The sequence below is a fragment of the Pinus tabuliformis genome, chromosome 1_1 (genome assembly GCF_031772625.1).
Source record: "Pinus tabuliformis cultivar Carrire ecotype Pingquan chromosome 1_1, CPIR1, whole genome shotgun sequence".
Taxonomy (NCBI): domain Eukaryota; kingdom Viridiplantae; phylum Streptophyta; class Pinopsida; order Pinales; family Pinaceae; genus Pinus; species Pinus tabuliformis.
In genome coordinates this window covers 588,429,796-588,501,884 of record NC_142297.1, presented here as the reverse complement: position 1 = coordinate 588,501,884, position 72,089 = coordinate 588,429,796, and the positions used below count along the sequence as shown (strand labels likewise).

At 38.0% G+C, this 72,089-nt stretch overlaps 1 pseudogene across 1 annotated transcript; it reads left to right on the top strand.

Moving 5' to 3' along the window:
• Window positions 1–16,392: 16,392 nt before the first annotated feature.
• LOC149214631 (uncharacterized) lies at window positions 16,393–54,566 on the top strand (annotated as a pseudogene). Its single transcript, XR_016250926.1, has 3 exons — window positions 16,393–18,278; window positions 18,421–18,511; window positions 53,971–54,566. The product of XR_016250926.1 is annotated as an uncharacterized LOC149214631 (transcript).
• The last annotated feature ends 17,523 nt before the right edge of the window (window positions 54,567–72,089 follow it).

Below are 72,089 nucleotides of genomic sequence, written 5' to 3'. Positions count from 1 at the left end.
ATATTGAAGTTGGATATATGGTTTTTGATTGGTCATCTTTTCATTAATAAGGATTTTTTATTATAATTATCTTGCTGCCGCTGGTAGTATAACATATTGGATATATTGTTGACTCCAATTAATCTTAGTTTGACTAAAAAATTAAACACTTTTTTCTAAAGTTAACATTATAAATTGATTAATTTTTTTGTATTTTGATTGGTTAAAAAAGTTTATGTCTTATTGTGTAATGACGTTGGTGTACCGGCCACTGTCAGTTCATAAATGTTGTTAAAGGTACTTATCATTTAAATCTAACCAAAATGGTCGTATACTATGCATACCTTACATGTGTTTACAGTGCTCTTTTTTCAGGTTTCTATATTTAGCTACCTTAACTGGTTTCTATATCAATCAGGTACGCAGAGATGGTATTCCTCTCCCATAAATTGTTTGCAATGCAAGGAGATGAGATAAGATGCGGGAAGAGAGAGAAGTTGAATATACCCTGTCTTTTCTTATTATTATTTTGTGTGGACATAGACAGGTTTAATTGATTGCTGAGATCATTTGCATATGCCATTGTATACTTACTTTTAAAAGTGTTTCGAGTGCTTATAATCTCTGAGATTTTGATTTTTAAATCAAATTGCTGATCAAAGGCAAGATGGCGTGCCCCAGGAGGAGGGAGAGGACACTACGATGGTAATACATTAAAAACGGACCTAAGTTTTGAGGTTGATTTACATTCATCTCAACTCTTTCATTGTTTACGAGGTCATGTTTGACACTTGTTAAGGTCATTGACTAATGATGTATAGTTATTGAGTTTACATTGATACATTAATACATTCATCTCCTTTGGAGAAAGGACTAGTATCCTCATTGCTAGTAGATTCATGTACATAATTTACATAATGCATAAGTTTTTGGATATTGTTTTTATTACTAGTTTTTGTTTTTGTTTTTTTTTCTATGAGAATACTCTGAAGATTAAGTTTGATCCTTAGTTTTTCATGATGGTATTTTGTAATTTATGATGGTATTTTTCACTATTTACTTATCTTAAGTGTTTCACACTTTGGAAGGTTATAAAGTACATAATTTAATCACTATAAATGGAGGATATTTTGTTCTCATAGTTTAAGCCAATATTTAATATTTGCATGTTGAGAAATAAATAATAAAATAAAAAGACACAAGATTTTAAGTGCATTTTTTTGTCATTCATTAAATGGAAAACGTAAGTGGAAAGGGGTTATATTTTAGAAGGACCTAAAAATATTATATATTATGTTCTCTTATTTTCAACCAAAATTTTACATTCTATAAAGCAAGTAAACTAGAAAAGCTCATTCAAAGCCGGCGAGGGACATGGTAATGCCATATTTGGTGAAAGGAAAAAATGGTCGTGAATGTGAACAACACTATTGGATTGCTAGCTCTTGCTCTCTATCATGAGATAAGTGTGAGATTAAACTATTTTCCTTGCTTTTTGGAAACCCGTCTTTTCAAAAATATTATGAAAAGCTAATTAATAAAATTATAAAACAAGTTATTCATTTCTTTGTGATTTTTCTTAAAGTCTATAGACCAGTAAATAGTAATAATCATAATAGTTGTCGTTATCAATATTCATATAATTAGTATAATCTTGAAATAGGTAAAGGGAAGATTGAAGTGAATTGAGGATGCACATGTAAGTTGAGTTGAGAAATAGTTTTTATTATTTTCACTTGTATATGATTGCAAATTAATGACTAAATATCTCATTTGTGGTTATTGGAGCAATTGACTAGTTATCATTGAAGATCTCATCCTTAGTTGCCTTTAATGAGCTAGGACTTGAATTTGTTAGAGTAAAATGCAACCCCTTTCTTTGCTATCAACATCTACTTAAATAAACATTAACATGACACTTGAGAGATTGTTGCCTTTGCTCCTAGAAAAGAAGTGATGAAGATGAATTTTTATAGTCAATAATGGAATATATTACACCATGGAGAGTGAGGGTGACAAGGGGCCATGTAGTCTTACTTATTCTTAATTTCGTTCATTGATCAAAATATATGCCTTTTCCACTTGTGATATGTTCAAAAGGTAGTGAAGTAAAACATGACTTACTAACAAATATCATCTACCATGATTCTTCAACACATATACAACAAGTAGCATGTTTTTAGAGGGGAAATGTGGCATATGTTCTTCCCTAAGTCAAATGACTCAATGCTTGAAACCCAGTCAAAACAACCCACTAACTCAACATTGCATTACATGGTATCTTATTTCAATTCTCTTTTTGTTTTGGACTACACTTTATTATACATATAAGAGGAACTTATAATTGAGAGAAAATTCAAAATTGAAATATCTCAATATTATCCAAATATTTCTTCATTCAAATAAAAAATAATGCTATTTAAAAATAATTTATTTTACTCTAATCAAAAGTTTAGATCCTTTACATTTTAAATTTACATATGAATAAAAATAATTAAGTAACAATCATAATTAACCAATAATAAATCATTTAATCAATTAATATATTAAATTAAAGTAAAATAATAGATCATTTTTATTTTATAAATATATAAGTGAAATTAGTCAATCTCAATTAAAATTAAAAAAAAAAAAATGCAAAACAATTCCATATTTTAATTATTCTAGTTTAATTGTCCAAGCGGTCTTGGATAGATGAAAATTAAGTGTCTTGTTAAAGCATTCCTACATGTTAAATCACTAGTTCAATTCCGCACCTTATTTGAGTTGGATATTATATGATAGTTATGTAACTTCACTGTTGTTAAACATTCATATATATATATATAATGCGTCCTGCATTATTAATATGATGAGGTGAATAAAAAATTTACACTTCAAATATTCACCGGCATTAAAGACCTTAAGCCGTGAGTTCTCATGATAAGCCTCAGGGGCCTTCAGAACTTCAAATGTGAAAAATAGTAATGAAGAATGCTAAATGGTGATATTTAGTATTCATTTAAATTGATTTTTTTAAGAATTAAATTATTAAATATTTTACATTAATATATCTAATGAATTAATATTAATATATAATATATAAATTATTAAATAAAATTGTGATGTTTCGATACGGATTTTTTACATAAATATGAAGCTTGAGGGTAGATGTAGACCTTTAGTTAAGTATAAAGTAGCAAATGAGTATCAAATATTTTACTTATATATTGAAATGGGTTGTAATATTTTTTAATTAAAAATTGTATAGTAAGAATATAAAAATAAAAATTTATAAAAGTAAAATTTATATATAATAATATAAAAAATTATACTCATTAATTTATATAAATTTTAATATTTAAAATTTCTATAAAAATGGATATATAAATATAATTTCTATAAAATTTGATATATAATTTTTTGTAAAATCTAAAATCATAAATTTGAAAAATAAATTATAATTCTCATTTTTTTTAATTGAAAACAAAGTAAATGTAAAATTCAAAATACAATATCTATAATTTTTTAAATTTGACTTTTTAATGTGATATCTATAACAAAGATTGTATATTCACATATTTATTAACTATATTTTAAAATAAAATTTTGAAATAATATAATCAAGATTATTATCATTTAAATTTATTTTAATGTAATATGTATATTATGATTGAGTTTGAGGCATTAATGTATCTTTTGTTTGATTTTATTTACAATATCATTCAACACCAGTAGCCTAGGGTGATTGCTCTAAAAGTTCCTCTCCATCCATGCATAATCTTTCATTCACATGTATGGATGGGGTTTGTCTAAAAACTCATAGATTTTCCATACAAATCTATACAAATAATAGATTTAAATAAACAAATATGGTATTAAAGTTTATTCAAAAAATCATCCACAAATAGAGTTATTATTATGTCCTCTCCATCCATGCATAATTTTCCATTCACATGCATAGATGGTTCCATTCACATGCATAGATGGGGTTTGTCTAAAAAAATTATAAATTTGCATACAAATCTAAAAATCATCCACAAATAGAGTTGTTATTATCTCCTCTCCATCCATGCATAATTTTCCATTCACATGCATAAATGGGGTTTGTCTATTTTTATTTTTATTTTTTAAATTGCATACAAGTCTATACAAATAATAAATTAAGATAAACAAATATGGTATTAAAGTTTATTAAAAAAATCATCTACAAATAGAGTTATTAGTATCTCTACGTGTCCAAAAATAATGCAATCATCAATTATCTTGTTATTTTAATTGTAATTTTTATTAATATAAAGTTGTATGTTTTTGTTGTTTTTTACTCTAATTTAACCTTGTTCAAATGTGGGACCCTGTTCATAGCTTTCAAAATTCAATAATTAAACTAAACAGCACGAACGCTAGTTATATGGCATTGTTAATATTCATTATAATATAATGTTAAATGTGTTTATTATTATATTAAAAATATATAAATTAATAATATATTAGGATTTTGTTGTATGTAAAAAGAATATATATTGAAATGAAAATAGACTTTCTTAGTGTAAGTTTTTTTTTTCCGAAGGTGGTAAAACCTATCAACTCAGGTGTCAAACTAACAGTGAGGACAGCCATCTCTGGCTGCTATCCGCGAATGCTGGGTTTGACTCATCATTGTTAAAAAGGAAAACCACGCCACCTGACATAACCCTACTGGTGGTCCGTAATCGGGAGCAGGCTCTCACTCCTGCCAGATGCCTCTGGGTGTAAGTTACTTGGTAATACATTTTATATATTTAATTAATGAATTTGAAAAAAAAATTATAATAATAATAAAGAGTTGCACATTTAATTATATATATATGAAATATGGGTTTTTATATATGTTAAAGTACATATATTTAGTGAAGCATAAGAGCTAGTGAAACCAACGATACTACTATATTTTATCTAGATATTAATTTGATAGTCACAAAAGCTCTCATTGGATTTTTGGGAAATACATTTATATCTAATGACGTATAATTTTATAATGACATATTTTTTTTGGGTATATGAACGATCACAGAGAAAATTAAGTTAAACTTTGGGTATCGTCTCTCCTAACCCGTGAAAATAGGAATGGTTGTATATATTAGGTGTATTTTAATTTGAACCAATAAGTAAAATCTATATGTACTCATAAATTGAACCCATGTATGTTATACTAACAATTTATAAAACAATCCATGTTATATAATTATGGTTAACTTCAATCCAAAAAAGTAAAATTCGCACAGTATATTTATATATTTATATATATATATATATATATATATATATATATATATATATAAGAGTTATATAATTTATGGAGTTGTTTTTAATGTGATTTTTTGGACTTTCCGGTGTTGGAATCTGGTGGAAAATTTTGAGTGAAATCTTGATTTGTGTTATTTAAACTAGTTTTTTTACTGTATATATGGATTAAGCACCCTGGAAAACCCCTAGGGCACTTCGATTGCACAGGATTACCCATCAAGCTTGTGATTCCAATAAATTCCTGCCGGATTTTAGAGAAATTTGACCGGAAAAACCCACCGTAAAAGCTTCCAAAAAGTCGCACTGAAGACAACTCCATAATTTATAAGCAATTATCCTATATTTAGGACAAGGAGGTAGCGATACCACCCTCCTTGACCTAAGTATCAGTAACATTTGCATGCAGGTAATAATAACAAAAAAATTATACTCACATAAAAGCTTGAATTTATGAAATTGTATTTATTAATCTAAATTGTACCTCAGATACTTATAACCTTATTGTGTGATAAAAAAAAATTGTAATGGTAAAGACATATCAACGACGATGTCGTCTAGCGGCATCGCCATCACCATCACCATCACCACCACCAACACCATCATCAACACCAATCGCTTAGGCACCTGAACTAACAATTATAATGCGCTCATTAAAAGCAATCCTAGAAACAATAAACGGGTCGCTGACAACCAGTGCCAAGGAAGAATGACCTCACCATGAGGGAGTAAATCCAAAGGGGTCCAAAGTTTTAGATGATAGATAACCATAGGAGGATATTTCTAAGGGGCTACAAAATATTACGCTTCCAAAATTTTTAGGACGGCAAGCCGGAGAGGTTGTTGAAGCATGGCTCGAAGGAATAACAAAGTGTTTCATGCTAAGAGAATATTCTTCTACCTTTAAGACAAAGATCGCTATATTTCAGCTTAGGGAAAGTGCTTTGATTTGGTGGGGAAATCTAGAAAAACGATTACATCTCACATCAACAACATTCCCTGGGAGTTGTTCGAGGAAAGATTCCACGCAAAATACTTGCCACCTTACTTCTAAGTGTAGCAAGTCAGAGCTTTCCACATGTTAGTCCAAGGTAACAAAACAATGGAAGAATATGAGACGAGGTTTATGGAACTCGTAAAATATGTTACTTATCCAGATACTGATGAACGCCAAGTTGAGTGTTTTGTGTATGGATTAAATCCTCGAATCAGAGTCATGGTTAGAATGTGGAGACCATCATTAGTAGCAGAGGCAGTTGAATGTACCCTCTACGCAAAAGAGCATCTAGGGATAAAAATAGATGTCAATTCGACAAGACCCCCAATAGTCGGATTTCCAAGGACTTGAAACTTCTTTAGGGGGAGTAGTTTGACACCACATGTTTATGGTAATAGATTTACTCCAAGAGGAGTAGGAGCAAGGGATCCTATGACAGTTAATACTATATATGCAGAATCATCAATATCTAATGCAAGTCATTAGAACCCTTGAGGAACTAATAATAGAGGGAGAAGCGCCAAGGGAAGTAGCACAAGAGGATGGAGCTCATTTTCAAGAAACTTACAGTCTGACACAAGGGGATCGCCCCATGTTAATTGTTAGGATGTGGAGGACCGCATTTTCAACATGAGTGTCTAGAGGCCTCGTAAAATGTAATGCAATGAGAAGAAAAAGAGCCATTATCAAATACCAAAGGCAAACATAGAATCCATGCAGTAGTCAACAACAACTAGGCAGAACATCAGTCCACTGTAGTGGAGTCTTCAAGTACTATTAATGGCATAAAACTCAAAATCTTATTTGATGCCAGTGCTACTAATAGTTTCATTTTTTCATATGCATTAAATAAATGTGGGTTGGCAACCCACAAGCAAAATGATTTCAGACATGTAGAAATGGCTTTAGGGGAACTTCAGTCCGTTGATCTAAGGGTTTGTTCAACTAAGTTAATAGTATATGTCACAACCTTGGGAATTTATGATATCATCAAAGGGATTGATTGGTTAGAAGCTCATCGAACTTGGGTAGACTGTTACAAAAAAAGAATTCTCTGCATAAATGATGAAGGAGAGACGATCCAAATCCATGGTATTAAGAGGAGGGTATATTTACGCTTCATATCAACAATGCAAATGAAGCGTTGCCTAAGAAAAGGTTGTTGGGTATATGTAGTTAAGGAAGTAATCAAGGAAAAAGGTCCATCTCTAAAGCAATATTTGTTGTTATCTGAATTTCTTGATGTTTTTTGAAGGAACTACTAGGATTACCTCCTAAAAGGGAGCTTGATCTCACAATAGAATTGAAAGATGGTACATAACCAATCTCTAAAACACCCTATAGAATGACATATTTGGAACTTCAAGAGTTACAAATCCAGCTAAAGGAACTACTGGATATAGGACATATTCGACCTAGTACTTCACCTTGGGGAGCTCTTGTAATTTTTGTCAAGAAGAAGGATGTTGGACATTGGACAAGCCAACGCTCCCTGTGTGTTTCGCAACATGGAATAACCACCTCTTGTGGATCCTTATCTCAGTCGATGCGATTGTTGACTAACACCTGCAGGTTTTTGTCTAATGATAATCATGATTCCAAACAAGTGGTATCAAAGTGTAGGTCACAAGTTCGATACACACCCATCTCGCGTTGGGGGGTATATTGTTGGACATTGGATAAGCCAACACTCCCCCTTTGTTTTGCGACATGGACTAACCACCTCTTGTGGATCCTTATCTCTGGCGATGCGATCATTGACTAACACCTGTGGGTTTTGGTCTAACAATAATCGTGATTCCCAACAAAGGATGGTTCCTTATGGTTATGCATAGATTATTGAGACTTAAATAAAGCTATAATAAATAATAGGTATCCAATGCCTCGAATTAATGACCTCTTCGACAAAATGAAAGGAGCTTCAGTCTTTTCAAAAATTTATCTACGGTTAGGTTATCATCAATTAAGAATTAAGGAAAGCAATATCTCTAATATTACATTCTGAACATGTTTTGGGCATTATGAGTTTATGATGGTAACATTTGGGTTGACCAATGCACAAACAATATTCATGAATCTTATGAATAATGTTTTCTGCAAGTATCTCGACCATTTTGTACAAGTCTTCTTAGATGATATTCTCATCTACTTCGAAAATGAGAAGGAGCGTGAAGAACACTTGTAGATAGTATTATCTTGCCTCAAGGAGCACCAATTATATGGAAAGTTATCCAAGTGTTCCTTCTTTCAGAGGAAGATTCATTACCTAGGTCATATTATATCTGGTGAAGGGATCTCAGTAGATCCTGAGAAGGTAAAAGCAATCATGGAGTGGTCGATATCGAAGAATGCGCAAGAAATCTGAAGTTTTATGGGTTTATCCAGATACTATCAAAGGTTTGTAGAAGGGTTCTCAAAAATTGCGAAGCCTGTCACAACTCTCCAATGTAAAGGAGTTAGGTATGAGTGGAATGAGGAATGTCACAGGGCATTCTTTGAACTAAAAATATTGTTGACCAGTGCACCAATCTTGTGAGTACTTGATATGGACAAAGACTTTACAGTATGTATTGATGCATCCAAGCAATGATTAGGTACAATATTAATGCAATATAAGGGAGTAATAGTGTATGCCTCAAGGAAGTTAAAGTCTCATGAAGGACTATACGCCACATGTGATTTAGAATTGGTCATTATAGTACTAGCATTAAAGATATGGAGACAATATCTTGTAAGGAGAAGTTTTGTGCTTAAAAGCAACCACCAAAGTTTGCAATATTTGTTTACCCAAAGGGACTTGAATGCTAGGCAAAGACGATGGTGTGAATTTTTAGGCAAGTATGACTTTGGGATTTCTTACATTAAAGGAAAGGAAAATGTAGTGGAAGATGCCCTAAGTAGAAGACCAAGAATCTTTTCCCTTGTACCCATCAAGGTTGACTTAAGAGAGCAAGTGCTAACTTCTCTTGGAAGATAGATGTTATTTAAAAGTAAGATCTGAGCTTGAGTAAAGGTCCAAAAGAACCTAAGTTTGAGGGGTATGAACTAGAGGATGATGGACTCTTACAATCCCATGGAAGGATGTACATCCGTGATAGTGTGGATCTTTGAGACACCATCCTTAAGGAAGCCCACAGAACATTGTATTATGTGCATCCGGGTGTAAAGAAAATGTATGGTGACACAAAGAAACTCTTCTTGGGTAGGAATGAAGTGTGATATTGTCCAATTTGTTACAAAGTGTCTTGAATGCTAGAAAGTGAAGGTTGACCATCATCGTCCAATAGGTCTCCTGCATCCTCGTGACATTCCTATGAACAAATGGGAGGTGATTTTTATGGATTTTATTGTCAAGCTACCTCTTACACCATAAAGGCATAATGTCATTGTGGTTGTGGTAGATAAACTAATGAAAAGTGCTCATTTTATTCTCGTAAGAGATACTTATGAAGTTGTTGATGTAGCTCGAGTATTTATAAATGAAATCATTAGATTTCATGGAGTTCCTAAGAAAATCATATCATATAAAGATTCATGATTGACTTCAATATTATGGAATTGTATACAATCAACATTAAGAACTCAACTAAATTTAAGTACAACATATCATCCTGAGATTGATGGACAAATCGAAAGGGTTAACCAAGTAATAGAAGATATGTTGAGGATGTACGTTATGGATCAACAACATAATGGGAAAAGTACTTACGCTTGGTTGATTTACATACAATAACAACTACCACAATCAGAATGCCTCCATTTGAAGCATTATATGACAGAACTTGTAGAACACCGTTAAGTTGGGACATGTTAGAGGATCAAGTGATAGTGGGGCCAGAGCTAATTCAAGAGATGGAAGAATAAGTTGAAAAATAGACAACGGTTAAAGGAGGCACTAGATAGGCAAAAAGTTATGTTGATGCTCGCAGGACAAATAGGAATTATGAAGTAGGGGATCGAGGTTTCATCCACATTAGACCAAAAAAAAGCATTATTTGGTTTAGAAAAGGAACAAAGTTGTCACTTCGGTTTATTGGGCAAGTCAAAGTTCTAGAAAAAGTTGGACCTGTCGCCTATCGTCTTGCACTGCCACCCCACTTGCATAAAGTTCATAATGCTTTTCATGTATATGTACTAAGACATTATATAGCTGACAAATCACATAACCTTCAATAAAAGAAACTACAGGTATCAGACGAGGGAACCATTTCAGTTGAACCATTACGTATACTAGAATGTAGGGTTCAACATCTTAGGACAACCTGGTAGAGCAAGTTAAGGTCCAATGGGACAAGTATAGTCCTGGATCGACTACCTGGGAAGACAAAGAGGCCATATGCCAAACATAACCCATCTTGTTTTAATTTTGAAACACTTAAAAACCTGATTTTGTATATATTTACTTTAATTTGGCTAGATACTTAAGACTATAATTTTGAACTGTTCTATAACTATGAAAGGTTACACGTAAGAATGATTTAAAATTATTTGCTTAACACTGTTGGGAAATCGATACCAATATGAAGTATGTTATTTTATTAACATTGTTATTACATGGCTACTAATATAAATTATGAATTATGTTATGGATGTGGTATCTATAATTTTACATATCAACATGAATGATGAGATGGAAATAAAAGAATGACTACACTTGACTATTTAACGTGAAAAATAACTTACAAATATATTGGCTAGACATAACCAAGTATTTAATATGAACTCAAATATTAATATCACGGATGACAACATATTGGGAATGCATATAAATTGTTATCTGAATATAATTAGTTTTGAATATATTGATGCATATGTTATAATGCGTGGATAAGTGTTTAGATTGCAGATAGTATCATTACCAAACCGACCACGTTATGAAAAAACTCCAAGAACAATTGAGGCTCAATAAGATTCCATGATAGGCTATTGGTACTAGTTTTACTAGGAGGGGTGGAGGTGTTTCCCACTATTTATCATCAAAAAATTAGAGTCATGGGAGCACTGTGCGAGTCACGCTCCCCTAAATGTGTGATGATGTCTTCTAGATGCTTACTGGGAAATTAGGTTGATATAGTCGACTTTCTCACCCTTGAGATTTATGAATGATTAGATCAGTATAGCTCACACCATGACATATCCCAGTAGATGATGGATAGGATGGGAGTGGAAGAGATTAGGAAGGATAAGATGATTCTAGAATAACTTGAGAGCTTGGTTGGATAGGGCATGACTATTAAAATCGTAAACCTATAAATGTTTAAAACACAAATAAAATAAAAAATGTCCTCACATTAAATAAGTATTCAATCACGAGACATAATCCTTACATGATTACACTAATTGCTAAAATAATTATTGATATACTATATAAACTTTAACTTCAAGATGGAGTTTTCTGAGAGAGGGGTGTATGTAATGACCCATCTTGAGTTATAGGGAACATAGAAACATTAACATGCATACAACACATGCATATGATAGCTACATATGCATGTATTGCATCGTATGCATGTACTACACTAGTATTTATACTCACTAATATTGGAAAATGTCTAAGTTGAAGGTAATGAATTGATTATCAAAGTAAATTCCTAACTCACCAAAATATAATGAATATATCGAGTGAGGTACTTGATATGTCTACCACTATTATATATATAATTAATTTAAATAAAGTAAATAAAGTAATTTATTTAATATATGAATAAAGTAATTTACTTAAATTTTAAATAAGTGATTTATTTAAACTTATAGATAAAGTAATTTAATTAAATAAAATAAGACATTATAGTACATAAACTAAACAAACAATTATAAGCAACACTCCATTACATTTGATAAATATAACTACCTCTAAACAAAGGAAAAAAATGACTATGGAATGTAGGATACTGACAACAGAAGAATGAGAGACGATGGAATTTTGGGGCATATAAGGGAGTCAAGGAGACCATGAGAAGGGGGGGCAAAGGACAAAGAGTGTGAAAGGAGGGTTTTATTTCTTAACTATGGGAGAAGCAGAGATTGTGGAGAGAAACACAAAGTATTGTGCAATTGTTCTTGGGGTTTTGGGCATGCGGGCTAAAAGACCTCTATTTCAAAGTCTTCTGGATCTGGAAACTAGATTGGTTAATCCCAGATAGGCTAGGAGGAAACAATCGATTTGGTAGCAAGAGCGGGAGCAACAACATACCAGAAATGCCTTCAAAAAATATTTTGAGGTAAGTACTTGCAAATGAGTTGTTAATTTTAGTTTCTCTGGTTAAGTTGTAAAATTAGGCATTAGAATTTGATGTCAATTGTCAAATTTTAGTTTCTCTAGTTAAATTTAAAAAATTAGGGCTTTACACATATTCCACTTTTAAGAAATTAATGACACTAGGGAATTCATCCTTGTCGAGATAATGATGAACTATCTTGATATCACCAACAAATAAAGAATCTAAGTCACTTTGTTGACCTTCTTATCTTGCTCTCTCCAAAATGCTTCTAAAGGTTGGCAGTATTCTCCAAATCTCTGTTGGCCTACCCAAATCTCTACCAACAAAGTTGGAATCACACAAAACTATTTCTTCCATTCTTAAATGGACTTGAATATAATCTCTAACTTGTGTCAATTGCTAATAATGAGGGCTATCAGTGGGATGATATTTATAACAATCACAGTTTGATGAAGGGTGCGAATTTACATAGACTAGCGAACTAAACGTTGAACATAAAGCTAACAGAATGAGGCAAAGTATTCCCTGCTTCCATTTGTTGTAAAAGACAATGCTTTCTCTTGAGGAAACCAATGAAAAGTTTGCTTGTATTACAAATGGAAAACCATTTACCGTTTATGTAAGAAGAAAATAATACATACTAGGTGCTAGTTTGTCTTCTTTAGTAAGATGTTTATCTCGGGGAAAAGCTAGTGTAATCACCCATTTTTCCACATCTTTCCTCTGCTCAACCTTACACTCATTTTTCACATCAAAAAGTTGCCTACATATGTAATAACTAGATTGTCCAATGGAATGTTTGCCTTCAACAACAGATAAATGCAGAGTGAACGATTCACTATCTTCGCTCTTGGAATTTTGAAATTTTGTCTCCCTTGAAATAGAGATTTTGTTTATTTTGTTAAAATTGACATTCACATGGACCCCATAGACATAAAGCTTCTTGATCCTAGACATAAATAAAAGAATTTCAAGTTGAATACCTGAGATTTCTTTCTGCACAACTTCAACCTTCTCTGCACACAAAGGAAGAACCATAAAAGTATTGGGAAGCCTGCCGTCGTAAAATTCTTCAAGTTTAGAAATGTTGGGCCTACTTTCAACCCATTTTGGGACTATATATCCAATGTCAAAGTCTGCAGGAGAGACTTCATTGAATCTTATCTTGCATCCATTGCTAAAAATGTAAGGTTGACTTGTCACTAAAAAGACACTCTTAAACTTAACACCTGCAATGAAAAGAGAGGATGCTACCTATACTATTGGTACTATAATAGTCATAGAGAAATTGGGAAAATGAGTTGGTTACCCATAAAATTGTCATTGTAATCACCATAAATTAACAAAGAGATAATGATTCTTGTTAACCAATTCATACCTTTATAAGGATTATAAATTCATATTTAACTATTTTAATATGATTGAATCCATACCTTTTTCTCTGATATAACCTCCTTCCCTTTTATTTATTTTGGTCGATCATCCTATGTTGCTTATAGAATTGATATGAAGTTTCTGAAATCCAATCTTGTCATTCGAAACCAGCAGTGTAGTGGCAGCCACACTAGTGACATCCTTAGTCGTAAACACAAAATCCAACGTCAAATTCACATTTCGTGCATAGTTGTTATCCATTCTGCAACAAAGTCACCAAAATTATCATGATAACAAAAATACTAAACAAAGAAGATAAGCTTGATTGGCACTTTCAATCCAAATGATGAGTCACTTGAATTAGCACTATAACAAAATGAACATGTTTGTTGTATAATTCCGCAGACAAAAGTTTGACTATTTGGTGCAATTCTTTTGTAAGAGGGTTCTCTTTGAACTTGGTTTTCTGAATCTCTTCAAAGTGCTCTCTTGGTGTTGCCATCCATCCAAAGGCAGTGAAGTCCAATTCCAATGGTGAGAAAACAATACAAACGTTGAAGCGAGTCCCTCTGACAACAAATTTATTGAGGGGGTATCCCTATGGTTAAGAAGATTGAACTTCAAATTTACATAATCAAACCATCGATTTCAAATTCCAATATTAGAATTTGTGAAGCCAATCTGATAGCAACTCAAAACTAATGAATTTTGACCACTCGATGCGTTAAATAATTGAAAAGTGTTGTTGGTGAATGTACAAAGGAGATTGGCAGGACTTACAATTAGATTTGGGAATACTAAAAATCTTTGATTGTGCACAGATATGATCTTTCCTTTGTACAATGTATATTGAAGGGTGCATTGGAGTGATAGTTTGACAATCAGTATGCCCTTACAATGAAAAAAGAATTTAAACCCCCAAGGTAGAGCTCACCACCGCATTGTGCTATGTAGCTTTGATGTGGCGGTGGTGCTAAGACCACTGCATAGAAAAATGAAATCCTAAGGTGAACTATGTAACTCCATGGTTTTCTTTGCAATTTTTTTGTATGTATATGAATAATACAAATCCATGGATCATAGATGTCACTGCTATGCAATGACATAATAAGGGGAAAGAAAATTCTTGTTTTATATTTCACGTCTTACCTTTTGGTGGACATTGTATTTCAATTGTTGTTACCTGTATTCATAGTACGAACCACATATCATATCAAACATAATACACGTGTCAGATAATTTTGGTTCTTGGCGTACTTTCTCATTGCTCATTGATGCATATCCATGTCATATTTTCTAGAGAGTAATCTAACGAGGCAACAATTTTGCCTGTAAAGTGGAAATTCCAACAAGATTTTGACAAAATTCAGGCAGAAATTTTGAGAAATATGGGTTATAACTGTTAAGCATAAGGATTTTCGGTGCCCTAAGGGTTTTTGATGGTGCTGAATCTGTTTCTACCATAAAAAAATGACTTAAGCACTCCTATGGTTGGATTTTTTGAGAAAAAAATGGTTGAAGGCTCTTTGTGGTCCCTCATGATGGATGGAGTCACCATCTGAAACATTGGACATATCACACATTTTACACAGTATGATTCCGGAAATTACTAACAATATGACAAACTGTGGAAGTCTCCAATCACTCATCAATATTTTTCTATGCAAAAGTGTGGCCTCAGTAGCTAATGCCTATTTTCTAATGAAAGATGGAAGGAATAACTTGTATTTCATGACAAAATATGGAAAAAAATCAATTTCGACATAACAAAAATAGTCAATTTTTTGATAAAAACTATATTAACCTAAATTTAAATTATATTAGCGTGTACTATATAAAAATTTGATGATAAATATTATTATGGCAGATTTCACGTTAAAACACTTGGTGATACTATATTTTTTGATTTTTCATATATTTTTTAATAATTGTAATTTGTGACAATTCTATATAAAACCAAATACAAATGATCATTTGTTATATATGTCCAATAAAAAATAAGATTTAAAATTTAAAAATTTTTAAAATTATTTTCGAATTTTCAAAATATTTAATTTAATATTTAAATTGTAATTACTTTAATAAATTTTAAAATTTCTTTTAACTAATCGAATTCAACTTAGTTTAACTTTTTTTTTTTTTTTACATGTGGGAAAACCTAAGACAAATGGAGACAGACTCATCAACTTTAGACTTTCACTCACTTTATTATTCAAAGAAAAACACGCCACCTGGAATAATTTGCTAGTGGTTTGTAAAGAGACAGACTTTCACTCTTGCCAGATACCTCTCGGTCTTGAGCAGTACTCTCTTTTCTTACATCTCCTTACATTTCAAGAAAACAAACTCTTAACCAAACAAAAACAAAAATAATTTTAAAACATACTTGGGATCCATTTTTAATTTAACTTACCATATATAAACTCAATAAATATATAATTATAATTTTTCTTTTATAATGTATCTTTCCATTAAATTTCCAATGAATGGGATAATAATTCTTTCTTAAAAGCTATCATGCCAATGCTAAGCGAGAAAAGCTTTACCCGAATTGTCAATCCTTAGCTTCCAATGAATGAGAGAGCTTTCATTAAACAGAAAATCATATTTATTGAATCATGGCTAAAGGCATCAAGTGGGAAGAGGCTGCTAAACCCTCCCTTAAACCTCAACTCGATTCCTTTCGCGGGGACAGAACCATGAGCGACGGGCCGAACGAGCGATCAGTCAAGCACAGCGTCACATGATCACTTCTCTGAAAGGTTTGCTACAAATTTCTGAGATTTTTTTGACCAAACATAGCAGGAGAAAAACACGAGAGAAAAGCTATATATGGCACGAATTAGATCTATATACCCTGTAAAAATTTATCAGAATACCCTAACGAGAGTCATTTCCTCGCATTTTTCGGCACTTCCACAACCCTATTTCGATGAGCCAACAAGTAATTTGCCTTCAGAGAATTCGAGGGGATCAAAACACAAAGACCAACATGCGAAAAGATCGCAGAAGGACGTCATTAATGCGCTTTTGAATGAGACCAGGGTTACTGAAGCCAAGCGAATGTATGACAAAATGGTACGTAGTAATTTCATCCCAGATACTTCTACCCACAACACAGTGATTAATGGGTTTGCAAAGGCTGGACGAGTTGAAGATGCCTTGAGCCTCCTTCAGCACATGAAACAGAAGGGTGGATTTTCACCAAATACAGTGACTTTTAATGTTTTGCTCGGTGAACCCAGCAAATTAGGTCATGTGGGTCGTATTGAAAATATACTAGATCTGATGATTGATGATGGTTGTGCACCTGATCATGTCACTTCTGGTTTGTTAGTTCGTGCATTCTGTAATGCAGGCAGAGATGAAGAAGCCTGCAATATTTTTATTGAAATGGTGAGATATGTTGTTAATCCAGATATGAGTACTCTCAATTTTCTCATCAGGCATTTGTGTAAGGCTGGGAAGATTGACACAGCATATACGTTTCTGGAGGAAATGAAGGGTCTAAACTGCAAGACGGGTTTAAATTGCAAGGCTGATATTGTCACTTGTAGCATTCTGATGGATGCTCTCTGCAATGGCAAACATATGAGAAAAGCAAGAAATTTGTTGGATGAGATGTTAGAGTCTGGGTGCAAGCCTGATAGCTTCTTATACAACACCCTAATGAAGGGTTACTGTAAAATCGATAAGACCAATGAAGCCTTGGAGTTTACAAGAAGATGGACGCAGAGGGGTGTGCTCCTGATGTCGTAACATTTAATACTCTCATATTTGGGTTGTCCAAGGCTGGGAAAATAGATGAAGCCAAGAAGTTTCTGAAGCTCATGGTCAGGAAAGGGCATTCTCCCGATGTCATTACTTACACTTCACTTATGAATGGAATGTGTAGAAAAGGCGACGCCATGGGAGCTCTTGCGTTGTTAGAGGAAATGGAACAATCTGTGTGTCAGCCTGATGGTTGCACGTACAACACCCTTATGCATGGCCTTTGTATGTGTCAGCACTTACATCAGGCCTTGAAGCTGTATGAGGTGCTGAAGTCGAAGGAAGTTGATCTTGAGAGTGGCACTTATGCGGCGTTTCTCAAGGCACTTTGTAGAGCAGGGAAAGTGGCTGAAGCATATGAAGTCTTTGATTACGTGTTAAACAGGAAAACATTACCAGATGTTGTAGCATATTCTGTTTTGGAAAATTCTCTGAAGTTTTTCAAGAAACCTCGTTTTTCGAGGTAATTCCTTCAAGTTTGTTCTCTCTGGTCAAGGTTATCTTGAGAGTGGTACCTATGCGGCATTTCTTAAGGCGTTTTGTAGGGCAGGGAAAGTGGCTGAAGCATATCAAATTTTCGATTACATGTTAAACTGGAAATCATTGCCAGATGTTGTAGCATATTATATGTTGAAAAATTCAATGGGGTTTTTTAAGCAACCTCGTTTATCTAGGTCATTCCTTCAGTTTATTCTTTCTGGTCAAGGGTTTGCTTGAGAGTAGTACCTATGCTTGCCAGATTTTGTAGCTGATTCTGTGTTGGAAAATTCTCCAAAGTTTTTTAAGAAACCTCATCTATCTGGGTAATTCCTTCAGTTTATTCTCTCTGGTCAAGGGTTATCAAAGGAGTTCAAATTTTGTGCATCTGATTTGATAGCACTTTGCCCTCTGGTCCACCTCATCCAAGGTAATTCCTTGTTATCTATTTGATTGCTGTTGCTTTTCTGGCATGCCTAATGGCAATATACCTCTCTATTTGGAATTTCTGAGTCTTGATTGCTGATCAGTCTATATTGTCTGAGTTTGAGTCCCACGTATAGCTGACCAGCAATTGCGAAAGAATAAAAATCTGACACTTTGTTTTAATGCATTAACTTTTTGGTTAAACGGTTGTCAATATTATGCAATTTTACTGTTTTTTCTTCACTTTGGTACGGACCACAAGCAATGGCAGTAGTCTAACCAGACTGCTTTTTTGCCCTGAAAATCAAAATTTCCGGCAATATTTTGATAAAATCCGGCAGGGATGCTTTTTTGCCCTGAAAATCATAGAATTTCCGGCAATATTTTGATAAAATCTGGCAGGGATTTTTGTAAATCAAGGTTAAAGTTGTCAATTTTCAAGATTTTGGATTCCCCATACGTTTTTGATGGTGCTGAATTCATTTCCACCATCAAAAACATGATTCAAACACTGCTATTGAAAGATTTCTTGAATTTTTTTCACCCGGATTCCAGCCAATTTTGGCTGTCTGGGCAAATCCTCCACCTCTGTAGAAGCCCAAGCAATGTGGCTAAGGGATTAGTCTTGTTTTGTGGGTCAGCTAGAAAAGAAGCCAGGACTATAGTCAAAGCTATATAAGATAAGAAAAAGAGTTACATTATTTAGCCTCAGTTATACCTGGTGGGTGAACTGCTACAGGAGAACGTGACAAAGAGACAAAAATAAATTTAAAGATCGCATCTATTTTCCCATCCTTTAGCAATCAACAAACTGGGCTACCTTCTGTTTGAGAAGCTTCTCCATGAGACTCATGTCGGATGAAACCTGTTCACTTTTCTCAGCTATCTCTTTATAGCTTTTTTCTGTTTGCTTCTTCGCAACAATCCATTATCCGTGTGTCTCTTCTTCATAGGGAAGAGGCAGGGAAGGGGCCTTTGACATTGGAGCCATGAACATTGGATTCGTCTCCACCTTAGCTCCAGCTTATGTTGCCCATTATTTTACTTCAATAAGTTAGTGGTGATCTTCGACTCCTTTCCACCAACTAGGTTCCTTGCTTCTCTTTCTTTTTAATGGTCTTTCCATCCTCACCCTTCACGACCTTTTGGCAAGAAGATGCTAAATGGCCATATTTGAAGCAAGAGCAAGATCTACACTTGAAGGCCACCTGTTCATACTTGAGCTTTTGCTTCCAGGTCATGCCTGCCACTTTTAAGCCCTATTATGATGTCTTCTGGCAAACCAGAAGCAAAGTCCATCTCAATGCAGTGTGCACAAACTTGATTAAGTTGAGATCAGTCCATTATTGGTTTTTGGGGCACAAAAGTGAAATCTTCCAAAAGCGTTATCTATGGAGGTTAGGGATTATGTCCCTAGAAATGCAATGGCAGCTTTAGCAACCTTACCTATAGTGTTGTTGATGAAAAAGCCTGGGGAGGGATAAAAAAGTGGAGACCATGGTTTTACTACTATTTAGGCACAAGCCTTCTTTACCCATAAACCTATTAATTTTTTACCTTTGTTGCTCAGTTAGTTTTGTCCCGCAGTGATGGTGCTCCAGCTTCATTGTTCTTGGTTCCTGTGCGCAGCAGCAGAGAGAGGGCAGTGTGTATGAGGGTGCAGCTCTGGTGGAATAAATGAGGTGCACAACAGTTATGTATGAGAGATATGGAGCGGACGCTTGCATGCATGCATCAACCTTACAACAATTCCAGAATTATATTGCTGTTCAGATTTATCACTTTAGTTACCTTTATATTTCGGAGTTTGTTTTTTGCATGGATTATCATTTTTAGATTGGGTGCATACCCCTAGGACTTCTAGGGTGCTTTCATGACAACTTGAGGAGGGCTTAGATCCCAAGGAGGAGTGTGCATACATGTGACAGTTATCCTCTTGGCACTTATATGCATGTAGGATGGTTAAGATTGGATTGAGTCACATTGGGTGCTTCATGCATGTGACCATATACCTTGTGTCTTCCCTCAGTCTCTTGTATAATGAAAGAGATCCGGAGCTCACCATTTTGTTGGTGGGCAAGTTTAAGTTCTAAGCTATAACTGTAATTTTCCTTCTTTTGGTAAATAGAAGATAGTTGCAGTATTGAATGTTGTGCATTATGCATTAGTGCAGAAGTTGCTTACCATTGTCTGAAATTTTAACAAAACTCAAGGTATTGATTGAAGAACATGCTCTATCATTTGTGTAATCAAATGTCACGATGACAAAACCTGAGTATATGGCTAAATGACAGCTTTCTTGTGAAGAGAAGTTTTCCAAGTTTGAGAAATCTAGAGGATGGATATCTGAGAGCCACCACCAAAACACAAGAAATTTGCAAACCAATGCATGAGAAACTTTTGGAAAAACAATAACCTTTTCAACTAAAAAGCGACCTTTAGGAGCTATGAGAACAACGAAGCGCAGAGCTATGAGGGCCTGCTTAAAAGATGTACCACTCACAAGGGCTAAAGGAAGAATTGACAAAACAAAGATTTTTACTCTTGAAAAAACTGAGGGATTTATGAGGAATGCACCAAAAACCTTGGCAACAACAGATGAAGAAGAGGAAGGAGCCATGAGGACAATGAGGTGGTTAGGTAAAGCCCTAGCCTAGGCAAAGCATGTAACATAAAGTCCTAGCAAAGTGCTTCCTAGAGCATAGGTAGTGAACTCAAAATGGGTGACCTGGAGGACTTGGGGGTGGGCTTTGATCTGCTTATGTGTGCATGGGTAGTGCAATGCAAAGTTCAAGCATTAAACCACTACCTCTAGGTGCCGACGTGGCTACATAAATAGGGCAGAAAAGCCCCAATGAGAATTGAACATTGGCCAGTGGTCACCATTGCATCTAGCCCACTTGGGCTTATAATTTGTAGAAAATCCACGAAGTTTTGCAACTATTAATATAAACAATTTGAAACTAATTTGTTTTCATATAGACACATAATTTCTCTACTTATTTTTGCAGTGGAGTAGAAACATAAATAAATACACAATCACACAATTCAACAACACAATTTTTCTAGGAACCCAATTGGGAAAACCCTTTGTTTGATTGAGAATACTATTGAAGAAGAATAAGCAATAGATCCCTTACAATACAATATAATTTCAATAGAGAATACAATGCTCTCCTTGCTTGAACTAAGCTTGAAACAATTTGTCAGACCCTTGCTCTGCTTGCCTTCTTGCCTTGCCTGGATGAGCTCTGAAATCCTTGCGCAAATCCTAGGAAATAAGACCCTATTTCCTAGCGCATTCTAAAGGCAATTCTTCATTCTTCAATACTCACACAAGCTCCTTTTGTTCTTGTTACTCTTACAAGCTCATGCACAATACTTGTGCTCAAGAAGAATGATTACAATTGTGCCTGCGTCCTCTTTATAAACAATTCGAATGGCTAAGTCTAGCAAATTATATTTTAGGAATTGATTTTGTGATTGATAAGTTAACAGAGTTAACTAACTCATGCAACTCGTCTCATCTCAATTCTAGAACTTGATATTCGGTGACTTGTCGTTTTTCCAAATTAACTCGCACTACAAGACAATAAACTTGACCTTCCACTTATGCACATTAGTTAACTGCTTCATAACTCCCCCTAACTTTTAGGAACTGATCCTAAATTATAGGAACTTGTCCTAATTTATATCGACTCATGCTAAATCATAGGAATTCATCATAATTTATAGGAATTAGCTCCTAACTTACAGGAATTGGTTCCTAACTTATAGGAACTCGAGCATGCTAAGGAAGAACTCGTTGAGGTCCCTTTGATTAAGGCACAAATCAAGGAACCCTTTCTTGCTATCATTTTCAACATAATCCAAGATTTTGGAAGGTAGATTGGCATTTAAGTATTTACCTTATGGTTTCTTTAAATTCATTTTCAATAAGCGTTTGGCTAATATGTTGAAGCTTGTCCTAGAGTAAAGGGTGTGGAGCTTATGTAACTTGAGCCAAATAATTTTATTTTTTGATTTTCTTCAAGAAACATGCCATGATGTTGGAGTTTACACCATGAAAGATGAACTTCTTGTGCCTTATGTAGAATTTTTTTACAATTTTGTAGCCCACCTAGTTTCAAGGAATTAGCATAATGTTTAATGTGCACAACCTCGAAGTGTTAGCTGATATAAAAACTGATAATGCTAATTAACTCAAAACATACAGAACTATTCTACTCCATTTAGTTTTCAGCTGATAAAGAAGAAATAACACAAGCTCACACAAAGTTTACACAGTGGTTTTTGGTCAGCTAGACCTTGGATAAACCCTACAATGGGGCAAACCAGTTTAAGGAGGATTTATATTTCCTTCTCAGGAAATTAATTACACAACAATAAAACAACAGGGTACTTTTTTTTTTCTTCCGGAGAAAAAAACGAACTTTTTATATATAAAATAGATAAAAAGTTACAAGCAGATGCAAAAGCATTCAGGAACGGCGAGGAAGATCCCCTCGACAGACTCAGAGAAAGAGCTTCTCTGAAAACGACCAAGAAAACAAAACCAAAAAAGCCACCACCCCAGACAGAGGCAGCATTTCTGTTCCTGCTTCAAAAACTGATAACCACGGCAGTACCTGCCAGCATCATAGGTGCCAAAAACAAGTCCCAATACAGAAGCCAAAAAGTGGGCCTCCATGACGGAAAACAGCCCACCGATACAAAGAAAAGCGCCCGAAAGTTTTGGCTGAAACTATAAACAGACTGTCTCAAAACAGAGTCACTAACAGAAATATGTACAAGTGAAACAAAAAGACCCAGACTCCGATACAACAAAAATTAGACATATGGAGGCTGAAACGTCTCCTGAATCTGATCCTGATTTTTTTCAATCACTTTCCATACGCCCAGAGCCTGCTGCAGAGCATCTTTAGATAGTTTATCCGCGTCTTCATTCCGCCTCCAGAGGGCTCCTCCATTGCAGTGTCAGGATCTTCAGCATTCAGTTCCTTAACGCTCTTTGCCGGGGATTCATTGGCCTTTGGAATCTCCGTCATAGGCGTTGCACCTTCTTTGACCGGCACCTCTGCATTACTGTTCTTTTCCGCCCTATTCCCGTCCTTCTGACCATTCAAGGATTCGTAAAAAAAATCCTTTCTCACCTTTTTCTCCCTCTGTTCCTCTGATTTCTGCGGTCTTCTTCTACGATTACCCAGAGGGCAATCCTTAGCCAAATGCCCGTATTCGTGGCATCTGAAGCACCGAAAAGGAAGGTGCTCATAATCCAGGGGCTGCTCAAACACAAATTCTCCATACTCAAGTTTTATAGACTCTGCTAGCCCTTCTTTAGGGTTCAAACGCACCAGAATCCGAGCCATTGTTCTTTCGAAAGTATGGTGAAAAGACATATCAGCATCGAGGTAGGTGCCTAGCAGGTCCCCAATGGCTTTAAAAACTGATTCGACCCATAAGAACGGGGGAAGACCCGGAGCTCTGACCCATACTGGGAACTCATCCGCCTTCTCCCTGTTTGCATCAAAATTCGGCGTCCATCTCTGGAACAGGACCGGGCGATTTCCTATAATCCAGTTCCTTTCGACAACCCAATCAGCATCTTCTCTTTTGGCAAAGCTGACCATGAACCATCCTTTTACTAACAACGCCACTCTAAATGAATTCGACAAAGAATTTTTCCATTGAGACTCCGCCCACTGGTTTAGTGACTTACCAGATAGAGCCCTCCCTCTGATTCGTCCTACAAGGGTGCATTCCGCCACGATCAAAGCATCTTGAACTTGAACATCCATGCCGAGAACCAGATTGCCTTCAAAAGTCCTCTTCTTCAAGGAGAACTCCTTCTTTCGGCTTGTCTCAGGCTTGTCCTGACCCCTATCTGAGACCTCTCCCTGAGGGTTAGGGTTCTCACCCTCTTGAATGCCTGGTTGGATCCCACTGATTACTGCAGGATTTTGGGTCACTGAAACTCCCCGCGCGCTCTGACTATCGGCCTCCGGAACCACCGTCTCGGCCTCCCCTTGTCCTGATTTCCTCGAGTCCCTTCCAATTAATGGGGATTTTCCCACCTTCTCGAGTCGTAACGGTTCATATCCTTCAGACAAAAACCCTTCTAGATTTTTGCTAGGGTTTTGAGGCAGATTTGAGGGAGAACGCCTCACCGTATGCCGGTTCCCTCTTTCTGAGTCCACATTACCTGCCTTCAAACCCCCGCCAACTGATCTCCAAATGCCGTGTTTGGTCGGGAAGTTGATAATGTCTTCGAGCCCTCCTGAGATCCTGGCTGGAATTGAGATGGGTTTTACCTTGCTGCCCTGTAACCCGACTGAAACCTGTAATGGGTTCTTCTCCGGAGGGAAAGGTGAGAAGGAAACCTTCCTTCCTTTAGTGCTTGACCCATCCACACCTGCCTTAACCTCTAAACGGTCGGGGTTTCTCTTAGGATTCCACGCGGCCTCCGAAAACGGCTCCGCCTCAGCATGGCTGCCGAAAAACTTGACCAGGTTTTGAGCGGTTACCTCTTGTCCCCAAACAGAAAGCAGGTCCTCCGGCGCCGGCTCCAGGTCAACCTTCTCGGTAGACTTTACCATGGTGAACGATAACAGTTAAACTGTAAAAAAGAAACCCCGGTACCTGACACTCCACTCTACGCTTAGCTGTAGCTGTCGAAAAATGCTTCGGAACGGGTATCTGACGGTTTCCCAGAAAACCAGCTGCTGCTTCTCCGTTGAAATTTATCTCGCCGTTCCCGATTAAGCTTCAGTTAAAGCCTAAACAAGACTGCTAACATACCATAACACCCCTGTCTCTCCGGTTAAGGTTAAAAACCGCTGTCTTTACGCTGAGGACCGCCCGAATAAACAAAAGTTCTCCCAAACCGTGACCTTCTTGAGATCTGCCCGCCTCGAACCGTCCGCCAAATGTCTCACCCGTACCGTAGCTGTCATCCTCTGCCCTGGACCACCTAAACCCTGTACTGTAGCTGCCTGTCTATGCTAGAACCCTAGGTGATACCAGCTCGAATCCTGCAGCCTCCGTTCGCCTCCATCGCTAGGGTTTTTTTCGCCCCGCTCAACTTCAACCTCCTCTTACCCCTATCCGTGAACCCACATACATACACAACTGTGATGAAAGAAAAATCAAACAACAGGGTACTTATCTCCCCTTTCTTTGCCATTGTTCAACATTTTGTCATAGAAATTCGTGCCCCACAGCTGTGTTGGAAAATGTAACTAGGTTCGGTCTTCATTAATGTATATGAGTCATCATGAAATGTACTTGTCAAAAGAATAAAGAAAATAACTGTTATTATTGTATCAATGACTTATTAAAGCATGGGTTTCATGTTTGGGTCATCATTGTATTATTCAAAGTCCCATTGTGGACTTCTAGGATTAATATTGAGTCTATAAAGTCATTGTACATTTAAAGAGACCCTTCTTGGGCTTTTGAATCATGTAAAAATGTTTACTATTGAGTCAAATATAATTTATGTAACCTCCACACCTAGTCGGCCTAGAAGAGATCAAGTAGGCATAAGGACACCAATTCGACCTCACTTGGAGCCTATAAATAGAAGGAAGTCGAATTCATTTGGAGCATCTCATCTCAAGCTAGTTTGATATCTCTAAGGAAGCTGGAGAAGTGCGAAGTGGGTAAACAGAAAACTAAAGGAAGTGTGAGTTGGGTGAAGTCTAAGGAAGAGAAGAAAATTGAAATTTTGGAGCTACACTCTCTCTGTTTCGTGCCCTAGTTTGGGAGATCGAAGTCTTCCAAGTGTTGTTGTTGCCAGTTGCTGCCTATTGCTGTAAGTTGATGCATAGTCGAAGTTGCTGGGGTGAAAGTGCCGCTGCAAAGGGGTTGAATATCTGGAAGGCTGACTTGGTGTGGAGGGAAGGTTTGGTCTTTGTCTAGGTTGAAGAGTCTCAAAGAATACTATTGAAGGAAGATAAATTTTGACTGGGTTTTCCCCTCGAGGGGGGTTTTTCCCTGGCATAGTGCCTACATCTTGTGTCTCTTGTTTTGTGAGCTTCATACACACATAATATGGTAATTGCTTGATGAAAGATAAGATAATAAAGAAGTAAAAGAAGATAACATAACTCACAAGTAATTATCAAGAAAGAGGAATCAAACCCTGATCTACTTGCATTGATTTCTCAACATGGTATTAGAGCTAAGGTCAAGAAAAGTTGATGATCACTTTGTTGGCATGCATTCTCCCTCTTTGATAAACTACATGAAGATGGATATCAACACTGCTGGAAGCTAGATCAAGAAGGTCATCTACTAATTCAACAAAGTCAAAAGTCAAGGGTTCTTGGATGCTCTTACAGGTTCTCTTAGTGATGAAAATGCATGGATCATTGATAATGGAACATCAAGACACATGACAGGAGAAAGTAAACAACTCCATACACTATCAAAAGAGCCATCTTCTCATGCAGCGAAATTGGGTGACAACAAAAGCTCTGCTGTTAGAGGCCCGGGATCAACATCGTTGAAGATGGAAAATGGATCGACGCTGCATGTCAACAACATTCTATATGTTCCAGGTTTGAAAAGTAATTTTCTTTTTTATTTCTTGTTTAGAAGATAAAGGGGATAGAGTTGCTTTTGTTGATGGAAACGTATTGGTTTGGGGAAAAGACTCTAGCATTGATAAAGCTAGGGTTATTGGAGTTCGTGAAGGAAGCCTCTATAGGGTTATTACACCACCTCCTCAAGCTTTGGTTCACATGGAAATCAATCCCATTGAGCTATGGCATAGGAGGTATGGTCATCTATATCGTAAGGTCATCCCTACTCTTAGTCAATTAGTTCATGGCATCCCTAATATGAAGTTAGATCATGAAGGAGTGTGCAAGGGATGCTCTTTGGGAAAACATACAAGAAAGCCATTTCCGAATAGTGAAACTAGGTCTAAAGAGATATTAGACCTCATCCATTCTGATGTGTGTGGGCCCATGTCTGACAAATCACTTGGAGGTCATCTCTACTATATAACATTCATTGATGACCATTCTAGAAAGACATGGCTCTACCTTCTCAAAACAAAAGATGAAGTATTTGAAAAGTTCAAGGAGTTTAGGTCCAAAGTGGAAACCCTAACTGAAAGAAAGATAAAAACTCTAAGGTCCGACAATGGTGGGGAATACACTTCTAAGGAATTGATTGCATATTGTAAGAAAGCATGAATTAAGAGGGAGCTCATTGTTCCCTATTATCTCGAACAAATTGGAGTCTCTGAAAGGAAGAATAGGTCAGTTGAAGGTGGTATTCAAACAATGCTCCTTGATGAAGATCTACCAAAATTCTTATGGGGAGAAGCAACAATGACAGCCGTGTACATTCAAAATAGAAGTCCTCATAGAAGTCTTAATAATATAACACCCGAAGAAGTATTCATAGGAAAGAAGCCAAGTGTGGATCACCTCTGAATCTTTGGAAGTCCAGCATACATCCATGTTCCAAAGGACAAGCAAAAGAAGTTGGATTTGACAAGTATCAAGGAAATATTCGTTGGATATAGTCTCTCCTCAAAAGCATATAAAATCTACACTAAGGAAGGAAGACATATTGAAGTAAGCAGGGATGTCATATTCGATGAAAATCAAGCCTACAAGAAATCAAAGGATATTCCTATTGATTTCGATGACGAAGAAGTTCCAATATTTGAAGAAGAAGATCATCATGAAAACCGTACTACAAATCAAGAAGAAGGACCAAGTGAGCCTATTCAATAGGTAGTCATCCCAACCACAAGGAAAAGGCCAAATTGGTTAAAAGCTACTTTAGAAGATGCTAAAGGACATGAAGTTGTGAAAGGAACCTTAAGGGAAAGTAAGAGACCAAAAACATATTCTGGTTATGCTGCATACATGACAAAATTGAAGTCGAACCATCTGCATTCAATGAAGCTGCTCATCAAGAGGTTTGGAAGAAAGCGATGCAAGAAGAATATCAATCCATCATGAAGAATGGGGTTTGGGAAATCGTTCCTAAACCTAGTGACAAATTGGTTGTCACCTCCAAATGGATCTATAAGATCAAACATGCTGTTGATGGAAGTATAGACAAGTACAAAGCTAGATTCGTTGTAAGGGGTTTCTCTCAAACAGAAGGCATTGATTATGAAGAAACCTTTGCACCCACAACAAGGTACACTACCATTAGATCCTTGGTTTCATTGGCTGCTACAATGGGTTGGAGTATCCATCAAATGGATGGGAAGACTGCATTTTTGAATGGGACCATTGCTGAGGAAGTGTGTATCGAACGACCTTAAGGTTTTGAAGTTAATAGTAGGAACTCTCATGTTTGCAGACTTAAGAAGGCCCTATATGGTTTGAAGCAAGCACCTAGGGCATGGTATGCAAGGATAAAGGCATATTTACTTAGAATTGGGTTTGTAAAGAGTTCTGCTGATCCGAATCTCTACATCAAGGTCATGAATAATGAGCCCACCATTATTCTACTATATGTGGGTGATCTATTCATCACGGGTGTGGAGCGAAAAATTCAAGAATGCAAGAAGATGTTGGCAGTTGAATTTGAAATGAAGGATTTAGGATTGATGCACTATTACTTGGGTCTAGAAGTATGGTAGAGACTTGCGGAGATATAATTGGGCAAGGAAAGTACATCATCAAGTTGTTGCAGAAATTCGGGATGATGGATTCCAAGCCGATTACTCCTATGATCACCAATCTCAAGAAGTTGAGGGGCTTTGACTCTAGTCTCGTGGATCCTACCTCCTATCGTCAGTGGTGGGTTCCCTAATGTATCTGGTCAATACTAGGCCAAATATATTTTTTGCAGTAAACATTCTTAGTCAGTTTCAGTTGGAGCCTCGTCATGATCATTGGATAACTGCCAAACACATGTTGAGATATCTTTGTGGCACTATACATCACTGCCTAAAGTATGATAGTAAGGAAGTCAAGCTAATTAGCTTCACAAATTTTGATTGAGGTGGCAGTGAGACCGATGGAAGGAGCACTACTGGAGGATGTTTTAGTCTGGGAGCTGCTATGATCTCATGGATGAGTAGGAAGCAAGATCTCGTTGCTTTAAGTAGTGCTGAGGCAGAATATGTGGCTGCATGTGAAGTAGGAAAGGAGGCTGTTTGGTTAAGGAAGTTTCTGACAGATTTGTTTGAGAAGTCTCTGGGTCCTACTGTGATTAATTTTCACAATCAAAGTTGTATCAAGATGTCTGGAGATCCCATGTTTCATGCTAGAACGAAACATATCAACAATAAGTTCCACTTTATTAGGAACTTGGTGCAAGATGGGATCGTGAAGTTGGAGTATGTCTCGACAAATGAACATGTAGCAAACATACTAACAAAGGCTCTTCCTAATAAGAAGTTTGAATATCTAAGGAACATGCTTGGTTTAGTAGATATTGCTGATTGTATTGATGTTAAGAGATTGGAAGAGATTTGTTGAGGCTTTGCGAGTGAAGCATCGCCTGGGAGGACATTTGGTCGACACTTCGTGTTGATGTCTAGGTCCCAAAGTAGGGAGGGTGGTGTGGGTTGTAGAGCTCTGACCATGGATACACACCTAGGTCCCTCGGTTGGTGTTTAGAAAGTAAGCTTGATGGTACCTAGAGAGGCTGAAAGCTTGAGTCCATTGTATTCCCACTTGGATAGATTGCCCTGGTCAGGAATCTAGTCCATGGCATTGCAGTGCCTAAATTGATGAGAGACCAATGGATAGATTGCTCTGGTTAGGAATCTAGTCCATGATATTGCGGTGCCTAATTCTTCATTGTTCATATAGTATGAGATCTTCCATTGTATTTGTATATTATGAATACCTCCCTAGTTAAGAGGGAGTGTTGGAAAATGTAACTATGTTCGGTCTTTATTAATGTATTTGAGTCATCATGAAATGTACTTGTCAAAAGAATAAAGATTTTATTATTATTATTGTATCAATGACTTATTAAAGCATGGGTTTCATGCTTAGGTCATCATTATATTAGTCAAAGTCCCCATTGTGGACTTCTAGGATTAATATTGAGTCTAGAGTCATTGTACATTTAAAGAGACCCTTCTTGGGCTTTTGAATCATGTAAAAAGGTTTACTATTGAGTCAAATATAATTTATGTAACCTCCACACCAAGTTGGCTTAGAAGAGATCAAGTCGGCCTAAGGACACCAATTTGACCTCACTTGTTTTGAAAAGTGTAACTAGGTTCGGTCTTCATAATGACATGTAATTACGATTTTATGTAATGATATGTAAAGAAGGAAAATAAAATTATTGTATTGCTTGCTTCATGGGTTTCATGAGCAAGAGATTTTATTTTTGAGTCAAGACTCCCATTGAGAGTCTTTAGGAATTATTTGTCATCTAGTCATAAAATGTTAGAGTCATTGCCATGTAATGAAGTCAAACTTGTCTATGTAAAGTATCCTCCAAGATCTTGTCACTTATCCTCTTCAAGTCGGCCTACAACGATGGAGGAACATGCTAGAAGAAGTCAGCCTCACTACTTGTCAATATGTTAGTCTAAGGGTCATGAGTTGATGTGTATAAGTAGCCTCACTCAACCTCACTTAGAGGCAAGCAACTCGACTTGCATTTGATCAAGCAAAAGCACGAAGAAGAGGTCAAACAGAAGTGTGAAGAAGAGGTCAAGATGAAGTGCGAAGGAGATTCTTCTGGGCAAGCGAAGGAGAGGTTTCTTCTGGGCAAGCGAAGGAGAGGTTTCCTCTGGGCAAGCGAAGGAGAGGATTCTTTTGTGCAAGCAAAGAAGGTTTTTTTGGGGCAACAAAGAAGGTTTCTTTTGGGCCAACAAAGGAGGCTTCCCCTGGGTTAGCGAAGGAGTCTTTCTTCTGGGGTACTTGTTCTGGGTAACCAAGATAGAGATCTAGACTAGAGACCGAGATTCTCTAGAGGAAGCTAGTAAGATCATAAAGTCTAAGATTCTCTAGGAGAAGTCGAGAAGAAGCAGGGTGAAGGATAGAGATCGAGATTCTCTAGAAGAAGCCGAGGAGAGTAGTTCAAGATCAAGAAGAAAATCGAGAGAGGGAAGAGCCAGAGCATCAAGGTTAGTGACAAGGTTCTTGGGAGGATACTAGAGTCAAAGGTCTTTGCCATGGTCTTAGTACTCATCAATTGAAGATCTAGAAGAATAATTTTGATCGGGTTTTCCTCTCAAGAGGTGAGAGGTTTTGGCCTTAGCTGACAAGCCTACATATTGTGTCACTTGTCTTTTATTGTGCATTTTTGGTAATTGTCTTGATGAAAAGAACACAATAATAACATAACGGAGAAAAGACTATAAGCTAATAAGTAAAAGTATATCACAAGCAATTATCAAGCAGAGAAATATTTTAACTTTTCATGCCCTAGATTTTTCAACAACTTGGAGCCTATAAATAGAAGGAAGTCGAATTCATTTGGAGCATCTCATCGCAAGCTAGTTCAATAACTCTAAGGAAGTTGGAGAAGTGCAAAGTGGTTAAAAGGAAGCTAAAGGAAGTGCGAGTTGGGTTAAGTCTAAGGAAGAGAAGAAAATCGAAATTTTGGCGCTGCTCTCTCTGTTTCGTGCCCTAGTTTAGGAGGTCAAAGTCTTCCAAGTGTTTCTACTGTTAGTTGCTGTCTGATACTGTAAGTTGCTGCATAGTCGAAGTTGCTGGGGTGAAAGCGCTGCTGCAAAGGGGTCGAAGATTTGGAAGGTTGACTTGGTGTGGAGGGAAGGTTTGGTCTTTTCCTGGGTTGAAGAGTCTCAAAGAATACTATTGAAGGAAGAAAAATTTTGATTGGGTTTTCCCCTCAAGGGGGGCTTTGCCCTGGCATAGTGCCTACATCTCGTGTCTCTTGTTTTGTGATCTTCATACACACATAACATGGTAATTGCTTGATGGAAGATAAGATAATAAAGAAGTAAAAGAAGCCAACATAACTCACAAGTAATTATCAAGAAAGAGGAATCAAACCCTAATCTACTTGCATTGATTTCTCAACAAGTTGACTTTTGACAGCCACAATAAATGCACTATCAACTAGTTGATATGCCTTGAGTTTCGTGCTCTTTCATTGACAAAATTCCCTCGAACTTTGTGCCCGAGATCTGCCGCTTTTTTGGAAAATTGGGCCTGCAAATATAGAGATCCATACATGTTAACTACTCGATCCTAGAATACGAAGCTTGTGCTATAGGCAATAATCTATGTAGGGTCATCATCTTGTGAACACGAGAGTCCCTCTCATACATCTCAAATCTTTTGGCAATTGGACCAAGATGAACTAGATCGATCCCCTCACGTAGAGAAAATCCTAAAGTAAGAGTAATATCATTGTGAATTTCTTTTGTACAAGAGAGTCCATGATCCTTGGAAAGAGTATCATCATGGGAAACTCCCTTTATTTGAGAGAATCCATGATTCCTAGTTTTGTACTCTTTAATATTCCCATTAGTTTGCAACTTTGGAATCAATCTCAACATCATCCTCCCTCAAAGTATGATACTTCTTCTTTAGTGTACAATTAGAAGTCTCACGGATGGAAGAAACCAATGCAACATAACTAGCATATGTACTAGGAGGAACAATTGTCCCTAGGAATTCCTACATGCTCTCGAGCCTCTGAATTTGGAACCTTGAACTTCTCATCCTCCTTGATCATTGAAGGAGAATCTTGCGAATTGAAGGTTCCTGCATCCTAATCAACACCATATGCTATTAGAGCATTTGTAGTTGGTGTTGAACTTGGATCTATGATATCTCACCATGCATGTGCCTCCTCAAAGCTGGGAAGCTCTTCTAGTGTCCCAGTGGAATATACACGTGCCATGGATCAACAAGTAGCCCTTCGACTAGCTAGACTACAATCATTGATGGTGCACCATTGTCCCTCAAAGGAAACCGTCCAATGTTTATATATCATACAAGAAACTGAAAGGCGGTTCTTCGTCAAACGAGGAACCAACAAAATGTGATCTAGCTTAAGAACGTCACCTGAAGGCATTTGAAATGAAATGGACCCAATTTCTCTCACATGGTAAGTGGCATCATTGCCAAGCTCCACAGTCATGCCTCCTTGCTCCTAAGTTGTATTGAACAAAGACCTCTCATATATCATGTGTCTTGAAGCTCCATTATTGTTAAAATTGACAACTAGGTCCAAACTCCATGTGAGTCATCTGATTTATGGCAACTGATATTTTTCTTGGATCCCTCTCATCGAGAGGTGTAGGATTGATCTAAAGATCATCCGATTCCGATAAGTATTCATGAAGTTATGGGTTTATTTGTGTTATAAGACAATTCATCAAGTTTGGCTAGCAACCAAATAACCCCCACATGTGCTCAACGTTTTCATATAACAGGAGGTGACTTGATAGTCATTTCTACACACACTTCACTCTTGATTTCTCTCCACTTGTTCTGGGTTTTAGTGGCAAGAGAAATTTAGATGATGAAGCCCTAGACGCAAGAGGAAAGGATACTAAGGGAGCTTTAGAGATAATGCCCTAGCAAGGAAAACACAGTCCTAAGGAGGATGCCCTAGCCGCAGTCTTAAGGAGGATGACCTAGCCGCAATTTTAAAGGGCCCTAATCCAAGAAGACGCAGTCATGTTGTGAAGGAGATAGCCCTAAGTTGGAGGCAAGGGAACTCTGTCTTACGACCATTTCTGACAGGTGCAAACCCTCTCATTTGCAAAAGTAAGAGGGAGTTGGATTCCGGATTTGGAATGGTAAACTGCAAGCCCGTGACTACCTCGATGGATCTTAACTTTCAGAAGTTATGTGGTAGGGATGCCGGACCTGATTTGGGAAATGCCTTTGAGATTCATAAACTCATTCTAGCATTGATGTTCTTGGTGAACTCCTGTCCGGATATATGTTTTGTAGTTAGCATGTTGAGCTCATATATGGTTGAGCCTCACTAGATTGGTGCCAAGAATCTTCTAAGATATCTTCGAGGCACAATCTCTTATGGATTGAGATACACTACTGGAAATGCGAAGCTACATGACTATTCGAACTCACTGGGCAGGCAGTGTGGAGGATCCCAAGAGCACTTCTGGGTGCTAGTTCTCTTTGGTTTCTGCTCGATATCTTGGATGAGCAGGAATCAGAAGACGGTTGCTTTGAGCACCGCTGAGATCGAATACATAGCTACGAGTATGACCTCGTGTGAAGCTGCCTGGTTGAGGAAGCTCTTCAGTAAGCTGTTAGACACATGATGGATACCACTATGATCTTCTGTGTCAACCAGAGGGGATTCGATTGTTGAGGAATCCCGTATCCTATGATTGCTCCAACATATAGACATCAGGTACTACCTTATTTGGGATATGGTACATCAATGAGTAAGAAGGCTCCATCGCATTGGGACTGATGTGCAAGTCATAGACATTCTGTCGGAGCCCCGAGGAAAGATCAAATTTGTGACTTTTCAGAACGACTTGGAATCATTGAGAGACCCTCTTATGAGGGCCTTGTATGATGCATGCATTGAGCTCTGGGGGGCTTTGGGTACTTCTTGGAGCAATAAGCGACCATAGGGCGATTCACCCTCCCCTAATGGTGCACTGTGTACAGGGTGAATGGTTCATCCTTCCCCTGTGATACCCTGTGGCGACTTATGGACAAAATGAGTGGTTCTTCTATTGAGGTATCCTACCATGCAGTTTGGGACTCATGGGAAGTACCTCTCATCTAGCCAATGAGTAGGGAAATGGGGTTAGGGACCATAGAAGTACTATTGATGGACGCATCGTTGTATCTATCGTACTCCCTATGCTAGGATGACCTACACTAATCTGGGACCAGTAAGAGTGATATAGCTCACTCTCTTTTGATATTGATCTGGGATCAATGAAACTGACTTTGGGTTAGTATGAGGGGTTTGAGACACTCTCTTGTGATGTTGATCTTGGATCAATGAAACTGACTTCAGGTCAGTAAGAGTGATATAACTCACTCTCTTTTGGAACTGATTTGGGATCAATAAGAGTGGTATGACACGCTCTCTTCATATGGGACTGAGTCAGTAAAGAATGGTATGAGACATTCTCGATCAATTCTTCTTCTTCATGGTTCAATAGAGCAGAGCAATGCAGGGCATTGATGGCAGAGATAGTACAGTCTGGCAGATGGATCAATAGATGGAGTTCTCCTTAGTTGAGAGAGAGTGTTAAAATTGGCAAATAGGGCCAAACTCCATGCGGGTCATCTGATTTATGGCAACTGATATTTTTCTTGGATCCCTCTCATTGAGAGGTGTAGGATTGATCTAAAGATCATCCGATTCCGATAAGTATTCATGAAGTTATGAATTTATTTGTGTTATAAGGCAATTCGTCAAGGTTGACCAACAACCAAATAACCCATACATGTGCTTAACGTTTTAGTATAAAAGGAGGTGACTTGATAGTCATTTCTACACACACTTCACTCTTGATTTCTCTCCACTTGTTCTAGGTTTTAGTGGCAAGAGAAATTTAGATGATGAAGCCCTAGATGCAGGAGGAAAGGAGACTAAGGGAGCTTCCCTAGAGATGATACCCTAGCAAGGAAAACACAGTCCTAAGTAGGAAGCCCTTGCCGCAGTCCTAAAGGATGTCTAGCCACAGTCTGCCCTAATCCAAGAAGACACAGTCATGTTGTGAAGGAGATAGCCCTAAGTTGGAGGCAAGGGAACTCTGTCTTAGCCGCAACAAAGGAGAGTTGAATAGCGTGGTTATAGGGGCTTGTTTCATGATCTTTTGGAGGGCCGAGTTTGCTGTAAGGGAGGCCGAGATGACTCCCTAAAGGGCCAAAACAAGGAAAGGCTGTTGCAACCTGCGTGGAGGAATCCTTAGGTGTCTAACTCATGGTGATGGGCTGTGTAGGTTGCTATGGGTAAGCCGCAAGCCCTACAAGCAGTTTAGATGGCAACGTAAGGTGTTTTGAATGGGCTGTAGGTGGCAGCGGAGGTCTGTGGTAGTTTGCAGGCCTAGCCACTCCAAAACAAGCAAGCGTGGAAGTGTTAGGGGCTACCATATGCCCAGAACAACAACATGTGGAGGCAGCTATCTACCTTCACTAGGCCGCAGTTTATTGAGGTTGTTCAAGGTATGTTTTGGGCATGATTGTTGGGTTGCTGTAGCTTACTATGGGATAGCAGCGACAACAAGGTGCAACAAGAACATGGTAGCAAGAATGGTGGTGCAAGCACTTTGGGACAACGGTATGGCAAGTACATGGGATAGTAGTGGCAAGCATGGTGCAACAAGCACATGGGACAACAGTGGCAAGCATGGTGCTGCAAGCACATGGGATAACAGAGCCAAGCATGGTGTTGCAAGCACATGGGACAACAGTATGGCAACATGGTACAACATGCCACATGGGATAGTAGTGTGGCAACATGGTGCAGCAATGGCACATGTGACAACAATGGTACATGATGCAGTATAGTGATGGGTACAATCATGATTAGTGAAGCATGATGAGATGCAGCATAATGATGATGGGTGCAACATGGTGCAACTCAGTGAGGTGCAACATGATGATGAGGAGCAACACAATGATAGGTGTAGCGTGGTGATGGAGCCACCTGGGAGAATCAGTTGAAGCAACATGTCTTCAACTGAGTTCAGCTACCTCATGTATCATCTACTTAGAGATGATCTATGCTCTTATTTAGATAAGTCAAAGTGTCGACTTCTGTTGTATATGTACTATTCTCTCTCTCTACTGAACTATTGAAGGACATATAAGAAGAATTGATCAAAGGTTTCCCCACATTGGGGTTTGTCCCTGGCTAGCGCCACATCTTGTGTCCTCTTATCTTGGTTGTCTTCTGTGATTTATGTTTATATTCTATCTGCAATTTACTATTATGTTGACGTGATTGCTAATTTGGAAAAGATATTGAGCTAACTGTGAAAATTGAAATAAATTGCTCTAAGCATAGAACATACCTAAAATTAACAATTATCCACATATCGACTAGCAATCGATACAATGTTAGAAGATAAACAAGAAGTCATGGAAAAGGTGGTCTCAAATTGAGATCTCATCTCCTCTAGTCTTGCAATAGTCCCATCTACAACCTCTCTTGCATCCCCTCCCTTTTTTGGTGGACTCTAGCTTGCATAATGTCTCATCTTGTGACATCAGAAGCACATCACCTTACTCAAGTTTTTTTCCTTGTATTTGTCCCATCCTTCTTCTTGAATCCTTTCTTGCTATTCTTGCTTTCCTTTTTGACAAGACCAAATAGCATTTACTTTCCACATGTTTTTCTAAACAAGATTGCAATTTGATTTCTTCCTGTTCAAGATCAACTCAAAGCCTAGGAAAGTTTGGTATATTTTTTCGAGCACAAATACCTTGAAGAAAAGGAATTCAAGAAGGAGCAAGCCATTTTAGGAAATTGACCACCAACTCTTGATCCTTTACTTTACTGATTCTGGTCAAGTACCTCATTATAGTATTTGTCTTGCTCATGCGAACAACTAAGAGCTAGTTTCACAAAGTCATCTATGTTGAGAAGCGCAAGAGTTCTGAAACAACTCAACCAAAGAATCAAACATCTTTTTACCTATGTCTTATCTAAAATGTGTGAGATGAAGTGATTCTTCATAAGATCAAGAATGTTTCTCTTCACTTTTGCTTCCTTCTTTCGATTAGGGGCTAAAGTTGTTGGATCAACATATTTTGAAATCTCCTTCTCAACTTGCTCCCAAAGTTTTGGCCTCCTCCACAAAAAATTGAAGTCTAAGCTTCAATGGAACAAAGTTAGAGACTCCATTTAACTTGTCACACCCTCTGAGATTGAGAGTCACCCTGCACATCTTGAACAAGTCTCAAGTGCATGAAGTCAGTAGTATATGAAGTAGACAAAACCCTTTCTAGGGTACAAATACTTCTCCCAAGTAACCTAGGGTTTCTCACACAATGACATCAACTTGGTCAAGTACCTATCCTAAGTAAACTCCAACTGAAATACAAAATCAACAGTACATTAAGTAAATTGTTAAAATTGGCAATTAGGGCCAAACTCCATGTGGGTCAACTCATTTATGGCAGCTGATATTTTTCCTAGATTCCTCTTGTTGAGAGGTGTAGGATTGATCTAAAGATCATCCGATTCCGACAAGTATTTATGGAGATATGAATTTATTTGTATTTACTTGACAAATTGTCAAGGTCGGCCAATAGTTAAAAGTGTGGCACACATGTCTAGTGAATCATATAAATACAAGAGAGGTTGATTCATTTTCTCATCATCTCATCTCACTCATTCTTCTCTCTCTCCCCCCTTAGCTTTGGGTTATACAAGGAGCAACTCACATGTGGGAAGAAGGAGGACGCTGAAAGGAGGACGCTCAAACCGCTGAAGGTTCGTCCACAGGTTTGACCAGTGTTAACTGCCCTAGTTTTGGGAAGCAAGTTGACTTCAGTCAACAATAGTTTGACTGTGTTTTTGGGGCCGTTCAGGGGCTGTTCGAGGGCTAGTTGACTAGAAATTGACCAAGCATATTGGAGGTCAATTTCAACTCGTTTGACCAAGTTTGACTTTGCTGATATAGGGTTTGCTGCCGCTGATATAAAATTTACAGAATTTTGATTTTGTACTATTTCTCTCTGCTGAACTATTGAAGATAAAAGAAGATTTGATCAAAGGGTTTCCCCGCATTGGGGTTTGTCCCTGGCTAGCTGCCACATTTTGTGTCTCTTGTCTTCGCTTGTTTTCTATTGATCGTTTAATGTTCTATTCACACTTTACTTAATCTATATGTGATTGCTAATCTGTGGCTAATAAGAAGAAAAGAAGTAAACTGATGTAAGCATAGAACATACCATAATTTAACATGGTATCAGAGCTGAGATGAAGACAAAGCGCAAGCAAGAGCAAGAGCAAGAGCAATCACCGAAGAGAAGGTTGGCAAGGCTATCCTAAAAACTTCATGGGGTCCTCAACACTCTTCCCCACCGAAGACAAGCTCCGTGAGAAGTCTGACTATCACAGATGGAAGATGTCTCTCGATCTAACTTTAGAATATCAAGAAGTGTTGGACCATGTGAGAGGCAATATTGTTTTGCCTCCATCAAATGCATCCGTTGCTGCCAAAAACAAGTGGTCCAAGGGAGAATTCAAAGCAAGGAAGATCATCCGGGACTCTATCGACAAGCGCCTGGTGGCCTATGTTTCCGAGCTAACAACCTCCAAGGAAATCTACGATAGACTGGTGAGTTTATTTAAAGTTAATGATGCAAATCAAGTTTTGTTCCTTAGAAATAAGCTGAAGGAAATTAAGAAGGGCAAAGATGAGAGTATGCAAGCATATTTCTTAAGGATCACCGAGATCAAGAATGATCTCCTATCTATTGGGGAAGTAGTTCCTCACAGGGAAATGACTATCACAACTCTTGGAGGACTGCCACCTGAATGGTATATATTCAGGACTACTCTTCTCAACAATAATGCCATCCCAGGATTTGAGGAATTGATGGCTAGATGTTTTTAAGAAGAGACAAGGATGGAAGAACAAGAAATGCCCGCACTTAAAGGCCATCCCTCTGCCTTTTCTTCTCATGCTAAAAGAAGAAACAATTATGGGGCTAAATCTAAAGGAAAGGCTGGACCAAAGGGTGGAAGAAAAGGTGGATGTTACAACTGCAACAAAATGGGCCACTATGCGAGGGAGTGCCCTGATAAAAGGGACTCACACCATGACGATGAACAAAATCACTCTCAAGGCAATCAAAGGAATGGCAGGTCCAATCGTAGAGGTAAAAGAAATGCCAGAAATCAAGGAAGGGGACAACTCTTCAAGAAGGCAAGAAACTCCAAGTATGAATCTAACATTGTTAACAATAAGCAAGATGAATATTGTCTACCAGCGACCCTCTCTACTACTGCTCCCCCGGACATGCTGGGAAATTGGCTTATTGATAGTGGTGCCTCAAGGCACTTCATTGGTTTCAAAGAAGCTCTCTCTAAACTGATAGAAAATGAGACCACCCTGGAAATTGTTCTTGGGGACAACGCAAAATATCCCCTCTAAACTGATAGAAAAGGAGACCACCCTGGAAATTGTTCTTGGGGACAATGCAAAATATCCCGTGAAAGGCATAGGGAATGTCACTCTTCAGTTGAATCAGGGTAATACAATTCGTTTACAAGAAGTCCTATATGTACCTGATCTCAAAAAGAACCTGGTGTTTGTTTCGGCAATGGAGGACAAAGGCTACAAGGTAACCTTCATTGATGGCAAGGTACGTGTATGGAAAAAGAATTTTAAGGAAGCTTTCACTCTTGGGTTTCGAGTTGCTTCATTATATCAGGTCGGAGGAAGTCCGCTGGGTGTCATGTCCTGTGGCACATCACTTCATTTAGAACTATGGCATCGGAGGTTTGCTCACCTTCATTATAAAGCTCTACCTAATGCACGACAAATGGTGACAGGGATGCCCGAGTTCCAAGTAGAGCAAGAAGGTGTATGTCTTGGATGTGCCGAAGGGAAGCTCAAAAGGGGAGTATTCCCCTCAAGCCAAAGCAAGACCTCCGATATATTGCAGTTGGTTCACTCAGACATATTTAGTATGATGCCTGTGAACTCTTTGGGAGGATATTTATATTACCTCACTTTTATAGATGATTTTTCTTGCAAGACCTGGATATACTTCTTGAAAAAGAAGGATGAAGTGTTCACTTGGTTTCGTCACTTCAAAGCCTTGATCGAAAATCAAACCGAAAAGAAGATCAAGATCTTAAGGACTGATAATGGGACTGAGTATGAATCCAATGAGTTCCATGACTTTTGCAAAGAGGTTGGCATTAAGAGGGAGACTACAACACCATATACTCCTGAGCAGAATGGTGTGGCGAAAAGGAAGAATCGTACGATTGTGGAAGCTGTCCGTGCTATGCTCCATGATCAAAGACTTCCAAAGTTTCTATGGGCCGAAGCTGCAAATACCACCGTATATGTGCAAAACCGATGCCCTCATCAAGCATTGGGTTCCAAGACTCCCGAAGAGATGTTCACTGGTAAGAAACCTGACGTATCTCATTTTAGAATTTTTGGAAGTCCGGTATATTTTCATGTGCCGAAGGAGAAGAGGAATAAATTGGGTGCATCTGGAAAGAAAGGAATCTTCGTGGGCTATAGCGAAAACACTAAGGGCAATAGAATCTGTGACTGGTCAAAGAGAAATTGAGATTAGCCATGATGTCACCTTTGACGAAGATATGGCTCTTAGCAAAGTTGACAATCTTCCTACTCAAAGGGGATCTAAAGAAGCTGACACCAGGGAACCAAAGGAAAAGGAAGATGAGACGATGCCCGATGTGGAAGAACCTATGGATCCTATTGATCCCCCTCTGCAAGAGCCTTCCTCTTCTAGGAAGAGGCCTTCATGGCTTAGGGGGACACTTGATGATGCTGAAGGGCACGTTGCACCCAGGGGAACCTTCCGGGAAAGTAAGAAGCCAACCAGGTATTAGGGATACTTGACCATCATGAGCACGATCATCCAAAATGAGCCTTCGTCATTCGCAGAAGTTGTCAAGCATCAAGTATGGAAGGATGCTATGATTGAGGAATATGAGTCCATCATGAAAAACAATGTCTGGGATGTGGTCCCCAGACCACAGGACAAAGCAATTGTCACTTCGAAATGGCTTTACAAGATAAAGCATGTAGTTGATGGAAGTGTGGAAAAGTATAAGGTTTGTTTTGTCGCTCGTGGCTTCTCTCAGAAGGAAGGTATAGACTATGACGAGACCTTTGCACCTGTTGCTCTATATACCACATCCGCTCGATCATAGCCCTTGCTGCTTCGCAAGGATGGAACCTACATCAAATGGATGTCAAGATCGCGTTCTTGCATGGTTCGATCAAAGAGGAGGTCTATGTGGAGCAACCCGAAAGATTTGAAACTCATGATCGAGAATCTCATGTGTGCAGGTTGAAGAAAGCCCTCTATGGGCTAAAGCAGGCACCCCGAGCATGGTATGAGAGGATTGATAGCTACCTGATGAAGCTGGGATTCACTAGGAGTGAAGTCGACCCTAACCTTTACTTTAAGGTTGAAGATGACAAACCTCTCATACTAGTGTTGTACGTTGACGACCTCTTTCTAACAGGTGCAGACCCACTCATTCTCAAATGTAAGAGGGAGTTGGCTTTCGAGTTCGAGATAAAAGACCTAGGACTGGAAGTCTGGCAGAAACCAGGGGAGATTTTCCTATCTTAAGGAAAATACGTGGTGAAAATATTGGAGAGATTTGGTATGGTGGACTGCAAGCCCTTGACTACCCCGATGGAGCTTGACTTCAAGAAGTTAAGCGGTAGTGTTGCGGGACCTGTTTTACGAAATGCTACTGAGTATTGTCAACTCATCGGAGCATTGATGTTCTTGGTGAACTCCTGTCTGAATATATGCTTTGTAGTCAACATATGGTTGAGCCTCACCACACATTGGATTTGTGCTAACAATCTGTTGAGATATCTTCGTGGCACAATCACTCATGGGTTGAGATACACTGCCGGAGATGTGAAACTACTTGGATATACTGATATTGATTGGGCAGGCAGTGTGGTGGACCGAAAGAGAACTTCCGGGTGTTGTTTGTCTTTGGGATATGCCTCGATATCCTGGATGAGCAGGAAGCAGAAGTCGACGACTTTGAGCACCGTCGAGGCAGAGTACATTGTTGCTAGTATGGCCTCTTGTGAGGCGGTCTGGTTGTGAAAGCTCTTCAGTGAGCTGTTTGATTTACATTGGATACCACCGTGATCCTGTGTGACAACCAGAGTGGGATTCGTATATCAGAGAATCCCGTATTTCATGATCACTCCAAGCATATCGATATCAAGTACCACTATATTCGGGATATGGTGCAACGGGGAGCAATAAGGCTCCAACATATCGGTACAGATGAACGGGTTGCTGACATTTTGACAAAGCCCCTGGGAAAGGTAAAATTCTTGACTTTTCGAAAACGAGTTGGTGTCGTTCAGAGACCCTCTTATGAGGGTCAAGTATGATGTATTGAGCTTTGGGAGCTCCAGGGGGGCGCGGGGTACTTCTTGGAGCGACATGCGACCATAGAGCGACTCACCATCCCCTGGTGGTGCACTATGTACAGGGTGAAAGGTTCAACCTTCCCCTGTGACACCCCGTGGCGACTGTAGGACAGGATGATTAGTTCTCCTATGGGCCAGGATGATTAGTTCTCCGTGGCGATTGTGGAACAGGATGATTAGTTCTCCTGTGGGCCAGGATGATTAGTTCTCCGTGGCGACTGTGGAACAGGATGATTAGTTCTCCTGTGGGCCAGGATGATTAGTTCTTTTGTGGCACTATTGGATAGGATGATTCATTCTCCTGTGGACATGATGATTAGTTCTCCTGTCGAGGCATCCTACCCATGCAGTCTGGGACTCATGGGAAGTACCTCTCATCTGATCAATGAGTAGGGAAATGGGGTTAGGGACCATTAGTAGTATTATCGATGGACGCTCGTTGTATCTACCGTACACCCTATGCTAGGATGACCTCCATTAATTGGGGATCAATGATACTGATATGGGATCAGTGAGAGTGGTATGACACACTTTGAGACTGACTTCGGGTCAGTGGAGGATGGTATGATACATCCTCGATCATCTCTTCTTCTTCATAGTTCGAGCAGAGCAGGGCCAAGCAGTGCAGGGCAGTGCATTTGATGGCTGGGATAGTAGCGACGACCAGACGGATTGCAGATGGAGTACTCCCTAGTTGAGAGGGAGTGTTAAAATTGACAACTAGGGCCAAACTCCATGTGGGTCACCTCATTTATGGCAGCTGATATTTTTCCTAGATTCCTCTTGTCGAGAGGTGTAGGATTGATCTAAAGATCATCCGATTTCGACAAGTATTTATGGAGATATGAATTTATTTGTATTTACTTGACAAATTGTCAAGGTCATCAGCAGTTAAAAGTGTGGCACACATGCCCAGTGAATCATATAAATACAAGAGAGGTTGATTCATTTTCTCATCATCTCATCTCACTCATTCTTCTCTCTCTCCCCTTAGCTTTGGGTTATACAAGGAGCAACTCACACGTGGGAAGGAGGATGCATTAGGGCAAGGAGGACGCTCAAACTGCTGAAGGTCTCTTTGACCTGCGTTGACTAAGCGTTGACTCATCAAGGGTGCGTTTTGGTGTGGCTGCCTCTCCTAGGTTGGCCGCAGATTTTGGCACAAAAATCGAGGCAATCCGTCCACAGGTTTGATCAGTGTTGACTGCCCTAGTTTTGGGCAGCAGGTTGACTTCAGTCAACAGCAGTTTGACTGTGTTTTTGGGGCTGTTCAAGGGTTGTTCGAGGGCTAGTTGACTGGAAATTGACCAAGCATATTGGAGGTCAATTTCAACTTGTTTGACCAAGTTTGACTTTGCTGATCTAGGGTTTGCTGCGGCTGATATAAAATTACAGAATCCTGATTTTGTACTATTTCTCTCTGCTGAACTATTGAAGATAAAACAAGATTTGATCAAAGGGTTTCTCTGCATTGGGGTTTGTCCTTGGCTAGCCGCCACATGTGTCTCTTGTCTTGACTTGTTTTCTGTTGATCGTTTAATGTTCTATTTGTACTTTACTTAATGTACATGTGATTGCTAATCTGTGGCTAATAAGAAGAAAATGAGTAAACTGATGTAGGCATAGAACATACCATAATTTAACATAGACGAAACGCTTTATAGGGTATAAATGCTTCTCCCAAGCAACCCAGGGTTTCTCACCCAATGACTTCAACTTGGTCAAGTACTTATCCTAGGTAAGCTCCAGCTGAAATACAAACTTCCTCTTACTCAAGAGTGATATCAACCATAGCAAGATCTGGTACAATGTTGAAATTTCTCAAAATTCAAAATTCAAAATTCAACGCAAACAAAAGTTTCATCTTCAACCTAGAAGGTTTCTTAGATCTTAGCTCTGTAAATTTTCGGCTGTAGGGCTGCTGTAAAAGAAAGTACAGAACAACAGCAGAAAGAGTACAACGTTTCATTCCAAACGGCCCAAACTTCCTGGCAATTCAAGGAAAAATGATACCAAACCACAGGGATAAGTTTCAGCCCTTTTAGGGCAATTTATCAGCCACATATCTGAAAAATTCTTTTACAGGATACATCAGTAAAATCAGCCCCTTATATTTGTTTCTTAGATGTCATCGCTTAATTATTGTCCTTTTACTTATATCAAATCAGCAAGACATTTTTATGTCCATGTAACCGAGCACCCGACCCTCCAACCTGTAGGCAAGGGTGAAATATTCTTCAGGGCTCAAGGCCATTTAACAACAAGGTTTGAAGGCATTACAACAATATGCTTGGTATGAACTCAACATGCCACTTGTGGAAATTGAAGCTAGGTGGGGAGAAGGACAATCATTCCTCCCAACCACCCGAGATAAGCTCAATTGACAGTGAAATCAACAAGACATATATGGCTGTAAATAGCAATGCATAAAGAACATATATAGCTGAAAATTGCACAAGTTTTGGACAGATGGAAACTTTATTAATCTGCTCAAAGTGAAGTACATGTACATCTCATAGCCTTCTCTCAAGGCTAGTACAAATCGTCTTATCTCTTCAAGCCTTGCTTAGGGCAACTCAACAAAACCCCTAGCAACCAAGAAGATCCATTACATGAGAATCACTCCAACACATTCTCCAAGGCATGACATCCTCTCCTGTTCTTTTTTACAATTCAACCTTATGTTTTTATCACAAAACCCTAATCTCCAATCTCCAAGTGATAAACCCTAACCCTCCAAAATGCTCCAAGAAGACCAAGGAACCTAGCAACTTGAGAGAGAGAGAGAGAGGCTAGTGAATGAAGTAGACAATACCCAATTCTAGGTCACATCTCATCACAAGAATAAAAATGAGGGAATAAATGTATACTAATGGAATGACTCTTTCCTTCCTCTATATGAAAGGTAAGGGAGGTCAACAATACAATGTGGGTCTTAGCCCTTACAAGCAACCTACAATGAGGACTTGTAGACCAACACAAGTGGGACACTACACTTAAAAGTAAATGTGTCCTGCTCCAATATGATCCTGTGCACAATAATGGTTCCAAGGTGATGTAGCTATGGAAGGCAAGTCCACATGTGCCCATCACAAACCTCCATGGAATCCATTGATCCTCCTAAGCAATGTATTCCATTAGTCATCTGCCCCTACAATAATTCTGTCAAATCCCTAGGTGCCCTTGAGCCATCTCCAATCCTCTAAATAAGAATCCAAGGTACCACATGCCAACTAGGGTATAATGCTCTCCTTCATGTTGCACAACGTTCCTCATCCCATGTAGGGCATTCTCCAAACAAATGGATCTCTTTCATGGGGCTCCGATGTAGTGTGTCCACCAAATTGTCAAGAGAAGTGCAACACCTAAGGGAAGAACACTAATCAAGCAACCATCTAATGTCAACCATCCACTAAGCATGCTTTCTCAATTATGCAAACCCATCAAGGGCGATTTCTCATGTGCCAATCCATCTTGGACCATCTAAGGGTTGAACATATACCATGTACCCCAAATCTCATGAAGCACCACAAACACAGTGTATACACTCTCAAACTAACCCTGCAAGTAATAGATTCTCAGGTTTAGACTACCATCCATGGGTGTTTGTTCCTGCCTTGAATTCTCTAGGGGGATTCACCTCTATCGTTCTCGCTATCCAATCAACTCTAGGTGATGAATGACAACCATAGTTCCAAACTTCTTTAGCTATCAAATTGGTGAGACCTTGGATCTCTACTTGCCCCTACCCCTCCCCTCTGATGGGTTATGCTTCTTATGACAGAATTTTGAGGAGCTCTTGTCCCTGACCTTGGAATAAACTTCATTGAAGTGAGAGATAGGGGAGCTCTAGGAGAAGGTCTAGAGCCAAATACAGACTCTGTTGGCCCAAAATACCAGCCTAAAGCCAGAGGCAGAGTCTCTTGGCGCAAAGTACCTTTCTCCAGGCTTCATTGAATGACTGGTTTTTTATTTAGAGTTTCTTGCCCCACATGTTGAGTGTTAGGAGTGGTGAGTATTCTCATTCTATGTGTCACCACAGGTTCCTTAACTGTAATGCCCGAAATTCGAAATACAGAAAACATGTAAATATTCATAAATTGGAAAACAGGAAGCTTAAAACTTAATTTTTGCACTTACCTGAACTGCTAGCTGATCCTGTGAAGCTGTCGATACCGTTGCTGTTGAGCTCCAATTACCCAGGGAGACCAATTCCGCCCAGCCTAATTGAGTAGAAGCTGGCTACTCAATCCAGCAAGCTTCTCACAGAAGCCCACTGTCCCCCGTGCCCAGGACCTCAGACGAACTAAAGCTCTGCCAGTAGCAAATCTCTCTCACTGCTCAATTTCTCCTCCTCTGGTTTCAGTGCTCCATTTTCCCCCTCTGGTTTCACTGCTCCATTTTTCCCCCCCTGCTCAGCCATTTCTCGGTGATTTTATAGTCAGGGCTAAGCGGTGGCCGCCCTGTACACCGACTCCACCGCTTACTCTCGCGGTGACAGCTTCCTCCAGCTGTGAGTCATCCTCCCGTACAGACATTTCTGCCTTGCTTAATGTTTTGTTCTTTTATGCGATGGTTTATATTTATAAGGTTTGAAGGTATTATAACATTTTGATCATCGTATACATATTAACCCTATTAGGTTATATGACATACTTTTTACTACTTGATTATATTGATATGTACTTTATATATATATACTTTGTTTTATTTATATATATATATTTTTTCTAACATATAAAGTTTATTTATGTTTGCTTTAATATAACTTTAAAACTTTAGATTAATTAATTAATTATTGGTACCATACTAAATCTTTATTCTATTTTATAATTATCATTTTTATTCCTTTATTATTATATTTTAGTATTGTTATTTTTTTTTTATACAGGGGCACATAATATGTGAAATTAAAGATGGGTCGTTACATTAACCACGATTACATAATTGGCCCTCAATTCCATGCTCTTTTTGGATGACCTCCTTACATAGTGCATTGACTCCATGGTGATTGGGGTCAGAGGAGTCACATAAAGAGACTGTTTCTTCTTTCCCTTTTCTTTGAGTCCCAGTTTCTAGTTGCAGCCCCAATTGACATGCTCTTATTGAGTTTGAGATTTCATTTTGTGTCTGTCCCTTTCTCTCTTGGATTAGTTTCTCAGTCTTATTGTGGCTATGTCCTTAGATCTTAGTTCTTTTCATGTTGCTGTTAGCGTAGATATAGGTTGCTTTTGTACTCCCACTTGTTTAAACTGATTGTACTCTTTTAGTTCCACTGACCTACTTTTTGTGGTCATTCTTTGGTAATATAATTATCTTATCAAATGTCTGAGGTTTATTTTTTGCTTGGTGTTTTGTGTGCCACATTTCAAAATAGTCAAGGAAGGATATGTATAGGAAGAGAACTGGATATGACAGGTCACAGAAACTACATTAATCATTTGAAATTTCTCTTGATAAATGGAAAATACTTCAACTCTGATTTGCGGCCATTGAGATTGAGGGCTAAGATCATCAAAAGGAGCCCAAAACGAGGGCCTTATCCCCTTTGAGTTTGGTTAATCTCAAATGTTGTACACAATGTTACTGGATCTACTTATGGAGGATCCAGGATTTGCATTTCCTTTGATTTGGATCTGGATGTGTTTTTGGTTTAGAAATACTAGAGCATCTGCTTGAGATCCATTTCCAGTCTTTCAGAAATGGCAAAGCTGACAGTTCCTTCAAAAAGACTATTTGTAAAAGATACTAGAACACATTTATATATCATTGGCAATCTAATTTTTGCCTATCAAACACACAAACCTGATTTTTTCATAACAGTCTGCATTTTTGAGTTTGTTAGAGCAATTTGGAGTGAAATATATTTGGAGCTCTGATTTTCCTATGTTTTCACCATCCACTTAATGAATTATTTTTTAGTTTTTTTTGATGGAAATGATGTGTGTGTGTGTGTTTTGTTTCCCCATATCTGGATTCTGACTTTTCAAAAATATGGGGGATCTTTTTTTTCTTGGAAAAAATCATAATTTTATTGAACTTGCAACAAGGAAGAAAGTTACATTCTGTAGATGCTGAAAACATTTGGTTAGACAAGCCTTTTGGGTTATGAGCAATAAAAAAGGAACTGTAAAAATTACATAAAATATGCCAAAGTTAAGCATGATAAAAATCCCTTAACTTCGACTTTTTTCCTTTCTTTTTCTAAACCTTTTGCCAACCCCCAGGGCTGGGATCAACCGGTGCCATTGCCAATTCATTTCCAACTGTCTGCAAGGGGACTTCTTTATCTGAGTCTGAACTCTTAGAGACATGGGTTCTCTTTATACCCCCCATGCCCTTTTTTGTTGTGTTTCCTTTTATTTGCTGCTATGATGCTTGGATATCTACTAATTCGGTACCCTTTTGAATGTGGGTTGCGATTCCGGACTGAGCCACAACACCTTCTTCTGCGTGGTTACCATGTTGAACTTGTGCATCCACATTTGGATTGTTCTCCATGGTTCTTCTTCTTCTTCTTCTGAAAGATGAGGGACAGATACCTGCCACCCCTTTGGCTTATGGGTTTGTTTCTTTTTCTTTTTTGGGACTTTTTTGCTAGTGGGCATGTGTTCTACAAATGTCCTGTTTGAAAGCATATTCAACATCTAAATGCCGTGTTCTCGTAGTCTAATACTTGGGTCCATTGAAAGTTTTTATGTTTCAATTGAATGCAGTCAGGTAGACTTTCGCTGAGGTCTATCTCTACACAAATTCTAGCGAAAGTAAAGATACCTTTTCCTATTTTTTCAAGGTCCATCTTTTTGAATTTTCCTAGAGTATTTCCAATATCCTCTAGGACCTTATGGTGCCAGGAAGGAAGAGGGAGATTGGGTAGTCTTTCCCATACTACCATTGTTGAGACCACCATATTTGTAGCATCAAAATCTGGGAACCATGGAGTAATGAAGAGCCCAACTCTGCCCCAAAACCATCGCCCATCATGTAGGACACACTCTAGATCTTTTTGTGTATCAAATTGAACAATGAAGAAACCTTTAGAACAGAAATAGATATCACAGTTGGGGGTCCAAGTAGAGAAAACCCACTGGTGTAATGCGCCAAATCTAGGCCAGAAACCATTGAATTTGCATATAGCAGCCCTGGATTGGAGAACAGAAAAAAGAGAATTTACTTCTGGAAGATTAACTTCCATGGCTAGAGCTTGTTCCATTTGTTCTACAATGTAGGGTCTTGGGTTGTTTTGGATATGATTTGATGTGATGTAAGCCTTCCCTTGCACTGCATCCTTGAAAGAGACAAATTCACTGGGGTTTTTGCAGCTTCGAGCTCCACCACGCAGCTTCAGATTGAAAATGATGGTGGAGTTCCACACAATGCCATAGTCCTCCATCAGGAAGGAGTCATGTAGCATTTTCCCTTCGAAAAACAAGCAAGTTGCATATATATCAAGACTATTCTGAATGCTCTGTTTCAAGTTTTCCACCAGGTTTGAGTCCTTGATCCAAAAAATAGAGGTCTTCCCATTAAGATTTAAAAAAAAAATCTGAAATGTTTCCTTTCTGTCTCAGCCTACCTTTTGGCCAGATCAGAGAGGGAAAAACGATGGGGATTTCCATGGGAAGATAGGTCCCTCATGTACACATGGCGCTTCAAATCTGCAGATCCCAAATCAACCAGAAGGGGTTGCTTCTTCGACGGATTCAGATTCCTAGAGACAGCATAAACATAAGATCCTTGTGCATGGAGAGAAGGATGTTCAATAAACATCTCTGTAGGGCACACTTGACGCAAGTTAGTGTTGTGAAAATCGCGATTAAATCGCAATTTAATGAAAAAATCGTGATTTTTTCCTTCTGCCGATCAAATAGCGATTTTTATACGAAAAAATCGCCGGTATTTTTTTTGCCGATTTTTACTGAAAAAATCGCGATTTTATGAAAAAATTGCGATAAAAACGAAAAAATCGCGATAAAAACTTAAAAAATTGCTGGGGGTTGCGACAACATAGTTTTATAACGTTTTTTTGGGTTTTTTCATGCATTTTTTTTGAAAGAAACAAATAATTTTTGAGTGGGGCAGCTTAATGATCAAGTCTAGGCCCTAGTATGATATGCTATTCATGGTAATGTTAAATTCTTAAAGTAAAAGGATGAAAATGAAGATTAAGGAGAAAGTGACATTCTCCTTAATCTTTCATTTTCATCCTTTTACTTAAATTTTTAACATTACCATGAAATGACTCAGGATGTTTGAGAGTGGTTCTAGCCTCATTGGATTTCATATGGAGAAAGTAGAATTTTAGATTTCATTTAAAATCCAGCAGACTTATCAGTTTTTCAGGATTTCAGGATTGCGAGATTGTAATGTTTCCAGGTGACACCACCTGCCCGGGCTACCCCTGCCACCAGTAGAGGACGTGGTCTACCTCCTATAGCTCCTACTTCTAGTTCTTCAGCTTCTAGAGCACATCAGACTCCACTGCCATCTCCACCAGCATAGGCACCAACATCTACATCTAGAGGGAAAGGGAAAGCTGTGGCATTTTCTTGCAAGAGGGGTAGTGGAAATCAATAGGATTAGACTTTCATTTTATTGTATATGACATTATGAGATGATGAGATACATTGTCATATTTTTTGTTGATATTTTGAGGCTGAGTTGGGACTCAGGAGTTAGGACTTACTATTCAGGACATGATTCAATGTTATGTGTGATTTTAGCGCTAGAAATGATATTAAACATCTTATATATTAGTTTTTTTTATCATATTTGTGTCAATGTATTTATTTTATGTTGTAGATGGTTTAGATATTAAAAAAATTGAAAAAAAAATGAAAAAAAAAATGAAAAAAAATGAATATTTTTGTACCAAACGATTTTTTCCCGATTTTTTCCGATTTTTTCCGATTTGTTCCCCACGCCGATTTAATCCGGATCGCGATTTTCACAACATTGGACGCAACCACCCCAAACAAGCCACGCCACCACCAGAGATATAAGCTTTGGACTCCTTTTTGATACTCTGTTCTTTATCTGCAGTTTCATGAGGAGCCCATTCACAAAAGATTTTAACAGGGCAGAGCATTTGCTTACCCTCAAGGACTGTTTGCGAATAATAGCAGAAATTGTACCATTCCATGACAGATTTAACCATACTCTCCCGTTGGTCCTCGTCTCGAAGGATGCAAAGGACAATGTCTCCACTCCATTGCTTGCCTTCGATGCACCTTACCAGTTCGAGACTAGTGACGACACCTGGCAAAAGACTGCATGAAAACCTAACCCTAGAGCAGCGCGAAAAATCCATCTTGAATCGAAAAATCTGGTGGATCCACATCTGGAAGCAATATTTATTTTTCATGTAACTAAGGCCTCACATTGGATAGATAATCTCCAAGATTAGTGTAAGGGCTGATAGATTCAGGGTCATCAATATGGCATATTCTGATTATTTGCCTGCCCTTACCAGCGAAATGACTGAGAAACTTAGCAGAGAAATGACTCTGGCTGTATCAAACAAGTGTTTACTCGTGAACATAAAATCCTGAGTAATATTCTTTCAACAATCTATTTGTCAAATGGTGGATGAAGACAAAGTCACGGATCCTAATTCATAATTAGGATATACGCCTTTATCCATCTCAACAGAATATCAGTACCAAATTGATGTCATTACATATGCAGTAGTTTCTATTTATGCAGTCTCCCAGAACCATGCCTTCTCAACTGATCACACCCCCAGTTATATCATGACATTTCTATCGTGTGGCTCTTCTGAGGATGGCTGTGACAGTTGTGAATCTGACAAGAGGTCTTCTGCGCTGCTTCAGTTGCTTTCACAGCTTTCACAGCATCAAGAAACATGCATGACTCTTGAAGCTAAACAAGTTTTGCAAGTGTGATTGAGTTCATATCTTGCAAAAGAAGTAAGATTTAAGAACCATTGAATTGGGTGAAGGCTAACTATCTTTTTTAAACATGAAGGAATGTTGTACAAGCTCTATTATATTGCTGGATTTTATTTTGTCCTTTTTGTGTAACCAACAATCAGTTTCTGTTTATACTAGTTAAGTATTTCGTAGTTTTTTAACAATTTTTTCCCAAACGAAGGAAACATCATGCCATGTTAGTAGTTGTGCTAAATTTTCGAGAAGTACACAAAAAATGACTTGAGTTGTTCTGATTGAGTGAATAAAACAGTTGCTTGACATTACACCAATTACATGAGCTTTATCTAGAAATATCAAGTGGTCTTCTGAACTCTTTTGTGGATTTTTTTGGTTTCTTCAAACAAAGTTTTGAGTTTGAGAAAATTCTCCTCTCTCTCTCTCTCTCTCTCTCTCTCTATATATATATATATATATATATATAATGTCAATTATCATGTCTCTGCACCACAGTATTTGGAGGACATGCATGGCAAGCAACGAAAGCCGAGAGCTGTCTCTACCTGTCAATTTTACTGTATTAAGGTGATGTTTGACATGAGGTGGGTGTGATATTCCTTCTTTTAGATGACTATGGTATAGCCTATGGGCTTCTTGCCAGAGCGCAAATAAGGTTTTCAACATATTTACCAGATTCACCTTAGGGCACCTTGCACCCCGATCTGAATCTCCTCAGAATTGTGGAATCTTGGGTTCTTGTTTTTTTCTTGTGTATCTGTTTCCTGACATAGGATCAGTTTATGGTATTTGGGTCGTGGCAAATTTACCCCCCTAGGTGCATGTTTTGGACAATCTCTACTATCATCATTTCTAGGAACAGTGAGCACACAATTTACATAATAATATTTTTCTAACTTTGTCAAAATTTGAGCAATTTGTTCCCAGTGCTCTGGTTGAGCACTTTAGGGTTGGCATAAGATTTGTTGTGATCATCATGTTTATACGAATACTGTATTTTAGTAGTTATGTACAGTAAGTTGGCATCACTGTAGTCTGTCTTCTAGAGAACTGTAGTTCTCATCTGAAAGGTTAAAGTTCACTGCAGTGTGTCTTTCTGTATTTAATGGACCTCTCTTTGTATTTAGCCATCAACACTTGTAGTTTGGTAATATGAATTAGAAGTGTTCACACTGCACAGAGTTCCACTACTAGATCTTGCAATTAGAGGAACTGATTTTACTTCTTTCCACCATTTTCCATCTTGGCTCGTATTATTTTGGTGTTATAGCCTGAATATTTGATGATGTTATTTGTTAATTGCTAGGAATTGCGGTCATTTAATAGTCAGCAAACTTGGTGGTCTTGTCCGATTCCCCAATTAGCACTATGAGTATGAAGGCTACAAAGTTGATATGCTTTAATTCGGGTTTCATTTTTCTTTTTAAATGTCTATTTATTACAAAAATTTAGGGTTAGGTCTCTGATCACACAATCCCTAATTTCCAAACAACTGCAACACCCACATTGGATTCTTTTGCCAATTGTGATTGCACCCATGGTTTGTGTAACCATGGTTTTCAATGGTCATCTTACTAGCCTTGTGTCTGTTCATTCAGATATGTACAGTTGTAGTTTTGAGGATTCAAATTAGAGGCTTGTGAAGAAATGAAACCAGTGTTGCATTGGTGTGATTGGGAGGCTAGTACAGTTGAACGTGTGTGTTTAGGATAAGTGGAGCAATGCAGATATTTTTATTTTGTAGAGGAAGTTGTTTGGATGTGGGTGCAGCAGGTATGGGTGTGGCTTATACAGGAATAGAAAAATCCGTGCAACTCCTGGTGAAATATGTTAACCATGAGTCTTCTGCTCTGGCCATGTGTGTTAAAAGGGCTCCTGAAAAAACAACAGGTGCTCAACACACATTTCAACCTTAACCTATACTTGCATGCAAATTAATTTTTCCATTAAGCAATTGTTATCCTGATTCTGATCAAATATTGAAGATGGAGAATGGCAATTGTACAAAATTAGTTGAGACAGTATACATTCGCTACTATAGTAAAAGTTTACGTATGTTGTTAAATGGACTATTTTCCACGGCTGAGGCATGGTTCAGGATACAACAAATCCAATATTTATGAACGTATGCTCCTGATGACATCCCTGTGTATTATCAATATGCAATTGTTGTAGCAAATACATGCTCACCCAGTTAGGGTTGAGCATCCTGCCTACAACACTTGAGCGTAATCATATTAAATCCCCATTAAAGTCTAGGTTTCAATGTGACAAGGATGATGCATATTTGATTCTGATGCAAGGCCATATGTTTTTTAGAAACTACCGTTCATACCATGTGCTTAGTCTTTCCTTATTTCTGGTTTGTCAAATCCATAAGGTTCAGTTTTATCTTCATTACATCATTCTTCTGAGAATTTTTTGTCTTATATGTGGTAAAAATGCATGAGTTTTATGGCAAGGGTCAAGACTCAAGACAAACTTCCTATTCTTGGGTTGCACATACGTTGGCTCAGCAGTCCTCTTTGTGCTTAAAGCTCTGTGGTACGCATAACAATGGACAGTGCACACCATAGAAAAGATGTCTGAAATCTTGGCCAGGGACAGTCATGTTTGTCTGCCAAATGCCGTTTCGCTGGATGATGTGGTAGTGACTTCTATTATGTAAAGTAACATATTTGATGGAGATAATATGTCAAATGTTTCTAACGAGGCAGGGCCATATTTTCCATTTATGGACGGAGGATTTTGTGAATCATAACAATGTTGTTCCTATTTTGGATCCTTACTGACTCTGGGGCATGTTACCTCCCAAGCGATTTCTCCAAATGCTACAAAGTCCTTTAACAAAGTGCAACCTAGGGAAACTTGGGAAGATTGCCCATTGTCACCTCAACAATTCTTCCACTCATTTTAGGCTGGTATTTTAGGCACATGGTGGGAAACCCTGGAAAATGTTGCCTCCCAAGCCATCTCTCCAAATGCTACTACGTCCTTTAACAAAGTGCAACCTAGGGAAACTTAGGAAGATTGCCCATTGTCACCTCAACAATTCTTCAACTCATTTTAGGCTAGTATTTTTAGGCACATGGCGGGAAACCCTAGAAAATATATGTTTTATGATGTTTTGTGAAGAAGAAAGTGGATGGTGAAACCAAGATAAGTGCCTATATTGTTGGGTTATGAAGTCAAGATCAATGAACAAGAGGGTTTGAATATGATGAAAATGGCATAGTTAGGCTACTTACAATATTCTCTGAACTATCGAAAAACAATATGCTCTAACCACATGGATCTTCTTCAATATGCATAAATATAGAGGGTCATTCTAATGAGCAACTTACAATACTTGCAAAATAACCAAGTAACAACATGCAAGCATGAATAGGAAATGGGCATCCATGGCCTCTTAATATGTAGGACAACAACAATATCCATAGAATGAACAATTATTACAACACAAGATAGGGAGGGTGAAACCAAGGCCATATGTTTTTTAGAAACCACCGTTCTTACCATGTGCTTAGTCTTTCCCTATTTCTGGTTTATCAAATCCATAAGGTTCAGTTTTATCTTCATTACATCATTCTTCTGAGTATTTTGTCTTATATGTGGTAAAAATGCATGAGTTTTATGGCAAGGGTCAAGACTCAAGATAAACTTCCTATTCTTGGGTTGACATATGTTGGCTAAGCAGTCTTCTTTGTGCTTGAAGCTCTGTGGTATGCATAACAATGGACAATGCACACCAAAGAAAAGATGTCTGAAATCTTGGCCAGGGCTAGTCATGTTTGTCTGCCAAATGCCATCTTCCTGGAAGATGTGGTAGTGAATTCTATTATGTAAAGTAACATATTTGATGGAGATAGTATGCCAAATGTTTCTAATGAGGCAGGGCCATATTTTCCATTTATGGATGGAGGATTTGTGAATCATAACAATGTTGTTCCTATTTTAGATCCTTACTGACTTTGGGGCATATTACCTCCCAAGCCATCTCTCCAAATGCTACTAAGTCCTTTAACAAAGTGCAACCTAGCTAAACCTGGGAAGATTGCCCATTGTCGCCTCCCAAGCCATCTGTCCAAATGCTACTATGTCCTTTAACAAAGTGCAACCTAGGGAAACCTGGGAAGATTGCCCATTGTCACCTCAACAATTCTTCCACTCATTTTAGGCTAGTATTTTTAGGCACATGGTGGGAAACGCTAGAAAATATATGTTTTATGATGTTTTGTAAAGAAGAAAGTGGATGGTGGAACCAAGATAAGTGCTTATATTGTTGGGTTATGAAGTCAAGATCAATGAACAAGAGGGTTTGAATATGATGAAAACAACATAGTTAGGCTATTTAAAATATTCTATGAACTATCGAAAAACAATATGCTCTAACCACATGGATCTTCTTCAATATGCATAAATATAGAGGGTCATTTTAATGAGCACCGCACAATACTTGCAAAATAACCAAGTAACAAGGTGCAAGCATGAATAAGAAATAGGCATCCACGACCTCTCAATATGTAGGACAATAACAATATCGATAGAATGAACAATGTTTACAACACAAGATAGGGTGGGTGAAACCAAGGCCATTTGTTTTTAGAAACCACTGTTCTTACCATGTGCTTAGTCTTTCCCTATTTCCGGTTTGTCAAATCCATAAGATTCAATTTTATCTTCAGTACATCGTTCTTATGAGAATTTTTTATTTTATATGTGGTAAAAATGAATGAGTTTTATGGCAAGGGTCAAGACTCAAGACAAACTTCCTATTCTTGGGTTGTACATACGTTGGCTAAGCAGTCTTCTAAGTGCTTGAAGCTCTGTAGTATGCATAACAATGGACAATGCACACCATAGAAAAGATGTCCGAAATCTTGGCTAGGGCTAGTCATGTTTGTCTGCCAAACGCTGTCTTCCTGGACGATGTGGTAGTGACTTCTATTATGTAAAGTAACATATTTGATGGAGAGAATATGTTAAATGTTTCTAATGAGGCAAGGCCATATTTTCCATTTATGGATGGAGGATTTTGTGAATCATAACAATGTTGTTCCTATTTTAGATCCTTACTGACTTTGGGGCATGTTGCCTCCCAAGCCATTTCTCCAAATGCTACTAAGTCCTTTAACAAAGTGCAACCTAGGGAACCCTGGGAAGATTGCCCATTGTCACCTCAACAATTCTTCCACTCATTTTAGGTTGGTATTTTAGGCACATGGTGGGAAACCCTAGAAAATGTTACCTCCCAAGCCATCTGTCCAAATGCTACTAAGTCCTTTAGTAAAGTGCAACCTTGGGAAACTTGGGAAGATTGCCCATTATCACCTCAACAATTCTTCCACTCATTTTAGGCTAGTATTTTTAGGCACATGGTGGGAAACCCTAGAAAATGTATGTTTTATGATGTTTTGTAAAGAAGAAAGTGGACGGCGGAACCAAGATAAGTGCCTTTATTGTTGGGTTATGGCGTCAAGATCAATGAACAAGAGGGTTTGAATATGATGAAAAAGGCATAGTTAGGCTATTTACAATATTCTCTGAACTATCAAAAAACAATATGCTCTAACCACATGGATCTTCTTCAATATGCATAAATATAGAGGGTCATTCTAATGAGCACCTCACAATACTTGCAAAATAACCAAGTAACAACATGCAAGCATGAATAGGAAATGGGCATCCATGGCCTCTCAATATGTAGGAAAACACCAATATCCATAGAATGAACAATGATTACAACACAAGATGGGGAGGGTGAAACAAGGCCATATGTTTTTTAGAAACCACTGTTCTTACCATGTGCTTAGTCTTTCCCTATTTTTGGTTTGTCAAATCCATAAGGTTCAGTGTTATCTTCATTACATCATTCTTCTGAGAATTTTGTCTTATATGTGGTAAAAATGCATGAGTTTTATGGCAAGGGTCAAGACTCAAGATAAACTTCCTATTCTTGGGTTGCACATACGTTGGCTAAGAAGTCTTCTTTGTGCTTGAAGCTCTGTGGTCCGCATAACAATGGACAATGCACACCATAGAAAAGATGTCTGAAATCTTGGCCAGAGCCAGTCAAGTTTGTCTGCTAAATGCCGTCTTCCAGGATGATGTGGTAGTGACTTCTATTATGTAAAGTAACATATTTGTTGGAGAGAATATGTCAAATGTTTCTAATGAGGCAGGGCCATATTTTCCGTTTATGGACGAAGGATTTTGTGAATCATAACAATGTTGTTCCTATTTTAGATCCTTACTGACTTTGGGGCGTGATACCTCCCAAGCCATCTCTCCAAATGCTACTAAGTCCTTTAACAAAGTGCAACCTAGGGAAATCTGTGAAGATTGTCCATTGTCACCTCAACAATTCTTCCACTCATTTTAGGCTGGTATTTTAGGCGCATGGCAGGAAACCCTAGAAAATGTTACCTCCCAAGCCATCTGTCCAAATGCTACTAAGTCCTTTAACAAAGTGCAACCTAGGGAAACTTGGGAAGATTGCACATTGTCACCTCAATAATTCTTCCACTCATTTTAGGCTAGTATTTTTAGGCACATGGTGGGAAACCCTAGAAAATATATGTTTTATGATGTTTTGTAAAGAAGAAAGTGGATGGTGGAACTAAGATAAGTGTCTATATTGTTGGGTTATGAAGTCAAGATCAATGAACAAGAGGTTTTGAATATGATGAAAAAGGCATAGTTAGGCTAGTTACAATACTCTGAACTATCGAAAAAAAAATAATGTCTAACCACATGGATCTTCCTCAATATTATGCATAAATATAGAGGGTCATTCTAATGAGCACCTCACAATACTTTCAAAATAACCAAGTAACAACATGCAAGCATGAATAGGAAATGGGCATCCATGGCCCCTCTCAATACTTAGAACAACAACAATATCCATAGAATGAACAATGATTACAACACAAGATAGGGTGGGTGAAACCAAGGCCATATGTTTTTTAGAAACCACCATTCTTACCATGTGCTTAGTCTTTCCCTATTTTTGGTTTGTCAAATCCATAAGGTTCAGTTTTATCTTCTTTTTTTTTGATTATAGAGGAATCGACAACTGGGACAGCCTCGCAACTCGCGTAACACGCGGTCGATTCTGGCCGCCACCACTATAACCCCTGGGATCTGCGCCTGCCCGCTATAACGCATATCCAAGGTAAGTCTGGGGATTTGAACTCGTAACCTCAAATACGGAGTCTGCTTTACAGATGAACTACACTGCAGTGCGATTACCAACTCGCCTACCCCGTGGGGCTAGGTTCAGTTTTATCTTCATTACATCATTCTTCTGAGAATTTTTTGTCCTATATGTGGTAAAAATGCACGAGTTTATGGCATGGGTCAAGACTCAAGACAAACTTCCTATTCTTGGGTTGCACATACATTGTCTAAGAAGTTTTCTTTGTGCATGAAGCTCTGTGGTACGCATAACAATGGACAATGCACACCATAGAAAAGATGTTTGAAATCTTGGCCAGGGCCAGTTATGTTTGTTTGCCAAACGCCATCGTCCAGGATGATGTGGTAGTGACTTATATTATGTAAAGTAACATATTTGATGGAGAGAATATGTCAAATGTTTCTAATGAGGCAGGGCCATATTTTCCATTTATTGATGGAGGATTTTGTGAATCATAACAATGTTGTTCCTATTTTAGATCCCTACTGACTTTGGGGCATGTTACCTCCCAAGCTTCTCTACAAATGCTACTAAGTCCTTTAACAAAGTGCAACCTAGGGAAACCTGGGAAGATTGCTCAATGTCACCTCAACAATTCTTCCACTCATTTTAGGCAGGTATTTTAGGCACATGGTGGGAAACCCTTGAAAAAGTTACCTCCCAAGCCATCTCTCCAAATGCTACTAAATCCTTTAACAAAGTGCAACCTAGGGAAACTTGGGAAGATTTCCCATTGTCACCTCAACAATTCGCCCACTCATTTTAGGCTAGTATTTTTAGGCACATTGTGGGAAACCCTAGAAAATATATGTTTTATGATGTTTTTTAAAGAAGAAATTGGATGGTGGAACCAAGATAAGTGCCCATATTGTTGGGTTGTGAAGTCAAGATCAATGACACATAAATCGAGGGCTATGTGGATCCTCGGACATATATGAAATGGAATGAGGATGGACCAAGCTACTTACGAATGTAACCACAATTGGCATAACTACGGTCGGGCTATCAAACACAGGGTCGGAAGTGAATTCCGGGTCGAACCAATCTGCGAATCGAGCTCTGTTACCCTTGCAATGATGTGGTACCCCCAGGAACATTCTAATTAAGTGCTCTCCGAACCGTGCGGGGAGGTTTCCCATCACACGGCTCACCAACTTGATATTATGGTTCTTAAGGGTAACAACCACCGTATGTCCGAACAGGATCCCCCCCCCCCTTCCCCCTCTATAGGGTTTTGACTAGAATTTCTTCCCAGGGTTATACCCTCTCCCGGTGGTCGAGCCCCGTTGCCGGTCCTCTATTTTTTCCCCTCAAAGAGCATAGCGAAGGGTCCCGTTTGAGGGGAAGAAAGTAGTATCCTGCCCTTCTTGAGAAGGGAAAGGTACTATGATTTCTTCCCCTCAAAGAGTTAGAAGGGTTGATCAGGACAGGACCTTACTGGGTTGACCTTTCAGGATGCGCAAGCAGGCTCGACCATAAGCCCCCCCACCCAATAAGTAAATTGAACAAGAGGGTTTGAATATGATGAAAAAGGCATAGTTAGGCTATTTACAATATTCTCTGAACTATTGAAAAACATTATGCTCTAACCACATGGATCTTCTTCAATATGCATAAATATAGAGGGGCATTCTAATGAGCACCTCACAATACTTGTAAAATAACCAAGTAACAACGTGCAAGCATGAATAGGAAATGGGTATCCATGGCATCTCAATATATAGGAAAACAACAATATCCATAGAGTGAACAATGATTACAACACAAGATAGGGACAGTGAAACCAAGGCCATATTTTTTTAGAAAGCGCCGTTCTTACCATGTGCTAAGTCTTTCACTATTTCTAGTTTGTCAAATCCATAAGGTTCAATTTTATCTCCATTACATCATTCTTCTGAGAGTTTTTTCTTAATGTGGTAAAAATGCCATGAATTTTATGGCAAGGGTCAAGACTCAAGATAAACTTTCTATTCTTGGGTTGCACATACGTTGGCTAAGCAGTATTCTTTGTGCTTGAAGCTCTGTGGTACGCATAACAATGGACAATGTACACCATAGAAAAGATGTCTGAAATCTTGGCCAGGGCTAGTCATGTTTGTCTGCCAAATGTTGTTTTCCAGGATGATGTGGTAGTGACTTCTATTACGTAAAGTAACATATTTCATGGACAGAATATGTCAAATGTTTCTAATGAGGTAGGGCCAAATTTTCCATTTATGGACGGAGGATTTTGTGAATCATAACAATGTTGTTCCTATTTTATATCCTTACTAACTTTGGGGCATGTTACCTCGCAAGCCATTTCTCCAAATGCTACTAAGTCCTTTAACAAAGTGCAACCTAGGGAAACCTGGGAAGATTGCCCATTGTCACCTCAACAATTCTTCCACTTATTTTAGGCACATGGCGGGAAATCCTAGAAAATGTTACCTCCCAAGCCATCTCTCCAAATGCTACTAAGTCCTTTAACAAAGTGAAACCTAGGGAAACTTGGGAAGATTGCCCGTTGTCACACAAATCTTCCCCTCATTTTAGGCTAGTATTTTTAGGCACATGGTGGGAAACCCTAGAAAATATATGTTTTATGATGTTTTGTAAAGAAGAAAGTGGATGGTGGAACCAAGATAAGTGCCTATATTATTGGGTTATGAAGTCAAGATCAATGAACAAGAGGGTTTGAATATGATGAAAAAGTCATAGTTAAGCTATTTACAATATTCTCCTAAATATCGAAAAACAATATGCTCTAACCACATGGATCTTCTTCAATATGCATAAATATATAGGCCCTAAGGTCATTCTAATGAGCACCTCACTATACTTGCAAAATAAACAAGTAACAATGTGCAAGCATGAATAGGAAATGGGTATCCATGGCCTCTCAATATGTAGGACAACAACAATACCCATAGAATGAACAATGATTACAACACAAGATATGGTGGGTGAAACCAAGGTCATATGTTTTTTAGAAACCATGGTTCTTACCATGTGCTTAGTCTTTCCCTATTTCTGGTTTTTCAAATCCATAAGTTTCAGTTTATCTTCATTACATCATTCTACTGAGAATTTTTTGTCTTGTATGTGGTAAAAATGCATTAGTTTTATGGCAAGGGTCGAGACTTAAGACAAACTTCCTATTCTTGGGTTGCACATACATTGGCTAACAATCTTCTTTGTGCTTGAAGTTTTGTGATACGCATAACAAGGGACAATGCACACCATAGAAAAGATGTCTGAAATCTTAGCTTGGGCCAGTCATGTTTGCCTGCCAAATGTTGTCTTCCTGGATGATGTGGTAGTGACTTCTATTATGTAAAGTAACATATTTGATGGAGAGAATATGTCAAATGTTTCTAATGAGGCAGGGCCATATTTTCCATTTATGGACGGAGGATTTTTTGAATCATAACAATGTTGTTCTAGTTTTAGATCTTTACTGACTTTGGAGCATGTTACCTCCCAAGCCATCTCTCCAAATGCTACAAAGTCCTTTAACAAATTGCAACCTAGGGAAACTTGGGAAGATTGCCCATTGTCACCTCAACAATTCTTCCACTCATTTTAGGCTGGTATTTTAGGCACATGGTGGGAAACCCTAGAAAATGTTACCTCCCAAGCCATCTCTCCAAATGCTACTAAGTCCTTTAACAAAGTGCAACCTAGGGAAACTTGGGAAGATTGCCCATTGTCACCTCAACAATTCTTCCACTCATTTTAGGCTAGTATTTTTAGGCACATGGTGGGAAACCCAAGAAAATATATGTTTTATGATGTTTTGTGAAGAAGAAAGTGGATGGTGGAACCAAGATAAGTGCCTATATTGTTGGGTTATGAAGTCAAGATCAATGAACAAGAGGGTTTGAATATGATGAAAAAGGCATAGTTAGGCTATTTATAGTATTCTCTGAACTATCAAAAAACAATATGCTCTAACCACATGGATCTTCTTCAATATGCATAAATACAGAGTGTCATTCTAGTGAGCACCTCACAATACTTTAAAAATAGCCAAGTAACAACGTGCAAGCATGAATAGGAAATGGGCATCCATGGTCTCTCAATATGTAGGACAACAGTAATATCCATAGAATGAACAATGATTATAAAACAAGATACAAGATAGGGAGGGTGAAACCAAGGCCATATGTTTTTAGAAACCACCGTTCCTACCATGTGCTTAGTCTTTCCCTATTTCTAGTTTATCAAATCCATGAGGTTCAATTTTATCTTCATTACATCACTCTTCTGAGAATTTTGTCTTGTATGCGGTAAAAATGCATGAGTTTTGTGGCAAGTGTCAAGACTCAAGTTAAACTTCCTATTCTTGGGTTTCACATATGTTGGCTAAGCAGTGTTCTTTGTTCTTGAAGCTCCATGGCACGCATAACAATGGACAATGCACACCATAGAAAAGATGTTTGAAATCTTGGCCAGGGCCAGTCATGTTTGTTTGCCAAATTTCGTCTTCCAGGATGATGTGGTAGTGATTTCTATTATGTAAAGTAACATATTTGATGGAGAGAATGTCAAATGTTTCTAATGAGGCAGGGCCATATTTTCCATTTATGGACGAAGGATTTTGTGAATCATAACAATGTTGTTCCTATTTTAGATCCTTACTGACTTTGGGGCATGTTACCTCCCAAGCCATCTCTCCAAATGCTACTAAGTCCTTTAACAAAGTGCAACACAGTGAAATCTGGGAAGATTGCCCATTGTCACCTAAACAATTCTTCCACTCATTTTAGGCTAGTATTTTAGGCACATGGTGGGAAACTCTAGAAAATGTTACCTCCCAAGTCATCTGTCTAAATGCTACTAAGTCCTTTAACAAAGTGCAACCTAGGGAAACTTGGGAAGATTGCACATTGTCACCTCAAGAATTCTTCCACTCATTTTAGGCTAGTATTTTTAGGCACATGGTGGGAAACCCTAGAAAATATATGTTTTATGATGTTTTGTAAAGAAGAAAGTGGATGGTGGAACCAAGATAAGTGCCTATATTGTTGGGTTATGAAGTTAAGATCAATGAACAAGAGGGTTTGAATATGATGAAAAAGGCATAGTTAGGCTAGTTACAATATTCTCTGAACTATCGAAAAACAATAATGTCTAACCACATGGATCTTCTTCAATATGCATAAATATTGAGGGTCATTCTAATGAGCACCTCACAATACTTGCAAAATAACCAAGTAACAACATGCAAGCATGAATAGGAAAGGGGCATCCATGGCCTCTCAATATGTAGAACAACAACAATATCCATAGAATGAACAATGATTACAACACAAGATAGGGAGGGTGAAACTTCTACCCTAATGTCTTCTTTTTGGATCAAAATTTCAATTCTTCAAGGATTACACCAGCACTTTTTAAGAGTAATTTACAATCATGAAATCAACCCATTAAAAGTGGAAAAAATAAGAAAAACCTCACTCTGACTTGTCCTTGTTCCAATCCTCCAAAGATATCCAATTAAGTGCTTGGGGGAGTTCCTTATCTTCCAACCATGCCTTAAGCAATTGAATCCTCTTTTATATTAAACTTTCAAACCAAACCTAATCAATAAAATAATAATAAAAGAGCACTAGAAACCCTAGAGTTAGGGTGTTCCTCATAGAGTAGCTGTTAGGGTTTGATTTAATTATAGGTTGATACATGTCAACTTCTCTTAGGGGGTTCTCTAAATATGTGAACAACTTCCCTCCAATGATTTGTGGTGCCAGACAAAAAGCCCTAAGAATGCATTAGGTGCCTTGTCGAACAATACATCCCTCTTTTAAGGGTAAATTCATGATCAAGCAACAAAAGGTCTTCTTATTCATCCTTGGAGTGGAGTGGTCCTCATCAAGTGATCCTTTTTTGACCATACAAATGCTACTAGTGCCACATGGCACTTTTCTAAATAGGTGTTCCTCTTTTGGCATCTTTCCCTATCAATTTATTTGCTTTGAGCTTCCTCCAAGGTAGGGAATTTGCTCCTTTTCCATTTGTGTGAAAAGGAATACACCTACACCTTGATTTCAATCCATTGAATACTTTACCATTCATTCATCATTGTAAACTCTCTTTTGAATTCTTTGAATAGTCTATCTTTGCAATCCTATCTTGCAACTGCACACTTGAACTTGCAATACATATAGATCTAAGCTCTCTTCAACCTTTTCAATGTTGATATTTGTTTTCATATAGAAAAATGTTTAATGGAAAGAGCTTAAGTGACATCTCTAACATTGCTCAAGAGATATTTGCTACTTACTATCACTTAAGTGATGCCTATCAGGGGAAAAGTTAAAAAAATAGAGACATATTTCACAATTTTTAATTGATTTTCAACATAAGAAACGTCTTTTTCATTAAAGCTCAAGTTCAAATGTTGAATTTATACCCCAAATGTAGTAGTGAGTTACATATCTAAAACTTCTCATCATTAGATTTTTATGTAATCGATGGTGACCCCTTACATATTAATATTATTATTTTATTTTATTTTTTTATTAGAAAAATATTTAAAGTCCAATCTCTTAACTACTAAATCTTTATGCACAAGTTGCCCCTTTAACTTTTGCTAGCACAACGACAAATTATGGATTAAGTTTTTGTTTAATGAACAATCTATCCTTGAAATCTTATCTTGCAATTGTACACTTGAGTTTGCAATGCATCTAGATCTATTCTCCCTTCCACCTTTTCCATACCATTATCTATTTGTATATAGAAAAATGTTTATGGAATGTGCTTAGGTGACATTTCTAACATTACTTAAGAGATATTTTTTGCCTATCGTCACTTAAGCGATTTTTATCAAGGATAAAAAGAAGAAAAAACAAAATTTACATTCTTTTCACTATGGTGTATTTTGAAGATATCTTCTGCAGCTCTTCTGCGGCTCCAGTGACCCTGCGGCTTGATCCTCTGCAATTCAATTTTCTGCGGCAAATATATTTTATTTTTCGTTTTACTTTCAATCCAAATTCCGGTGTTGAAGTTTATCTCCTGCGGCTCGATCCCTCGGCTCGATCTCCTGCAGCTCGATCCCTCGGCTCGATCTCCTGCGGCTCGATCCCTCGGCTCGATCTCCTGCGGCTCTAGTGGGATCGATCTTCTGCGGCTCTTCTACGGCATCGATCTTTTGTGGTTCTGTGGTTCGTATCGGCAGGAGAAAGTCGTTGTCTACCCTTCGTATATTAAAGATCTTCTGCGGCATTATTGTCTGCAGATCGATCTTCTGCAGCTCTTCTGCGGCTCCAGTGACTCTGCGGCTCGATCCTCCGCAAATCAATCTTCTGCGGCATTATCTTTGATCGATCTTTTATGCGGCTCTTCGGAAATGTCCTGTGAATTCCAAATTCTGGGCAATTCTGCATAGTGCTCATTCACGCACGCAGCACCGGAAAAAAAAGAAGCCTTCTGACTCTCTCAGTGATTCGGTCTTTGTGGGCGCATCTAAAACCCTACCTTGCCGGAGCCGCTTTAAAATATGGCTCCGAGCTTCGCAAAAATAACTGGTGGCTCATCCGTCTCTGGAGGGCAATCTCCTGCCCATATCGTGAGTGAAGCCCCAGCTCCCACTATCCAAGTGGTCCAGGACTCACTCGATGAAGCTTTGAAGTTCTCCGAAAGTGCCCTAATTTGCCGGTTCAATGGTTTTTGGCCGCGGCTGATAGCACTCCACAATTGGATCTCGGAGGTATGGAAGCCTATCATTTATGATGAAATTAATATCTACCCCTATGCTAGAGGTTTCTTTATAGTAGATTTTGAAAATCCTGAAAGCAGACAATGTATTCTAGATTCCGGCCCTTGGTTTTGGGAAAAATCAGGCCTATTCATGAAGCCATGGAACCCATCATTCGATCCCTCTACAGCAGTGATAACCTTAGCACCAGTTTGGGTGAGATTGCCAAGCCTACCCTTGCATCTCTGGAAACTCTCCTCGCTAAAAGCCATCGGAAATGCAATTGGGAAATTTTACTGCAGGTGCCCAGAAACAGAGGAATATGCCAGAACCACCTATGCACGCATCTGTGTGGAAATGGATTTCAGCGCCGGATTCCCAGCTGAAATAAACCTAACAAGTAAAGACTATGTGTGGAACCAGAAGCTTGATTATGAAAGTGTCCTCTTCAGATGTCGATCGTGCTTTGAGACGGGGCATCTAGCCAAAAATTGCCCAAAAGCCTCTGAGAAAAATTTTGCTAGAAAAAACCACCACAGGTCTACATGGTGGGAAGGAGCACAAAAAGAACAGTACACTGTCATCAAAGAAGAATATTCTAGGGAAAACTCTGAGTCACAAGAAATCAAGGAAGAAGGAAACAACTCTCAAAGCAAGCAAGGAGAAAGCCCGCCCCAACAAATCAACAGTTATGAGGATTTGAATACCGCAGAAAATAAATCTCCATTTAACAGCAAAGCAGATCTCCTAAACCAAACTTCTTCTCCGACTATAGATCGCGAAGCTAAGACACCAATGTCCCAAGAACCAGAAGAGATGCAAGACAAAGGAAGTTGGAAGACCGTAGAGAAAAGAAAGAAAGCTACAACACCAATCTCGCCAAGAAAGACGAGGAGCCAGACAAGTAAAAATTAAGAAAATTGTAGGTCCGATAGACCAATTTGGTCTCAGTGGACGTTAACCATCATCATCATCATATATATATATATATATATATATATATTCTTTTTCATTCAACGAACATCAGTTCAAACATTGAATTTAAACCCTAATGTTGTGGTGAGTTACATGCCTACAACTTCCCCTCTTTACATTCGTATGTGATCCATGGTGACCCCTTATAAATCCTTTTCTTTTTAGAAAAATCTATTGACTCTAAGCTCTTACCTGATAAATCTCTATGCATAATTTTCTCCTTTAACGTTTTCTTGCATAACAATGGATAAGGATTAGGGTTTTGTTTAACTTATGTTTATAAAATTAAAGCCTATTTATTTTTTCTAATTGATTTTACAATACATTGATGAAAGTCATGCAACCTATTTTTCAATTATCTATTTTGTTCAAAATGTGATGTGCTTGTCAAGTTTAAGCACATAGGTGCACTACATTACTATAATTCCACCATACTAACCATTTTCAACAAAAATAATAGAAGTGAAAACCTTTGCAATTAGTACTTTAAGGAGGTTTTAGTGTAGGTATTTTTTTGGTGGGCATCAAGTTGTAGTGCACTTGTGGGTCTAGTAGAAGAATGTGCACTGGTTTGCCAATGTAAACTAAGCACATTGCCTACTTAAAAATGGCCTAAAAATATTTGTTTGAAGTTAGAGTGCTACAAGCGTGCCAAACTTTCTTTTATGGAGACATACATACTGATTGTGTTTTGGGCTCAAATGCAGGAAAAATAGTGACAATATCAAATGGATGATTCCTTAGATTTCTCATTCCATATCAAGCTCCCCTTGGTTATTTGTAGTATGCCATATTTTATTTATATTTTGATTATCTAATTGAATTTATGCCATATTTTATTTATATTTTGATTATCTAATTGAATTTATGCCATCTTTGCATGGACATTTAAATAATTGCACATTGAATCTTGTAGGATCTTGATTCAAGATTGAGTTCAAATGCACGAGATATTCCACCAAGACATAAAAGCCACAAGCTCTTATCTGAAACAAGATACCTTATGTAAATGGTAGATGAAAATTAGGAGCCACTTGTTGATCATTTTTCCTTGCACTGAAAAAATATTAAACATTGAGGACAATCTTCTGGGAAACAAGAAAATTTCTCCATTTTTATTGAAGTGATACTCGTCAGTATCTTGAAAGGTTTCTTCTTGAATTTCTTCAAAAAATGGAAATGTGAGTGCTATACAACAAACCTCTTGAGTTCTTTTCTTATTGGATTTTTTTTTTTAATAAAGAAATTTTCTTTAGCAACCAAATTTTTCTTTCAAACACAACTATGCTACTAGATGGGCTAGATAACTTAGAAGAATGAAATATAAATATATATGATGTTATCAAGAAAGATACTTCTTGTTGAACACAACATGCCTCTGTAATATCTGCAAGTATGAGATACAACTAGATATCATTGTCGAGTAAGCCAAACTCTGATATTGATACTATCCAAAACCTCTCTACTTGGAGGTTTGAAAAGTTGTATGAGTTGAGAAAAGAATGTCCAAGTACAAATCAAAATCAATTCAATTGCTCGAGCATAGTGATGACTTATTTCTTCTCAACCATCTATAGAGTAAATAACAAAGTTGTTATAAGTGTGCCTTGTATGTCACTTGGTCACCTTCCCTAACTATGTGGAATATTGGAATCAAAATCTTCTTTTGTGGTAATCATTACATGTTTTCCAAAGTCTGAAATAGATTCTACAATCTTGTGTGGTTTATCCTTTCACATGTGTTTGATTCTCTCAAAAAATAAGTAGCACTTATTTCATTTGATGATTCTATTTATATTTGGTATTATTTCTTGAATATTGTTAATTATAGATATAACATTTCCATATATAGTATGTGCACGAATGATTATTATTCTGAAAACTTTAATAGGAAGAGCCTATTATATATCAATGGTGATCCACACACTCATGGAAACATTTCAAGTTCATAATAACTATAGCTGTACATTGTTCAATGCAAAATGCTTGTTTGAGGAACACTCTAGTGACAAACAATTCTTTATGAAAAGGAAGACATCCACATTTTCTATTGTGCATGCGATACCTAGTTGATCGCATAGCAATGAGTTGTTAATAAACTACAACTTTCAAACCACTAACTACTTTTGAAAGGTTGCTTGACTTGGGACTATATTTAGACATCCCCATTTGGGGCAGAAGAAAAAAGTTTAGAGTAATTGTATTTCTAGATTTTCAATGGAATAATGTAAATTTAGTGCTTAATTGAACATTTGCTTTATAAAGTGGTTGATTGCATGTGTACTGAATGTGTTTTTTTTTATGCTTTTAGTAAATGTTTGAACATAGTAAATGCATTACAATCATTGATATTATTAATTTAACGTTTAATATTTGTATAGTTGGGATTCATAATGCGAATGACATGTCTACCATCTATGGTTTGCACCCCACAATGATTATCAACTCGAGAGAGGGATATTGAAGGACCACAACTCATAGAGGAAACATACCAAACATGGTTGAATCAACCACCTATTCACTTTCCACTGCATTCTGAGTCATAGTTTCATAACATCTATAGCAACATTAGTTATTTACACGTTGGAAATGAAAACAATGACACCAAGGTTGGTATGGATGGTTTCTTATGAGATACACATGCCATAAAGGGAATGTTGTTAACACATTCTTGTGAGATGAGATGTGGGGTGATGGTCATATCACTAATACCTTCTTGCAAATCTTAAAATATATGTCCACCACCCATCTCTTTGG